Below are 69980 nucleotides of genomic sequence, written 5' to 3' on the forward strand. Positions count from 1 at the left end.
TCAAGACACCCACAAGGAAGCTCTGGTGGTACCAGCCACCCCCAAAATGTTCCCCTTGCTTTTCATCCCTCCCTCTCCCCACCCACAGCTTTTCCGAGGGAAGGACTAGTACCAAGCAGTACAATGTGGGCAAAAGTCCTGCTTGCTGCAAAGGAGTTTCCTCCTTTACAGTAAAAGAGCATTTAGAAGTTTCCTGCTCCTCCTGGGAGGTGGAGGGGGTCGATGTAATCTCCAGGCATTGTTTGATTACACATTTTCCGGTTGCTGGCTGTAACAGGAACCCCTGGAGCACCCTGCCCCTCCTGGGCCTCTGTGCCCAGCCTGGTGGACTCTGGGAACTTCTGTGTCATTGCAGAGGGGACAAAGTGTCATTTTTCTCCCCTGGTAAAACACCCCATGGTTGACAGGGTGAGGAGAGGGGACGTGGGTGCTCAGAGTCCCTGCAGTGGTGGGCACTGGCACTTCTGTCTTTCTTATAGGGCTGCAAAGATATTCATTGAGCTGGAGCATCTCTCTGGGGAGGAGAAATGGGGAGACCTGGGGCTGTTTAGGCTGCAGAAGAGCAAACAGAGAGGGAGGGGAACTTTTCAATGATCACAGAATCACAGAGTTAAGCAGGTTGAAAAACACCTTTGAGATCATCCAGATCAACCTATCACCCAACACCCTCTAATCAACTAACCCACGGCACTAAGTGCCTCATCCAGGCTCTTTTTAAACACTTCCAGGGATGGTGACTCCACCATCTCCCTGAGCAGCACATTCCAAAGACCAATCTCTCTTTCTGTGAAGAATTTCTTCCTAACATCCAGCCTAAACCTCCCCTCCCACAGCTAAAGGGCAATGTCAAGAGGATGGGGCCAGACTCTTTTCAGTGGTGCCCAGTGACAGGACAAGGGGCAATGGGCACAAACTAAACCCCAGGGTATTCCATCTGAACATGAGGACCAAACTCTACCCTGTGAGGGTGCTGGAGACCTGGACTAGGCTGCCCAGAGAGGCTGTGGAGTCTCTTTCTCTGGAGACATTCAAGTCCTTTGGTGAGATTCCAAACCCAACTGTACACAATGCTGGGCATCCTGCTCTGGGTGACACACAGGAGGGTTGGACTAGATGAGTTCCAGAGGTCCCTTAAAACTCCTACCATGCTGGGATTCTGTGATTTTCCACATCCATGATATTTAAGCTGGGATATCACAGCCAAAACATCTCTGCCAGCTGCACAATTAACTATGGTCATATATTTCAGCACCCAGAGCAGGACTGCACCTGCTTTCCCATGCACACCGAGCCCCTTCTCAGTAATTTAATATAGACATTAGTCTGTATTCCCACCCTTGTGGGCAGAGCCCCCTCTTCACACCAATGAGCTCATTCTTGCCTTCTCAAATGCCATGACTTGGGAGCCAAGATGCAGAAAACTGAGCTAAAAGTCCTCTGCTCCATGACTTGATGCTCTAGACTGGGAAGGTGGGGTTGGAGCTACACCATCAGAAAATCCCCAGCCCTGCAGAAGTGGAGCTAGAGGCATGGAATCATTTAGGTTGGGAAATACCTTGAAAGACCATTGAGGGCAACTATTAACCCAGCACTGCCAGCTCACCACTAAACCATGGCCCTCTGCACCACATTCACAAATCTTTTAAAACCTTCCAAACCTTCCACCGCTGCCCTGGCTGGGCTTGAATCACAACATCACAGAATGGTAGGGGTTGGAAGGGACCTCTGAGGATCACCCAGTCCAACCCCTCTGCCCGAGCAGGACCACCTAAAGCAGATCATCCAGGAACACACCCAGGTGGCCCTTGAAAGTCTCCAGGGACAGAGACTCCACCACCTCTCTGGGCAGCCTGCTTCAGTGCTCTACCAGCCTCAAAGTCAAGAAGTTGCTTCTCATGTTTAGATGGAACTTCCTGTGTTCAAGTTTGTGCCCTTTAACTTTTATCCTGTCACTGGGGACCACTGAGAAGCTGAGAAGAGGGGGGCCCCATGTTCCTGACACCCACCCCTTAGATATTTGTAAGCATTGATGAGATACTCCCTCAGCCTCCTCTTCTCCAACCCTTTTGGGGAAGTCTCTGCCTCAGATCTGTGGTGTCACTAAGCTGAGCTGCTGATGGTGTTTTCTTGACACAAAGATGTCCTTGAGCCCTGTTATCAAGAAAAAAAACCCCAAACACAACAGCTGCTTAAAAAAACCCGCACCACCCCCCACCCCCCCACCCCCCCACCCCCAAGCCCCAACAAGTGATGCAATTTCTTTCCCTTTACAGCCATGGCATCACAAAGGTCAGGGTAATCTCTGATCTGGGGTGAGATTGTCAGGGTATAACTGATTTCAGGGTCAGGCCTGGGGTGCTCCTCACTCCACAGACTCACAGATTACATCAGATTGGAAGGGACCCTCAAAGGTCATCTTGTCCAACCCCCTGCAGGCAGCAGGGACACCTCCAACTCCATCAGGCTGCCCAGGGACACATCGAGTGCGATCCTGAAGGTCTCCAGGGATGGGGCCTCAGCCACATCCCTTGGCAACCTGTTCCAGTATTTCACCACTCTCACCGTAAAGAACTTCCTCCTGATGTCCAACCACCTTATGGCCACCATCTCCCCATCTCCAGGTTTTCGGGATGCTCCTGCCCTGCCAACTAAGCAAGGATCGAGCAGGCATGTGGAGGTCCCTGCCCGCACACCCCCCGCCTTGCAGCGGCTGCAGAGGGGGGGTTGGCAGGGAAGGGCTGCGCAGGGGATGCGCGGGAGGGATGCGGGAGCGAGCGCGGGGAAGAGGGGGTGGGGTCTGGTCGCCAGGGCAACCCGGATCCATCTCCCGCCTTTGCCCGGGGACCCCCCGGAGGCACCTGCCGAGGTGAGGAGGGGGGATGCGAAGGCGGAGTGTGTGCGGAGGAGGGTGGATTCGGGGCGGCGGGGGGGGGGGGGTCCCGGTCCCTCCCCGCCGCCGAGCTCGGACTGCAGCATCCCGCCCGCCGCAGTGCCCGCAGCACCAGGGACCGGAGGACCGGGGCTTAGAACCGGAGGAGGAGGAGGAGGAGGAGGAGGAGGATGGTTTGTCCCACCTCGGCGTGGGCACAGCCACCAGAATCCCCCACATCTCAGAGAGAAGGGGGAGGGGTACGGCTGCTGCTTTATTTTCCGTTGGGGAAGCAGAGAGCATCCATTGGAAACTTGGATTCTATTTTCTTTCTTTCTTTCTTTCTTTCTTTCTTTTTGTTTTGTTTTGTTTTTTTTTTTTTTTTTAACAGGAAATCGGATTTTTTACAGCCTAGGTGATGGGGGTGAGGGAGAATCGCCTGCATTCCCACCCAGCCAGCCGGCTCTGTCTTTCACTTTAAAAGGTCTGGATCCTTCTGGTCATCTGATTCAGGTCAAGCAGGACTTTGCTTTGCCAAGAGCCCGTGGATCCCCCTGGAGCAGCTCCCAGCACCGGCTGCTGCCCCCTGGAAGGGACGAGGGATGATGCTCTTTTGATCCTAGGAGGATTGAGAGGTAAAAGATCTCCAGCCTGGTTTCTCCTTCTGTTTTACTTTCCTTGCAGGGGGTTAATGAAACCTTTGAGGTTGTTCACTAAGGCGGTTGGTGGCCCTGGTTCTCAGGCCATGCCATGGATCTCCTGCTGTGCATCCATGGGTAGCTGACAGACACCCCACACCCACAGCTCCTAAGACCCCAAACACCAGGATGCCCTGGCCTGGCTGCTGCCACCCCAAGGAATAATGTGAAGGTGCCCGGGGAACGGAGAGGGATGGATGGAGGGAGCAGAGGAGACTGTGGCCACGATCCAAGGGGGAAGGCAGGGGAACATGCTTTGCATCTGCTGACGCCCTCAGCCCCTTCTCTCTCTGCCTGTGCCCTGTCTTCAGGCTGCTCCCCACCCCCCGGGCGGCGTCCCCTCCATGGACCACCTCCCAGCATGAACGCCGAGGGCCAGCAGCTCCCAGCGGGGGCCCCGGCGGCTGGTGTGCCCCTCTGGACTGTAGCCAGCTGGGCCACCTCCGAGATGCCCCCCAACACCAGCACGGGCGCGGGGGAGGCCGGCTGGCAGCAGGGGCAAGTGGAGTGGGGTGGCAAGGCGAGTGAGATCGCCGGCATGGTGGCCATCCAGTGCGTCTATGCCCTGGTGTGCCTGCTGGGGCTCCTGGGCAACTCCCTGGTGATCTTCGTCATCCTGCGCTACGCCAAGATGAAGACGGCCACCAACATCTACCTGCTCAACCTGGCCATTGCCGACGAGCTCTTCATGCTCAGCATCCCCTTCGTGGCCACCTCGGCCGCCCTGCACCACTGGCCCTTCGGCCGGGCGCTGTGCCGCACGGTGCTGGGCGTCGACGGCCTCAACATGTTCACCAGTGTCTTCTGCCTGACCGTCCTCAGCCTGGACCGCTACATCGCCGTGGTGCACCCGCTGCGGGCAGCCACCTACCGCCGCCCCCGAGTGGCCAAGATGGTCAACGGGGGGGTCTGGCTCCTTTCCCTGCTGGTGGCTTCGCCCATCCCCATCTTTGCCGGCACGGCTACTACCCGTGACGGCCAAGCGGTGGCCTGCAACCTCCTTTGGCCCAGCCCAGCCTGGTCGGCTGCTTTCGTGGTTTACACCACCTTGCTGGGCTTCCTGCTGCCAGTGCTGGCCATGGGGCTGTGCTACCTGCTGATCGTGGGCAAGATGCGGGCGGTGGCACAACGGGTGGGCTGGCAGCAGCGCCGGCGCTCCGAGGGCAAGCTGACCCGCCTGGTGCTGATGGTGGTGGCCATGTTCGTCATCTGCTGGATGCCCTTCTACGTGGTGCAGCTGATCAACCTGCTGCTGCCCGGCCGCTTGGACGCCACCGTCAACAACGCCTCCCTCATCCTCAGCTACTCCAACAGCTGCGCCAACCCCATCCTCTACGGCTTCCTCTCGGAAAATTTCCGGCACTCCTTCCATGGCGTCCTGCGGCGCTGCCTCAACACCAGCCTCTGCTGCTGCTGCCACACTGGGGAGGGGAACACCGTGGATGAGGAGGAGGAGGAAGAGCCTCTCGACTACTGCGCTGCTCCCCGGGGGGATGACAAGGGCAAGGGCTGCATGTGCCCTCCTCTGCCCTGCCAGCAGGAGCCTGTGCATCCCGAGCCCTGCTGCAAGCCTGGACCTCTCCTCGCAAAGACCACCACCTTCTAGGACGTCCTCACCCTCACCAGACCCCAGATGGGTGTCTCCACCAGGCACGGGCAAAGGGGATTTTTGGCTGGACAGGGGGCAAGCTGCTGGTCCTTGCTTGTGCTGTGAGGTTCAACAAAATAAAAAGCCATAAGACTGGCCTTTGATGGAGTTAATGACATTGATTGGTTAATTACTGTGGCAGCAAGGAGCCTCCACCAGGATCGGGGATTGCAAGGGTTTACCAAATTGTATCAGTGACCAGCCACGGGCCAAGTGCCCCTCCGAAATAACAAACCACAGACTTGGCCCAAAATGCTCTGAAAGATGTTGGGAAGTCCAAAGGATGGGCTGCAGGACTTTTCCAAGCCCCCTACATCCATAGATAGCAGTGTGAGGGGATAGGATCACACCAGACTTCTCCACCAGCACCTCAGGGTGTTGAGGGCATGGGATGAATTTGACCCCTTTGGGTTCCTCTTGTGTTAAAGAAAGGGAGTTTCTGAGATCACAGTCTGAGATTACACAAGCTTGGCAGGTGCCCAAGGGTCCCAAAAGTCCCTTGGGGAAAAGGAGGGAAGGGGAAAAAGGAAGGGAAAAGGAGCCAGTGAGGAAAAGGAAATATTTGAATCCCATCAATAAACCTCCTCAAACTCCCAGGCAAAGGAATTTTAGAATATGCAAGCCCCCAATTGGATTTTCCACAAGAAAATCCAGAACTCAATCCTTCTTGCTGGGGCATAGGTGAACATCACCTCTTGATGGCACTTCAACCACACCCCCATGGAAAGAGATACACCCAGCTTGGCCATACTGAGGTGGCACTAAGTCATTTCCAGCTTACTTGGGTTTAACTTTGGCCTTTTTGATGTTCTTCTTGTTCTCAATTATTTATAGCTCATTCCTTCTGTTTTAATCACACTAGTGAAAAACAGCAGGACAAAAAGATTCACAGATTCAGTGACTTCATTGAGTCGGAAGGGACCTTCAAAGGTCATCTTGTCCAGACTCCCTGCAGGCAGCAGGGACATTCCCAACTACATCAGACTCCCCAGGGACACATCAAGGCTGATCTTGAATGTCTTCAGGGATGGGGACTCAACCACACCCCTGGGCAGCCTGTTCCAGTACTTCACCACTCTCATCGTGAAGAACTTCCTCCTGATGTCCAACTTAAATCTCCCCTGCTCCACTTTCAAACCATTGCCCCTCATCCTATCACTCCAAGCCCTTCTAAACAGTCCTTCCCCAGCCTTTCTGTAGGTCCCCTTCAGATATTAAAATGTAGCTCTAAGGTCACCCTGGATCCTTCTCTTCTCCAGGCTGAGCAGGCCTAATTCTTTCAGCCTGTCTTTAACAGTAGAGGTTCTCCAGCCCTCTGATCATCTTTGTGGCAGTTCTCTGGAAACGTTCCAGCAGGTCCAAGTCCCTCTGTTTTGGTCATCCAATAGCTGGACACAGTACTCCAGGTGAGGTCTCACCAGAGCAGAGCAGAGTGGCAGAATCAGCTCTCTTGACCTGCTGGCCAGGCTTCTTTTGATGTAGCCCAAGCTGCCATTGGCCTTCTGGGCTGTGAGTGCCCATTACTGGCTCATGTCCAGCTCCTCACCCACCAGCACCCCCAAATCCTTTTCTGGAGGGCTGCTCTCAATTTTATTCTCCCCCCCAGCCTGTCCTGATATCTAGGATTGCCCTGTCCTAGGTGCAGGACCTTGCACTTTGCCTTATTGAACCACATGAGACTCTCCTCAGCCCACCTCTCCAGGTCCTTCTGGGGGCATCCTGTCCTTCACTCCATGCCCCACTTAAGGACCCACAGCTCCTGTTTTTCTGTTGTGTTTCAAAGGGTTCATGGAGCTCTGTCTGTGAGATAAGCTGAGGGAAAACATTCATTCCACGAAAGAGGGGGAAAGAAAGAATTCATTAGCAGCTTTCAAACCCAGACTGTAAAAGCTTTATTGGTCTCCACACAGGATCCCCATGTGGCTGTGCATTGCTCAGGGTATATTTCCAATAAATAAATAATTATTTACAACCATGCCAGGTGTCCAAAGCAGCAGGCTAGAACCATTTCCATCAGGAAAGCTACAACACAGATCTTTTATTTTTCCTCACTGCAAGGTAGCTCTATCAGGGAGGGAAAACAAAGGAATCATATGGAAAAGGCAAGGGGTAGTGGGGACAGGTTACTCCTGGGGAAGTTCTAGTTGGACTCCAGAAGAGAATGTTTTACATTGAGAACAGTCAGACATTGGAATCATCTCCCCAGGGAAGTGGTGGATTCCCCTCCACTGGACAGGCTAATCTTGACAGGGTGCTGGGCCAGCTCATTTCAACCCCACTATCACCTAGAAAGGTTGGAGCAGATGACCCTTGGGGTCCCTTCCAACCTGTGATAATGGAGAGAGCACAACCCTCCCTGAGCTTTGCAGCCCCTCTACAGGGTCCAGTCCTCCTGAAGCAATGACTGCAGGCTTGCAAAACGCCCTGCAGGGAAGCCAAGCACTGCTGGAAGCTGATATTCCATGGATGTAAAGCTGTCTGCACCCTCTTGCAGCTTCCTGGCTTCCCCCCTAGCCTGGGTGCCAAAACAGGACTCCCCCCCAGTCTTACCACTCTGCCCCTCATCTCCTCACCAAATGATGGAGCTGGAAAACACACACACAAAAAAAGTCCTTTCCCCCCACATTTCTCCCTCAGTCTGCTGTTGGGAAGAAGCAGAGGGCTGGATCTTGCCCTGCTCCTGAAAAGTTTAGCCAAGGACAAAACTAAAGGGAAAACCAGGGGAAAATCCCTGGGGACCAGAGGAGTTGGTTAAGTATGTTTGATAATAAACACAAACAAACAAACAAACAAAAAAAAAAAAAAAAAAAAAAAAAAAAACACACCAAAGATTTTAACCCAATAAGAGCAGAAAATGATTGAAGAAATTGTGTGGGGGACTCAAGGCTTCCTGGCCCCATGAACAATCTTTCCTACCATGGAAAGAATGACTCTGGCATTCTCACAATCCCCACTTAACCTCCACACCGCCCCCCCCCCCCCTCCAAAAAACAAAAACAAAACCAAAAAAACAGTGAGAAATTGGCATTTTAGTCCTTGTGGTGACACTTAGCAGGACACTTAGCAGGGTCCCTGCTGTTGGTAGTGATTTGAGGTGGAAAATGCTCAGCTGAGAGGCAAAAGATGGGGGGGGGGGACACAACAAAAAAATGGGGGATTTGTGTTGGTGAGGTGGAGAGGGGCAGAGAAGCAAAGTGCTGAACACAAGAGCTTTGCTCCTTCTTCCAGCACCCATCAGCTTAAAAAAACCCAACCTAAATCCAAACCAGATAAAGGCAGGAGCATCCCAGCTCCTTCATACCCTCAGGAAAATCCTCATGTTCACTCCAGCTTCACAGGGAAGAGAAGGAGGATTTGGGGCCAGTTGACCTTCCATGGTCCATGACAAACTCAGCCACGGTTCACCTCCTGTAACACACACGAGGGTTTTCCCTGACTGACAGCTTGAGAAAAGGAAAGTGGAAGGCAGTGGAAGCTGAGCACAGCTCCTTGCCTTCCACCTTCCCCACTCCTTGGTGTTGCAAGAGCCAGCTGGAAGGGAATGACCATGTTCAGAAGTGGGGGTGAAGACAGCTTTTCCCAAATCCATCACTAAAAAAATGGGGAGTGTGTGGGGAAGCAGTAAATGTTACCCAGTTCCATCCACCTCCCTCTCTCCCTTCATCCTGCTCTCCCTACAGTTTCTGGCTGGAGGTGGCACACACCGAAGTGACTGGCTGAAGCCCCATCTCCTTTTCATGGGGGCTGCTGCACTTGTAATCCATGGTGGCAGGGGGCCTGCAGCGCTTCTTTGCCAGGTGGTAGCCCAGGGCTAGCAGGGCCAGGGCCGCCGAGAGGGCACCCACGGAAATGCCCACCAGCACGCCAGGGTGAAGGTACTCTGCCTTCGGTGGGGTCCTGCTGGGGGTGGGCGTCTGGGATGTAGGTCCTAAATCCCCCGAGAATGCTCCCTCCCTGTCCTCCTCCGTGATTCTGATGCAGTTATTCTTGTCAAAGAGCTGGTAGCCAGCGTGGCAGTGGCACTCGTAGCCACCAGGGTGGTTGGTGCAGTTGTGCTCACAGTAGCCCATCTCACACTCATCGATGTCCACGCAGACCTGCTCGTCGTCAGCGTCAGTGTCCAGCACGAAGCCCTCGGGGCACTCGCAGGAGTCGGCATCCTTGTCACACTGGGCTGGGCACTGGCTGCTGTTGCAGTGGAGCACGCAGTGGGTGGACACCTGGGGGTGAACGGCGTAGCCGGGGTAGCAGCTGCAGCGGTACCCTCCGGGCACCTCCTCGCATTGCTGCTCGCAGGGAGCCTTGTCGCAGTGGTTGATGGGCCGGCACCGCCCGTCCAGCATCTCGTAGCCGCTGTGGCAGCGGCACTCAAAGCCGCCCTCGGTGTTGACGCAGACCTGCTCGCACAGCCTGGGCACGATGGCACAGTCGTCGTCGTCCTCGCAGCTGTAGCGGTCGGCGGCCAGCCGATAGCCCGAGTCGCACATGCATAGGAAGCTGTTGCCAGCCACCACGCAGTGATGCTGGCACGCCGCGCCGGCGCAGGGCGACTCGCATCTGCGCCCGTCGGGGCCCAGCACCTTGCCGTCGGGGCAGGAGCAGCGCGCCTGGCCGCTCTCCTCGCCACACGTCTCCTCGCAGCCCCCGTTGGCCAGGCGGCAGGACCAAGCTCCCGGCGTGTCACGGCCCCAGCTCAGCCCCCCGCTTATCCCTTCGTCGTCGCAACGCAGCTCCAGCCCCAGGGCCGGGATGCTGGCAGTGCTGCGGGGCGGCAAAGCCAGAAAGTCTCCGCCGCGGGCGCCGAAGGGGGTGGTGTAGGTGACGAGCAGCCCTTCGGTGGGAGGCAGGCGAGGGCAGCTGCCGCCGTAGTTGTACTCGCAGAGGAAGCCATCGGCCGGGTCCTCGCACCGCCGCTCTTCCCAGAGCAGGTCCCGGGACACGGTGACGCAGCGCTCCGAGCAGCGCTGCCCCGACGGCGCCCAGTTGGTGTAATCGGTGCTGTGGTCGCCCGTCACCCACTTGAAACCGCGAAGGCGCTGACTGGGCTCGGTGCAAGGCAGGGGCAAACTCAAGCCCAGCCACAACGTCCCGCTCCGGTTCTGCAGCAGCAAGGCGATCGCGTCCTCGGCCACGGTGGAACGGACGGTCATCAGGTGCCCACTTCCCCCTTCGCACACCTCGCTGGCCTCCGCGAAGGACTTCTTCGCCCAAAAGATGCCGAAACAGTCGTGTTCCAGGCACTGGGCACCCGGGAGGGCAGCGGGCTCCGGTTCCCCGCAGAGCCCCAGCCCCAGTCCGGCCAGTAACAGCGGCAGCGGCAGCGGGAGCCGCCGCATGGCAAGCGGCGAAGGGACCGAGCGGTGCTGCAAATCTCTGGCATCCCGTCTCTCTGTCCCGGGCCCCGATTTATAAACGCTCCGACCCTCCCCGCCGCAGGAAGGAAGCGCATGCGGGGACGGGCCACTGCCGCCGGTGCTGCGCGGAGTGATTGCGGCGGGGCGGGAGGAGTAAATCCCGGGCAAATCCTGCCCCTCTAGCCCGTCCGTCCCCCTGCTTTCCTTCTACCGGCTCCTCCCCGTCGAGTTGGGGACTGGATTCGGGCGGGATGCGGGGGCAGAGACCGCCGGAGCGGGGATGCTCCGCCTGGACCCGAGGATGCCCCGCCCGGCCCCGAAGATTCCCCGCCCGGCCCAGGGGATGCTCAGCTCGGCGCCGGGGGATGCTCCGCCCTGAACGGGGAAGAGAGCAAGAGCCAGGGAGCCGAGAGCTGCCCCGGGACAGCTCTCCTGGCATCTGCGGCAACTTAGAGCCGGGAAAAACGTGTTTTCTCCTTGTGCAAAACGCTTGGATGTATGGCGAGTTCTTGAAGGGAAACTCAAGAAGGAAATCAGGCATCCAAACTGTGCCCTAGGTCCCTCCAGCCCTATCACAGAATCATGGGTTCATAGAAAAGTTTAAGCTGGAAAACACCTTTACGATCATCAAGTCCAATCATTAACCCATCACTGCCAGGTCAAAACTAAGCCATAGCCCCCAGCACCACAGCTACACAGCTTTCCAATTCCTTCAGAGATGCTGACTCCACCACTGCCCTTGAGAGCATGTTCCAGGGCTTACCAGGGAAAAAGAACTGTTCCTCCTGTCCAGCCTAAACCTCCCCTGGTGCCACTTGAAGCTGTTTCCTCTTTCCCTGTTGCTTGCTCCTTGGGAGAAGAGACCAAATCACACCTCACTTTAAACTCCTTTCAGGGAGCTGTAAGAAGCAAGAAGGTACTTTCCTCAGCCTCCTTTTCTCCAGGCTAAACAATCTGACTTCCCTCAGCTGCTCCTCAGAATGCTTGTGCTCTAGACCCTTCACAGATCAGGGGCTCTAGGGTGGGTGCCTGCCCACACCTTGGCCTCTTCCTACCACTTGCTCTTCTCCAGGGGTGAGACAGGGTCCCCAAGAGATGGCAGCACAGCACTGGCTGCCAGTGGTGGTCTGCCACTGGCAGCAGGTGGCTTGTGTCTAGGCAACTGCAGTGCTAGGAAGAAGTGCCCATTGCTTGGGCATCTTGGCTACTCAGGACCCGCAGTGCCGGCAGCTCCTGGTGCTCATCTGCACTGGAATGAAAGTGGACCTCAGGCTACTAACCTTTCAAGTGAGGCTTTAAAGAGAAATCCTGGAAATTTCAGAGAGGAAAGAAATTCAGAGGTGTCTCCAGGGGCTTAGTGATTTCTGCCTTAGCAGTGAGGGATCTGGGTGAGGCCTTCCCTGTGCTTGAAGGACATGGTGTGAACAGTGCTGAGTGACTATCCCTGTGTGCCTTACAATGTGCATCCCAGCAACATGGTCCCAGAGGATGCAAGGTAAGATCCCTGGCAATGACCTACAGAGCAGCAGATCTCTCTTTTTGTGGCTGCAGTCATTGAGAGGAGGTCATTTGATTGAACTCTGAAGGTTTATTTCATCCTCTTCCAACCCTGTTTGGGTTGTGTAGCTCAGCAGAAAGTGTGGAGAAAAGGATGGATGGGGAAGAGGGTAAAAAGAATCCTTAGGAATTCTTAGGAAGAGTTAGGAACACAAATAGAGGTAGCAATAAAGATATTAATAGGAATAAGAAAACAAATAGAAATAGGAGGAATAGGAGTAAAAGAATTAGGAATGGGAATGGGAATGGGAATAGAAATAGGAATAGGAATAGGAATAGGAATAGGAATCATAACCTCCACATCAGATAAATTGTGCTGTTGGGTAGCTGATGGGAATGGGAGCAGAGGAGCTCCTGCTCTTTCCCCAGAAGCCTTTCCCCCTGCCTGACTTCAGCCTCTTTCACCTGAGAAGGGGAATGTTACAGAGATGCCATTTTTTTTCTACTCACACTGCAGAATGGAGAGTGTCAGATGGAGAGTTTTTAGGAGAAAAGCAGGAAAATGAGGGGGAAAGGTCAGGGCAAACAAAGGGAAAAGAAATGACACAATCTAATCACAGAATCACAGAATGTTAGGGGCTAGAAGGGACCTCAAAAGATTATCTAGTCCAACCCCCCTGCCAAAGAAAAGAAAAAAATATTTTATATATGTTTTGTTAAAGTAATTATACAAACAGACACAAAAATTCTTTTTCAAGGTTGTATGATGAGAAATATTTTTCATATTTCCAGGAAAAAAAAAAACAAACAACAATTCAGAAAAACTTGGAACTCCACAAACAATGATCCCTGAAATCATCATGCTGATGTCCTTGTCCCATTGATAGCAGTTTGCAGGGTTGGGAAAGATAACCAGGGCAGGAGCAAGGAGATGAATCATGTTCTGACAGCTCTCTCTAATTCCGATGATCCTTTCCCTCAGCTTCCTCCAAGCATGAGAGGCGTTGGCTGGTGTGGCCTTGCTGGGCTGAGTCACAGCCCCAGCAATGCCCTTCCTGCTGACATCCTCTTTTTCCTTTAGAAAGAGCTGATTAATCAACACCAAGCCATTGCGAGGCATCGTGGCTGCCCGCTGGGAGAGCAGGACAGGGACCTATTGCTGGAGCCTGACTCAGATATCTGACCTGGTCTCACCACCTCTCAGCTGGAGGAATGCTGAGGGTGGGTGTTTCAAACAGTTCTTTTGGCCTAGGGTTGTGGGGCATGTGTCATGGACTTGCTTGTTGGAGAAGGGATTTAATAAATGCTGATAAATATCTGAGGTCTGGGGGACAGGAGGGAGGGGGCAGGCTCTGCTCAGTTGCACCTGTGATGGGACAAGGGGTAATGGATATAAGCTACAGCACAGGAGGTTCCACCTTAACATGAGGAGGAACTTCTTCACTGTGAAGGTCCCAGAGCAGTGGAACAGGCTGCCCAGAGAGGTTGTGGAGTCTCCTTCTCTGTAGGCTTTCAAGACCCATCTGGATGTGTTCCTGTGTGACCTGTGATGGATTCTATGGTCCTGCTCTATGTGGTGGGTTGAAACCATCACACTCTGTCAGGAGGTTCCAGCTCAACAGGAGGAAAATGTTCCTTTACTATAAGGGTGTTGAGCCCTGGACCTGGCTGCTCAGAGAGGTTGTGGAGTCTCTTTCTCTGGAGACATTCAAGATCTGTCTGGATGCCTTCCTGTGTGACTTGCCCCAGGTGATCCTGCTCTGGCAGGGGGGTGAAATTGATGATCTTCAGAGGTCCTTTCCAACCCCTAAGGTCCTGTGACCTGTGATCCTGTGCTCCGGTTTGATGGATTTGGGAAATGAGGTTCCTAACATCAGAGCATGGGCAACTGTATGCAATTTAATGTATGTATTAAGATAAGGTGATGGAACAGCTTGTTCTGAAGATCGTCTTGAAGTATGAGGAGGAAAAGAATCAAAGAATCATAGAATCATAGAATAGGAGGGGTTGGAAATGACCCCTGAAGATCATCCAGTCCAACTCCCCTGCCAAAGCAGGATCAGCTAGGGCAGGTCACACAGGAAGGCATCCAGACAGGTCTTGAATGTCTCCAGAGAAAGAGACTCCACAACCTCTCTGGGCAGCCTGTTCTAGGGCTTCAGCACCTTTACAGTAAAGGAAGTTTTTCTCCTCCTGTTGAGGTAGAACTTTTGTGTTCCAGTTTGTATCCCTTGCCCCTTGTTCTATTACAGGACACCGCTATAAAGAGCCTGGTCCCTTCTCCTTGACACCCACCCTTCAGATATTGATAGACATTGGTAAGATCTCTTAGTCTTCTCCTCCCCAGACTAACCAGCCCCAGGTCTCACAGCCTTTCCTCATAAGAAGGCTATCAGGAGTAGTCGGCATGGATTCAGCAAGGGGAAATCATCCTTGGCCAGCCTGAAAGCCTTCTAGGATGGTAGGACCAGCTGGGGAGATGAGAGGGGAGCAGTGGATGGTACTTGCCTCCACTTCAGCAAGGCTTTGGACACTGTCTCCCATAACATCCTCCTAGAGAAGCATAGGTTAGGTGAGTGGACAGTGAGGTGGCTGAAGGACAGAGCTCAGAGTGTTTTGATCAGTGGTGTGGAGTCTGGTCACCCTTCCATCTCCATGGTCTGTTGCAGCCACCATTTGTAGTCCTGCTGCAGAAGATGCAAGTTCAGAGCTGTGGTGGGGCTGAGCCAGGTCCTGATGCTGATTTTTTTTTCCCTTTTGGCTCACAGTTTGATGTTAATTCTTGGAGTGCAACCAGGGAAAGCAGCCGGTGCCCTTTCCCACAGGGATTAAAGCCTCCCGCCGGTGGATGTTTGGGATATCTGGTATGCCAAGTGTGTGACTTCTCCTCCTTCCAACCCCTTCACCTGTGACCTGCCTTTCCACTCTGTCCTGTGCCCAAGCCCTCAGAGCTGAATTAATTGCTAGTGTTCTTTAATCTGATGGTTGATGGCTCATGTGTGGCCTGGTTTACAGGGGAGGGTGAGGTCTTTGTCAAGACCTCAGCATGGAAAATATTGGAAGTTTTGCTTATTTAGGGACATGAGACACTTAGCCTTTTCCATGACCCATCTGTTGAGCCATGCAGCATCTCTGAGACATGTACTTGACCAGCAGCTTGAGGCACCTGAGGCTGCTTTTTCCCTTATCATGGGTCAGGGGAGGTTTAGGTTGGACATTAGGGAAAACTTCTTTTCCCAAAGGGTTGCCAAGCCCTGGAACAGGCTATCCAGGGCACTGGTGGAGTCACCACTCCTGGAAGGGTTGCAAAGCCTTGTAGATGTGGTGCTGAGGGACATGGTTTAGTGGTGACTTGGCAGTGCTGAGTTGGTGGTTGGACTCGATGATCTTCTAGGTCTTTCCCATCCTTAATGATTCCACGATCTGCTCTCTCCTGCAGGGTGGCTCTCTCCCTCTGTCACATTGTCATCAGCACTGCTCCAATCTGCTTGGCAAGATCTGAGCTTGGCTGAGTAGCCTTGAAAGGGCTTGGGAGAGCCAAATGTTGAGAACAGCAACAAAAATAGTGAAGAGGAGGAAATGAGCAGCCAGGGAAAGCATTTGTTTTCGCAGCGCCTGCCTCTTGGTGGGACCTGAAGGAAGGAATGTGGCATTTTGCAGATGATATTTTAACATTACTCAGCACCTTTTTCTCTGAATTCTTCTGGTGGAGGCTGTTTCCTTGCAGCAGCTTTCCCAGAAACAGGGTAAGATCATATCCTGAGGGCTGGCTGAGATACTACCATGCTCTGGTTTATCAAGTTAGCCACAGGGCTCTCATAGGGAGAACTCCATCCAATGTGACTAACCTCAGCAGCCCAAAATAAATAGGATTAGAGGCAACAGTAGGCTGGAAGTCTGTCAACATGCTCTGGCCAGGAGTGATATAGGCATCATCCCACCCTTGACAGCTCCTTGGCAGGGAAATCCCTGCTCCTTGCACAGACTCTGCTGTCTTATCCCCAGGGGAGCTTCCCAGGTCAGGTAGAACAACTCTGGGAGTGCTCTTTCATAGTGTGGTGATACATGGAGACATCCAACATCCATCGTATGATGTAGTATCCTGGGTACCTTTTGGATTTTCCTGGGGTTAACCACTATTTAAGGCCTTAAACATCACCCCCAAAAAAAGCCATCCCAGATATGAGTGCCATGAGTGAGCTTTTTTGTTGTTGTTGTTGTTGAGGTTTTTCCCCAATCTCTGTCACCTTTTTCCTTTCCAGGATGGACTTTCTTTGGTTCTGCAACTTGTGGAGGCAGCTTCTGGACCTAGGACCTTGCTCATGGTCTTAGTGCCTCTCTTACAGGCTCCTGACCTTGCCTGTGGGCTTAAAATGTTGTCTGCAGGTTCAGGACCTTGGTCACAGCCATAAGGACCTTTCTCAGAGGCTTAGGACCCTGCCCATGGGTTTAGGATGTTAGTTGTAGACTTAGGATCCTGCTCATGGGCTTGGGACCCTGCTTCTGGGCTTGGCACCCTTGGTCCTAGGCTTAAGGTCTTGCTCATGGGCTTAGGACCTTGCTCACAGCCCTAGGACCTTGCTCACAGCCCTAGGACCTTGCTCACAGCCTTAGGACCTTGCTCATGGCCTTAGGACCTTGCTCACAGCCCTAGGACCCTGCTCATGGCCTTAGGACCTTGCTCACAGCCCTAGGACCCTGCTCATGGCCTTAGGACCTTGCTCACAGCCCTAGGACCCTGCTCATGGCCTTAGGACCTTGCTCACAGCCCTAGGACCCTGCTCATGGCCTTAGGACCTTGCTCACAGCCCTAGGACCTTGCTCATGGCCTTAGGACCTTGCTCACAGCCCTAGGACCCTGCTCATGGCCTTAGGACCTTGCTCACAGCCCTAGGACCCTGCTCATGGCCTTAGGACCTTGCTCACAGCCCTAGGACCTTGCTCATGGCCTTAGGACCTTGCTCACAGCCCTAGGACCTTGCTCATGGCCTTAGGACCTTGCTCACAGCCCTAGGACCTTGCTCATGGCCTTAGGACCTTGCTCACAGCCCTAGGACCTTGCTCATGGCCTTAGGACCTTGCTCACAGCCTTAGGACCTTGCTCATGGCCTTAGGACCTTGCTCACAGCCCTAGGACCTTGCTCATGGCCTTAGGACCTTGCTCACAGCCGTAGGACCCTGCTCATGACCTTAGGACCTTGCTCACAGCCCTAGGACCCTGCTCATGACCTTAGGACCTTGCTCACAGCCCTAGGACCCTGCTCATGACCTTAGGACCTTGCTCACAGCCCTAGGACCCTGCTCATGACCTTAGGACCTTGCTCACAGCCCTAGGACCTTGCTTGCAGCCCTAGGGCCCTGCCCATGGCCTTAGGACCTTGCTCACAGCCCTAGGACTTCGCTCACAGCCCTAGGACCTTATACATGAGCTTAGGATCCTGCTGCTGGGCTTGAGACCCTGCTGGTGGCCTTAGGACCTTGCTCATGGACTTAAGATCTTGATTGTGGGGTCAGAATCTTGTTTGTTACCTTTTGACTTCTTTTTTTTTTATGGGCTTGGGATGCTGCTTGCACACTCAGGACCTTGTGCTTATGGCTTTAGACGCTGCTCATGGGCTTAGAACTCAACCAAGATCATCCCAGTGTCTCCACCTCATTGCCTTGGTAGACGTGGAGGGAATGGCCCTCACTCAGGACCTATGAAGGGTTGAGACCACCCTGACTTTGCTATATGTGGACACTGAGTAGCTGGAGCATGTCCAGAGTAGGTCAACCAAGCTGGTGGAGAGTCTGGGGAACAGAGCTGGTGAGGAGCTGCTGAGGGAACTGGGGGTGTTCAATCTGAAGAGGAGGCTGAGGGGAGACCTCATTGCTCTCTACAACTCCCTGAAAGGAGCTTGGAGTGAGGTGGGGATTGGTCTCTTCTCCCTAGTATCAGGTGATAGAACAAAAATGACCTGAAATTGTTTAGGTTGGAGATTAGGAAAAAAAAATCTTTACTCAAAGAGCAGTCAGGGATTGGAAGAGGCTGCCCAGGGAGGTGGTGGAGTCACCATCCCTGAAGGTGTTCAAGGAACATGTGGCCATGGCACTTTGGGATGTGGTTTAATGGCCATGGCGGTGTTAGGTCAATGGTTGGACAAAATGATCTTAGAGGTCTTTTCCAACCCAAACAATTCTGTGATTGTATGTGGGATGAGCACTGACAGATGATTGATTGGTGCTGTCCAACTCTGCAGCAAACACAAGGGTTCCCTGTAGCAAATCAACAGATTCATCACAAACCACCAAAGGCAATGTTCTGCTTAGGTTTTATTGGCGTTTCATCAGAAAAGCAACATCCACTTGGGAGAACCTTGTTCTTGTAGTGGAAGAGGAGTGCAAGGATGTGGAGCTGTGCCGCCGCTGTGCAGGTGATGAAGGAAAACTCAGTCCTGAAGTGCCACCACCACAAAGGATGGGGCATGTCTTAATTCTGGACCACAAAAGGTAACTCTTAGTTCATTAGAAACCAGCTGATATGGATAAAGCATCTCAGACACTGAAGGCATCAGGATAGGTCTTGCTTCCTGTAGCACCTCACTTGTAGGGAAGGAATGGGGAGCAGAGGTAGCTGGCCTGGCCACCACAGTAAAACCCTCCTGGGCCAGGGTGAACATCCTGTCCTTGCTGGCTGTCCTGAACTATCTGGTCCCATTCTTATTTGCTTTAGCTCATGAGATTCACCAGATCATAATGAGGATACAGATGAAAAGCAGGCTGCTAGTTTCATGGCAGGAAGAATCACAGAATGGTTTAGGTTGGAAGGGATCTTAGAGATCTTTTACTCCAACTCCCCTGCCATAGGCAGGGACACCTCATCTAGGCTTGGTTGCTTAAGGTCTCCTCATCCAACCTGACTTTGAACACCTCCAGGGAGGAGGAACCCCCAACTGCTCTGGGCAGCCCGTTCCAGAGTCTCACCACCCTCACACTGAAGAACTTCTTCTTCAGCTCCAGTCTAACCCTGCTCTCCCTCAGCTTAAAACCATTCCTCCTTGTCCTGTTGCTAGATACCCTCATGAAAAGTCCCTCTTCAGCTTTCCTGTAGGTTCCTTCCAGGTATTGGAAGGCAGCTCTAAGGTCCTTTTTGGAGTCTTCACCAGGCTGAACGACCCCAGCTCCCTCAGCCTATCCTCATACCAGAGGTGGGAGATGATGAGGCCTTGAGCAAGCTGGTCTAGTGGGAGGTGTCCCTGCCCATGGCAGGGGGGCTGGAACTGGATGATCTTTAAGGTTCCTTTCAACCCAACCCATTCTATGAATCTATGATCCAGGTGTAGTTGCACCAGGGTGAAGGATACTGCATCAGGAAATACTCCATCAGAGAGAATCTGAACTAAAGGGCAGCACAAATGAGTATCTTCCCCAGGCTGGACTCGCTGCCAGAATCCATTGGGAATACCATACACACACCAGAACACACAAAGGTCCTAACAGAAATCAGGGTTAGAGGTTTTACTGAGGATGCCATCCAGGGGGACCTGGACAGGCTTGAGAAGTGGCTGTGTGTGAACCTCATGAGGTTCAACAAGGACAAGTGCAAAGTTCTGCTCCTGGGTTGGGGTAATCCTCATTATTAATACAGGCTGGGGAATGAAGGGATTGAAAGCAGCCCTGTGGAGAAGGACTTTGGGGGTACTGAAGGATGGGAAGTTGGATATGAGGTGGCAACTCTAACCTGGGCTGCATGCCCAGCAGCATGGCTAGCAGGTCCAGCTCCACTCTGCTGAGACCTAAGCTTCAGTGCTGTGTCCAGCTCTGGAGTGCTCAGCACAGAAGAGACATGAGCCTGTTGGAGAGGGTCCAGAGGAGGGACACAAAAATAACCCAAGGGCTGGTAGCCCTCTGCTGTGGGGATGGGCTGAGAGAGTTGGGGCTGTTCTTCCTGGAGAAGAGAAGGCTCTGAGGAGACCTTACTGTGCCCTTTCAGTTCCTAAAGAGGGCATACAAGGAAGATGGGGAGGGATTCTCAGGCATGTCCTGTTGTGATCAGACAAGGGGTAGTGGTTTTAAACTAAAAGCACTGGATATTGGGAAAAAATTGTTTCCTGCAAGAGTAGTCAGACATTGGAATAGGCTGCCCAGGGAGGTGTCAGAGTCATCATCCCTGAGGTGTTCAAGAAAAGTGTGGACATGGCACTTTGGGATGTGGTTTGATGGTCATGGTGGTGTTAGGTCAATGGTTGGACTTGATGACCTTCTCCAGAGGTCTCTTCCAAGCAAAACAATTCTATGATTTTAAAAGAGGGAGATTTAGACTGGATAGAAGAAAGAAATGTTTTTACACCGTGGGTGGTGAGACACTGGCCCAGGTTATCCAGAGAGGTGGTAGATGTCCCATCTCTGGAAACATTCCAGGTCAGGTTGGATGTGGCTGTGAGTTACCCTACCTAGTAGCAGATGTCCCTGCTGATAGCAGGGGAGTGGACCTAGATGACCTCTAAAGGTCCCTTCCCACCAAAACCATTCTATGAATTTCTGGACTAAGTAGCACCTCTCAGATTTGTACCAGCTCGGAGCCCACACTTAGGCTTCCTTCCCCCTTTCTCATAGTAGAATATTATCTATATCAGTTAATTGATACCTTAACTGAATAAAAAAATGCAGAAACCCCTCTGTCAACATCTGGGAAATGCCTCAGCTGTCAATAAAGGTGAGCCAGTGGTCCCTGCAAGGTGAGGCACATTCCCTTTTCCTGCCATTTACTTATAGAGAGCAGAGTCAGCATCGCCTGGCAGCGCAGGCATCCTAATTTTATGTATGTAGGTTGTCCTGCTGATTTAATGAGGATTATTCCTTGCCTTAATTTATTCATGTATGCAAACTGCTTCACTGGCTTGTCATAACACAGAGAGAAGAGGAATTATTCTGTAGGACTTCCAGGAATGCCACTGCTGCATTCACTGTTTATCCCAGCTGCTGTGCAGGGAAAAGGAAGCACAGGCAGAAAATGGAGAACATTTTCCTGTGATGTTTGGGTTTGGGTTTTTTTCTTTTTTTTTAGGGGGTGGGTTGTTTGGTTTTTTGATGTTACAATGGAGAAACGAAGACAAAAAAAACAAACAAGAAACCCAACCAAAACAGCAGGAAAGGGTTTTCTTCCACACATGGAAGAACAGGATGCAGGTCCCTGCCTCTAGCAAACTCCTTTGTGCTCAGGTCCTGTTTCTGCAGCAATTAAGCCTCAAGGACACAATAAAAGCAGCAGAGATTTCAGGAAACTGATGCACCCTCTAAATCACATGCCTGCTCTTTTCTGAGCACTTTGGAGACCGTGGGGGAAACTAGGAAGCTTGGTGGGAAGCAGGAACAGCCCTTGTGCCCCCCAGATTTTTGGGGAGGATTCCTTCTGAGACAGCTGGAAGGGGCTTCCACTGTCAGGAGAAGGTGAGAATAAGCAGTTCACTGACCTTAGGTACCTGGCAGAGGACTGGAGAATGACTTCACCCTGAGAGAGCATTTGCTTTGAAGGGGATTTAAAAGGTTTACATCTAATAATCAGGAACTATACAACATCCAGTGTATTCTCTACAAGGGGATTTACCCCTGCTGTGACATCTGTAACAAAAACAAAACCAAAAAACACCCCAAAAAACACTACCCTGCTTGTGACCAGTCTGGGCCCTGGTGAAACGTGGTTCAGGCAAACCTGAGGGTTGAACTCAAGCTGGCAGGTGAGGTGGGGTGGGGCTAGCATTGTTTTTGGGGTGCCCTCTCCTGCAGGGAGAGGGCAGGGAGGCTGCTGCTTTTACCTGCTGGCATTTCAAGTATAGGTAGGGGAGGCCAAATCAAAACAAAATTATCTGTTTGCCTTCAGGAAGACAAAGCAAAACTGAGAATTTGCTGGTCTCAAGCAGGGTGAGATTGTGCAGAGCTGAAGGACAGCCCTGGCAGGTAAATTCAACCCCATCACAACCTCACAGCACCATCCCTGTTAACCCTTCCCTCGTCTGGCTGATAAACCCCAGGACTGATCCAGGGCTGCCTTTGTGGGGAAGAGAAGCTCCTGCTTGGTAAAGAACCCCAGGACAGGCTCTTGGCCATGCAAACCCGTGTCAAACAGAGAGCATCCTCCCCTCCCTTTTAATTTTCTTGTTAATTTCCAAACAAATGGTTCTCTGTCGCCCTCCTTGCTGACCCGGGGGAGCCGTTACCTGCGCTCGCCGCCCGCCCCACGGTTCTCCGCCTGCTCGGGCACCCAGCAGTAGTTATCCGCCGCGTTTTTGGCCGGCCGCTTCTCCTGCTTGGCTGCCCTCCTCCTGCAAGCCACGAGGGCCAGGGCGAAGGCCAGCAGCAGCAGGATGGCTACTAGGCTACCCAAGATGTAGTAGAGGAGCAGCCTGGGGCCATCGCTGCTGTGCTCGGCACCAGGCGCGGACCCTACAGCCGTGGGGGCCGGCGGCGGCGTCACTCCGATGGGGATGCCCAAGGTCTGGAGGATGCTCGTGCTCCACGGGGCACCTGTGGTCCGTGGGATGACCGTGGTCTGGAGGATGCCCGTGGTGGTTCGTGGGATTCTCGTGGTTCGTGGGGTGCTGTTGGTAGCCCCTGTGGGCTTGTCTCCATCAGTGGGCGCAGCACGGCAGCCGTGTCCATCTTCCTCTGGGAGGAAGCCGGCTGGGCAGAGGCACTCGAAGCTGCCAGGAAGGTTGCGGCAGTGCCCAGGGCAGGGGTCCCGGAGGCATTCATCCACGTCCAGGCAGGCATCACCGTGGCTAGGCTGGCGCTGGTAGCCGGGCAAGCAAGTACAGTGGAAGGAGCCGGGGACGTTGAGGCAGAGCTGGGGGCAGATGCCGGGCCGAGCACACTCATCTTCATCGTGGCAATGGCGGCCACCCGGTCCCGTTGGCCGGTAGCCCGGCCGGCAGAGGCAGACAAAGCTGCCGGCCGTGTTGTGGCACTCGTGCTGGCAAGGTTCATCCAGGCACTCGTCCACATCCAGGCAGCGCCGGCCGTCGGACGCCAGCCTGTAGCCGGTCTCACAGCTGCACTCGAAGCCACCAGGCCGGCTCAGACAGGTGCTTTGACACGGGTTGGGGTGGCAACTGTCCTCAGGCAAGCAGGAGGCCATGTCCTCGGCCAAGGCGTAGCCGGGGTGGCAGGCGCACCGTGCGGGCTCCCCCGGCGTCTCCACGCAGCGCTGCTGGCAGCCTCCGTTGCGGTGGGAGCAGGCAATGGGGCAGAGGGGTCCAGGGGGGTGCCAGGCGAAACCACCTCCCTCCAAAGGCCCCTTGCAGACGGCGAAGGCTGGACCCGCGCCCCCCTCGCAGTCGGCCTCTACCAGAGTGCCGAAGGGTGCCACGGCTAGCCGAGGGCTGCGAACCCCGAAGGGGGTGGTGTAGCTGACCGGGCCGGGTCCGGTCAGCGGCAGGGGCCCGCACATGCCTCGGAAGCTGAACTTGCAGAGGAAAGCGGCCAGCGGGGCCCGGCAGGGGCGGTCAGCCCAGCCCACGGTGCCCGACGGCTCGTCCGGGCGCAGGCTGACGCAGCGGGAGCTGAGGCAGGTGACGGCCGGCTCGGCCAGCCACGCCGAATAGGTACCGGGCTCCCCGCCGGCCACCCAGGAGAAGCCCCGCAGAGGTTCTTGTGGCAGGACGCAGTGTCCCCGAGCCAGTGACAGCCCGATCCAAGCCGGGCCCGGCCAGCCGGCTGCTGCCAGCAGCTCCTGCAACCGCTCGGCCTCGTCGGGGCTGCGGACGGGAGCCAGGTTGCCACCGTTGTGCCGGCAGCGTTCCTGGGCACCGTGCCAGCCCAGTTCGGCCCGGTGAAGGGTGTAGCAGGCATTGCCGGCGCAGACCACCTCGGCGTGCTCCCCGCTGGATCCCAGCACCATCAACGCCAGCAGCAACCAGGCGACGGCCATCCCACCGGCTGGACGGACGGACAGAGGGGACTCGCCGGCCGCCGACTCACATCCCCTCGTCCCGCCGAGCTCGTCCTACGTGCATCCTGTGCTTCTGGGTCTCTTATTTATCACCGGAGGCTACAGCTTCCTGTAGTGTGGCTGTTTGTTGGTGGCAGTCACCTCATTGGCTTCCCCTTCCCCCCCAGCGCGGCCGGCTCCTCGCTCCCATCCCAAAGCTTTGGCTGTACCTCGGCTGGCGACACTTGTCTGCCGGGGAAAACAGCAGAGCTCCTGCTTTCCTGTTTTTGTCGTCGTTGTTGTTGTTGTCGTTTTACGAGGGCTTGATCTACTCGCTCACCCAGCAGATGATTTTTTTAAATCCCTAATAGGGCCTGATAGTTGTCAAGCTACTGCAAAAAAAAAAACGGGGTGGGGGGGGGGGGGGGGAGAGAGGGGAGGAATAAATCCCCCAAAATAACACTAAAAAGCCGTGGGACCGTTTTGCTATCGGCAAACTAAATATTTAGTGTGGTGTCTCATGTGCACGTCGCCTTTCCAGCACATTTTTCTCCTTCTTCGTGTGCTTTAAATAGACAGAGAAGCCCTGAAATAGGAGCTAGGTCGTGGGAAGGCCCAGGCTGCCAGGACAGAGCCGAGCTCAGCCCTAACGTCAGCTGGAGCAAACCCTCTGTGCCAGCACTGGGGCTGAAGGTTGCTGCTGTGATGCTCTGTGTGAGGCTGGAGCAAGCCCTCTGTGCCAGCACTGGGGCTGAAGGTTGCTGCTGTGATGCTCTGTGTGAGGCTGGAGCAAGCCCTCTGTGCCAGCACTGGGGCTGAAGGTTGCTGCTGTGATGCTCTGTGTGAGGCTGGAGCAAGCCCTCTGTGCCAGCACTGGGGCTGAAGGTTGCTGCTGTGATGCTCTGTGTGAGGCTGGAGCAAGCCCTCTGTGCCAGCACTGGGGCTGAAGGTTGCTGCTGTGATGCTCTGTGTTAATAACTCATTGCTCACTTGACCCCATGCTGCCATAGGGGCTGGGCTTGGCTTGGCTTATGTTGGGGACTCTACAGAAGGTCTTTGGAGAAAGGGCAAAGGCATTAACAGATCACACTAATGCCTAAATAAACATTCACCCTGGAAAACCTCCTAAAAAGAGCTTGAAGCAACATCTCTGCCACAGTGTTTCAGGATCCAAAGGCTTTTTAGCAGCTGGACTAGAAATGTAAGCATTTACATGAACTGTCTACTGGTGTAGAATTTGCTGTGGTTGTCCACAGGAGGAAGTTCTTCATGATGAGAGTGGGAAAAATACTGGAACAGGTTGCCCAGGGGTGTGGTTGAGGCCCTGTCCCTGGAGACATTCAAGATCAGCCTTGATGTGTCCCTGGGCAGCCTGATGGAGTTGGAGGTGTCCCTACTGACTCCAGGGGGGTTGGACAAGATGATTTTTGAGGGTCCCTTCCAACCTGATGCAATCTGTGAATCCTTTTCCAGACCTTTCAATCCAACTGTGTCCAGTTTTGGGCTCCTCAGTTTAAGAAGGACATTGAGATACTTGAACATGTCCAGAGAAGGACAACAAGGCTGGGGAGAGGTCTGGAGCACAGCCCTGTGAGGAGAGGTTGAGGGAGCTGGGGGTGTTTAGTCTGGAGGAGGCTCAGGGGAGACCTCATTGCTGTCTACAACTACCTGAAGGGAGGTTGTAGCCAGGAGGGGGTTGGTCTCTTCTCCCAGGCAACCAGCAGCAGAACAAGAGGACACAGTCTCAAGCTGCACCAGGGGAAGTTAGGGTTCCAGGTGAGGAGAAAGTTCTTCACAGAAAGAGCAATTGGCCATGGAATGTGCTGCCCAGGGAGGTGGTGGAGGCACTGTCCCTGGAGGTGTTACAAAAAAGCTTGGCTGTGGCACTTGGAGCCATGGTTTGGTTGTCAGGAGGTGTTAGGTGTTGGGTAATAGGTTGGACTTGATGATCTCTGAGGTCTTTTCCAATTTCGTTGATTCTGTGATTCTGTGATTCCATCTCCTTGGCAGGAGCTGCCAAGCAAAGTGGGGGTGCCCCAGCAGTGGGTGTGCTCACCATTGAGGTGCCACAGCCCTGTACATAACCCAGCCATGCCCATGAGTCAAGCAGCATTTCCCACCTGTGAGCATCCCCCCACCCCTCCCTAGGCATGGTTTGGACCTATCATTTTTATTTGACTGTAGAATTGTCCTTTTCAAGTGGATTCCTGCCTGCAGAGAAGTCAGGTTGATGGCAGAGTTCTAGAGGATGAGGGTCTAAGGGGTATCCCTGCTCTTCAGTATCCCCGGGATCTTCTGAGGGTCTCCCTGGTTTTCTGCATCCCTAGGATCTTCTCCTGATGGTCCAACCACCCTTCTGCATCCCCAGGATCTTCTCCTGATGGTCCAACCACCCTTCTGCATCTCCAGGATCTTCTCCTGATGGTCCAACCACCCTTCTGCATTGTCTCCATTCTGGGTTATCTCAGTAACATGGTAGTGAGTGACAGCAAACACAACTGTGGACCTGAAACAAGAAACCCCTTTGGTAGCTCCCCTCCTCTATACCCTAAATATGAACATTTCCCAAAATTCCAATATTGAAGACCACAAATTTGGGTTGTTCAAAGACCTTTGAAGCATAGAAGGAGGAGGCAGGAGCCCCTCCACCAACCTGTCCAGGAGAGTGAAGAATCATTTGGGTGCTGTGAAGGTGTCAGCCTTGCCTGAACTGAGAATAAGAGGCTCCAAAAGTGAAGTGTTTGGGGTCAGTGGCCACCCCAAAAAACTGTGAGGAGGAAACCCCTCATACTTTGATGCCACCTGGGCTTGGCTTTATTCAGAATTGCATGGAATGGTTTAGGCTGGAAGGGACCTTAGAGATCATCTACTCCAACCTCCCTGCCATGGGCAGGGATGCCTCTCAGCTAGACTTGGTTGCTCCAGGCCTCATCCATCCTGGATGAAATGGAAGAAATTGCCTGGAAAAAGTGGAAAGAACTCAACACAGAAGCATTTCCTTTCTGCTAGCCCAGTGCATGTCTTTGCACCACTGCTGATGCTTGGTCTTCCCAGCTGAAACGCTCACACAAGCTGAGTGCTCAACAATGAAAGCAAAACCAAACTAAAAGAGCATTTTTTTTTGTCCAACCAAGTTCCATGGACAGAAAGAAAACCCCAACAAACCAAACTAACCCAATAAAATAAAAGCAAAAGCAAACCAAAAGAGCATTTTTTTGTCAAACCAAGTTCCATGGACAGAAAAAAAAAACCCACAACAAACCAAACCAAACCAATAAAATAAAAGCAAAACCAAACCAAAAGAGCATTTTTTTTGTCCAACCAAATTCCATGGACAGAAAAAAAAGCCCCACAACAAACCAAACCAAACCAATAAAAGCAAAAGCAAACCAAAAGAGCATTTTTTTTTTTGTCCAACCAAGTTCTGTGGACAGAAAAAAAAAACAAACCACAACAATCCAAACCAAAACAATAAAATAAAAGCAAAAGCAAACCAAAAGAGCATTTTTTTTTGTCCAACCAAGTTCTGTGGACAGAAAAAAAAAAAACAAACCACAATAATCCAAACCAAAACAATAAAATAAAAGCAAAAGCAAAAGCAAACCAAAAGAGCATTTTTTTTTGTCCAACCAACTTCCATGGACAGAAAAAAAAAAAAACCACAGCAAACTGAACTAAACCAATAAAATAAAAGCAAAACCAAACCAAAAGAGCATTTTTTTTTGTCTAACCAAGTTCCATGGACAGAAAAAAAAAAAAACCACAACAAACCAAACCAAACCAAACCAAGCCAATAAAATAAAAGCAAAAGCAAACCAAAAGAGCATTTTTTTTTTTGTCCATCCAAGTTCCATGGACAGAAAAAAAACCAAAACCCAAAAAAACCCAACCCAACCCAAACCAATCAATAAAAAGGTTACTGCTAACTATAGCTCCTCTGGATATTTCCAAGCTGGAGTTATGGAAAAAGCCCCAAAGTATTTAATATGTGAGTGCCTATCTAAGAGTCATTCCAGCAGAGGAATTAATGAGTTGATGCTTAGGGGACTTGAGCATCTCCCCTGTGAAGAGAGCCTGAGAGCCCTGGGGCTGTTTAGTGTGGAGAAGAGAAGGCTGAGAGGGGATCTGATCAATGTCTATCAATATGTGAGGGGTGGGTGTCAGGAGGAGGGGGCCAGGCTCTTTTGGGTGGTTCACAGTGATAAGCCAAGGAACAATGAGTTCAAACTTGACCAGAGAAGATTTCAGCTCAACATGAGGAGAAACTTCTTTGCAGTGAGGGTGACAGAGCCCTGGAGCAGGCTGCCCAGGGGGGTTGTGGAGTCTCCTCCATTTGTATTTCCCCATGACATATTTGACAGTTCCTCCTAAGAGCTGTTTTGGGCTGGTTACAATTTCAGGAACAGGAAGCTTTTTTTTTTAAGTGAGATCTTCATCTGTAAATCTTACTCTGATTTTTCTTTACCCACATTTTTGGCCACAGTAGTTTTTGTTTTGTTTTGTTTTGTTGTTGGTTTGTTTTTTTTTTTTTTTTGTGATTTTAAAACATTGTGCTTCTAGTGGGTGTTTTTTATTATCGCTATGAACTGCCTCAGGGGGTTTTAGGTTTTCTTTGCAGTTGCCACCTGAAAATTGATCAAAGTCTCAGCCTTTTGCTCCTCAGCCTCCATGGCTGAACATGCCTCTTAAACCCCTGCTTTCAGATAGTGATCCAAACCAAATCATGCTTCTGGAGACCAGAAATCCTGTTGAATCCAAACCACTAAATAAAATAAATCAGCTTTGCTGATGGAACTGGTTAAAAATGTTCCTCCAAGGCTAAAGAAGGAAACATGCAGCTTGACATCAGCAATGGCTGTTTGTGCAAACCCTCAAGGCTGGAGCAAGGGACAATGGCAGTGGGGAAGGGGGGGGGGGGGGCGAACGACACCTGGGCCAGCTGGAGAAGAATAGGAGGAACTGAGCTTCCTCTGGAGGCATCCTCAAGGACATCACAGCAGGCTGGGGGTATGTAGCAAGCTGCTTGCTCCTTTGGGTGAGGAGCAGGGCCCAGAGAGGTGGGCAGGATTTTGGGATGTGGGAATATGTCTGGCCTGTGGAATCTTGGGGAATTTGGGCAATGTGGGGCTGGGGTGAGTGCTGCTAATGCCAAATGTTGGCAGTGGAAGAGGTGCTGAGTGTTAGCATGAGCAAGCTTCAGTCTGGATAATTTAGTCAATTTTGGGCTCCCCAGTTCAAGAGGGACAGGGATCTGCTGGAGAGAGTCCAAGGGAGGGGTGCCGGGATGATGAAGGGACTGGAGCACTGCCTGGGGAGGAGAGGCAGGTAAAAAATAGCTTCCTTCTGTTTAGTTTAAATCTCCCCTCTTTTAGTTTAAATCTCCCCTCTTTTAGTTTAAAACCAGGTGTTCAAGAAATGTGTGGCCATGGCACTTCAGGACAGGGTTTAATGGCCATGGTGGTGTTGGGTTGATGGTTGGACTCAATAACCTTAGAGGTCTTTTCCAGCAAAAAAAGTATTCTCTGTAGTTTCTAGCTATTGCTACTTCCTTTACAGCAACAGGAGAGGTGTTTGCTTGCAGGCAGGTAAAGAATCATGGATTTGTTTTGGTTGGGAAAGACCTCTAAGATCGTCGAGTCCAAACATTGACCTAACACCCCCATGGCCATTAAACCACATCCCAAAGTGCCATGGCCACACATTTCTTGAACACCTCCAGGGGTGGGGACTCCACCACCTCCCTGGGCAGCCTCTTCCAATCCCTGACCACTCTTGCAGCAAAGAAATTTTTCCTAATCTCCAACCTAAACCTCCCCTGGCAAAATTCCAGGCCATTCCCTCTTATTCTATCACCTAGGGAGAAGAGCCCAACCCCCACCTCACTCCAACCTCCTTTCAGGGAGCTGTAGAGAGCAATGAGGTCTCCCCTCAGCCTCCTCTTCTCCACACTAAACACCCCCAGTTCCCTCAGCTGCTCCTCCCCAGCCCTGTTCTCCAGACCCTTCCCCAGCTTGGTTGCCCTTCTCTGGACCTGCTCCAGCTCTTCAATGCCTTTCTTGTAGTGAGGTCTCCAAACTGAACCAAATGTTCAAGCTGTGGCCTCACCAGTGCTCAGCACAGGGGCATGAGCACTTCCCTACTCCTGCTGCTCCCACACTCTTTCTGAACCAGGCCAGGATGCTCTTGGCCTTCTTGGCCACCTGAGCACACTGCAGGCTCATGTCAACCAGCACCCCCAGGTCCTTTCCTGCTGGGCACCATTCCAGCCGCTCTGCCCCAGGCCTGGAGCGTTGCATGGGGTTGGTGTGACCCGAGTGCAGGCACTTGGCTTCCTTATACCTCATGCAGCTGACCTCCAGCCTGGCCAGATCCCTCTGCAGAGCCTTCTTACCCTCAGATCAACACTCCCACCCAGTTTAGTGCCATCTGCAAACTCACTGAGGGTGCACTCCATCTCCTCATCCAGATCCTTGGTAAAGATGTTAAAGAGAGCTGGCCCCAAGCCTGAGGATTATTGACTTTGATGGATCTCATCATTATGAAGCATAGCACTATGCTCTTTCAGCAGCTCAAAACAGCTCTTTGTGATGCACTTTTTGGACATGGGGAGGTGTTTCTCCTTCTCTTCCACCTCTCCACCAGGCTGGAGGGTCAGCAAAGCCAAGGGTGCTGCCTAAGCCAGCACAGGAGTCATGGAGCCTTCAGCAAGCTGCTGGAGATCCTTTGAGTCATTCTAAATGCCTGGAAGGAAGCAGAAAAGCAAGCAACAGTGAGTACAAGGGAGGTGAGGGGGAGAAAAACCCAACATCTTCTAAGGCCAGAGCATAACAGGGCAGATGGAAAAAGGCTTTGCCAACAGTCCTGAGCAGCACAGTCACAATAAACAGCTGGGGGGAGGGGGGGACTTTTGCTGAGGTCTTTTATATGGAGAAAGGAAAATACATCTGTGAATAAAAGCTACAAAGGCAACTTGGGCAGCAAAGCAAAGGAAAACATAGCACATTCCTTAGTGGCAGTTGCTGGGGATTATTTTGGTGAGAACTTCTCTTCATGCTGGTGGTTCTTCTAAATAGCTCTAACAGAGAGTGGAAGGGGAGGGTTTGTGTTCCCACCTTGCTTTATGTTGTTAAAACAGCTGTGAAGGCTTGGGGGATAGAAGAGGTGCTGCAAAAAAGGGTGAGGCTGAGCCACCAGCCAGGACCAGGGCATGGATGGGACCACAGACAGAGTTATCCAGGAGCAGATGGCCCCCAGGGCCCCAGAGCTGTGGGGGACCCCAGTGCCTAAGAGCATCAGCTTTAGGCATCAGGTCCACAAAGCCATTTCTGCACCAGGCTATGCAAACCCCCACTGAACCCCAGCATGGTGGGGTTGGAAGGGACCTCTAGAGATCATCCCTGCTAAAGAAGGGACATCCAGAGCAGCTTGCCCAGCATCACAGTGTCCAGGAGGGTTTGGAATCTCTCCAGAGAAGGAGACTCCGCAGCCTCTCTGGGCAGCCTGCTCCAGGGCTCCAGCACCCTCAGTGGGAAGAATTTTTAACTCATGTTCAGGTGGAACCTCTTGGGTTGCAGTCTGTGCGTGCTGCCCCTTGTCCTGTTGCTGGGCACCATTACAAGGAGTCTGGCCCCATCCTGTCCTGGTGCCTGCTGTTATTCCTCCCCAGATGCAGGACCCTGCCCTTGTCCTTACTGAACTTCATGAGGTTTGCCTGCACCCAGCTCTGGTTGGATGCTGCACAGCCTGAGGGGTGTCAGCCACCTCCCCCAGTTTGTATCAGCAGCAAACTTGCTGAGGGTACTCTCAATGCCCTCAGCCAGGTCTCACTGAAAAAGATATTGAGCAAAACCTTATGTGTGTGAAGGAAGCCTCCTTCAGGGATGAGCACCACCACAGACACCAGAGAAGGCAGCAGACCCACCCCACACAGCACCCAGGTGTCCTTTCCTCACACTGCTCTGTGTCCTGCCTTCTGGAAAACATCAACCCTCTGGCCAAATAATGCTTGGACCACACAAGACTATTAAACAGTCTGATTTTATTGAGTTGTTCCTAGCAAACCTTAGGAGATTCAGCAGAAAAAGAAAAAAAAAAGGCAAAAAACCCAAAGAAAACAACCAAAGTCTTATTGATTTCTGAAGTGAAGAAGGTGTTTGGATTCCAGCTAGAGGCTTGTTGGTGGGCTGGGTTGACACCAAGACCTTATACCTCACCCAGTTACCTCTCTGCTATCCTGCATTTCCCAATGGCTTTGTCTTCCTTTGGGCTCCTCTGCTGGTTTTTGGTTTTGTTTTTTTTTTTTTTTTTAAGGAGCAATTTTGGGAGGAAAATTAAAACACATGTGGTGAGGAGAAGATGGAAGAGAGAGGCAGCACACATCCAAACTCATAAACTGTCCCTTTTATGGCTCATTTTTTTATGGGCCTTCATTGATTTCCCTGGGTAGGAGTTTCCCAGGTAAATTGTGTGTTGGTCATTATTGGCTTTATGGCTCCCCAAATGTTCCTCAATAAAATGGGTGGTGGGAAGGGCAGGTGGTCACCAGGGTTGTGTTTCTCATCAGTCTGCCCTTCCTTCAAGAGGGAAGCCTTCCAGTATCTGAAGGGAGCTACAAGAAAGCTGGGGAGGGATTTTTTAGGGTGTCAGGGAATGATAGGACTGGGGGGGATGGAACAAAAATAGAAATGGGGAGATTGAGATTGGATGTTAGGAAGAAATTCTTCCCCATGAGGGTGGTCAGACACTGGCACAGGTTGCCCAGGGAGGTGGTGGAAGCCTCATCCCTGGAGGTGTTTAAGGCCAGGCTGAATGTGGCTGTGAGCAACCTGCTGTGGTGTGAGGTGTCCCTGCCCATGGCAGGGGGTTGGAACTGGATGATCCTTGAGGTCCCTTCCAACCCTAACAATTCTATGATTCCTTCTGTGATCCCAACAATTAGGGTGGATCTGGGGTGGCTTTTCTGGGGAACTGCTTATACCAGACTTGATTCCTGAAACTGTCTTCTTGCTTTCCCATTTAGAAAAGGCTTTGCTGCTGTTATTTACAGGTAGTGTGACCAAACCAAGTGGTCCTAGGCTGGACTTGGTCTCTGCTGTGGCTGGTTTTGTACAGACCCAGAGCAAGGAAAAGATCTTGTGCTAGGAAATGTGCTGGTGAGACCACACCAGGAGTGTTGTGTCCAGTTCTGGGCTCCCCAATTCAAAAGTGATAAGGAACTACAGGAAAGAGTCCAACAGAGGGCTGTGAGGATGATGAAGGCACTGGAACATCCGTCTGAGGAGGGAAGGCTGAGAGCCCTGGGGCTGTTTAGTCTGGAGAAGAGAAGGCTGAGAGGGGATCTGATCAGTGTCTATCAGTATGTGAGGGGTGGGGGTCAGGATGAAGGTGATGGTCTCTTTTTTTTGTGCCCAGTGGCAGGACAACGAACAATGGCTACAAACTGGAACCCAGGAAGTTCCACCTCAACATGAGGAGAAACTTCTTTACTGTGAGGCTGCCAGAGCCCCGGAGCAGGCTGCCCAGAGAGGTTGTGGAGTCTCCTTCTCTGGAGACTTTCAGCCACCTGGATGTGTTCCTGTGTGACCTGCCTTAGGTGGCCCTGCTCTGGCAGGGGGGTTGGCCTGGATGATCTCTGGAGATCCCTCCCAACCCCTACCATTCCATGACTCCATGATGCATACATCAGCTAGAATGTGTCTCAAAGTCACAGCCACAAAGCCTTGTTTAAAAGAGAGCCAAAAGATGCTTTTGGACGTGAAATAGCTCCTGGGAGCTGTCCTGAAAGCCTTTCCAAAGCAATGTTTTCTGCATTCCAGCTGCTCTGATGTGGTTCCCCAGGAGCCTGGAAAACAAGATTAAAACCCAAATCTGATAGCTTGATTGACAAATGCTGGCTAAAACCCAACAGGGCTGGCTCCAAGGGTGTTATGGATCTGACCAGGCACTGAACCACAGCTCTGAAAGCTGAAGGTCCATGGGATCAGGTTCTGTTTCCTATGAGCACACTACTGATGTTGAGGTCTGGCTGTGCTCTCTTACCTGCCAAGATTTCTTATACATCTTCCTACCTCATGCATTCCATCAGCAACAACTTACAGTGAAATGGTGCAGTTTGTGTTCCCCAGGGCTCAGTTTTGGGCCCAGTTGTCTCCAACACCTTCAGAAGTGATCTGGATTAGAGGATCAAAGGCACTCTCAGCAAGTTTGCAGATAACACCAAGTTGGGTGGGAGTGTTGATGGGCTTGAGGCTCTCCAGAGGGACGTGGCCAGTGGGATAAGAGTCAACATTGCCAAGTGCCAGGTCCTGCATGGGGGTCACAACAACCCCATGAAAGCTCCAGGCTTGGAGCAGAGTGGCTGGAAAGATGCCCAGCAGAGAAAGATCTGGGGGTGTTGGTCTACAGCCAGCTGAGGATGAGCCAGCAGTGCCCAGGTGGCCAAGAAGGTCACCAGCAGCCTGGCCTGGGTCAGCAATGGTGTGAGCAGCAGGTCCAGGTCAGGGATTGTCCCTCTGTGCTCAGCACTGGGGAGGTCAGAGCTGAAATGCTGGGTTCAGTTTTGAGCCCCTCTCTCCAAGAAGAGCAATGAAGCTGGTGAAGGGATTGGAGTATGTCTTCTGAGGAGCAGGTTGGACAGCTGGGGTTGTGGAACCTGGGGAAAAGGAGGCTGAGGGGAGACCTTCTGGTGTCTACAACTCCCTGAAAAGAGGTTGGAGTCAGGCGGGAGTCAGTCTGTTCTCCCAAGAAACAAGTGACAGGCCAAGAGGAAACAGCCTCAAGCTGCACCAGGGGAGGTTTAGGTTGGACGTGAGGAACAATCTTTTCACTGAAAGGGTTACCAAGCCTGGAATAGGCTGCCCAGGGAGTCCCCATCCCTGGAGGTGTTGAAAAGCCATTTGGATGTGGTGCTGAGGGACATGGTTTAGAGGTGACCTGGCAGTGCTGGGTTAATGGTTAGACTTGATGGTCTTAAAGGTCTCTTCCAAGCCAAACTCTTCTATGACTCTACAGCAAAGGAGGTTCTCAATATTTAAAGCAAGAAGCAAGGTTGGAACTAGATGATCCTTGAGGTTCCTTCCAACCCTAACAATTCCATGATTCTGTGTCAGGGCTGTGATTCCAGTCCCACCTTCACCCATCCATGAGACCTGGGGCTGTATCCCCCCCTGGATGGAGCAGATGGATGGACTCCTCTGCTCCTCACTCTCCTTTCTAAAGTCTCCTGCTTGTTTATTTTCCAATCAAATCAAGCAGGAAGGGGGCAATTAAAAGAAAGGCTTTGAAAGCCTGGTAGCTGGGTGGGTATCACAGGCTGCAGTGCCATGGAGCTTCATTATCTCCATCTCCCCAGGCTCTGCTCTCCACAGTTAAAGATTTGCTTTTGCTTCACAGTGAGCAAATGGAACAATCACAGCCCCCAGTCTCCACCTTCTCCTTGCCCTGATGGATTGCTGTTTGCTGTCTCCAGCACAGCTTTCCCAGGGGACCAACACTGACTGCTGTTATCAAGCATCCTCCTCCTGCTCTCACCCTCTTGTCATTAACCTGCAGATAATTGTTTGGGATGGCCCTGGCTGCAATGAATTGGGGGAAAGTGGAATGCAAAGCACAAGGGATGGGGGCCAGCATGCAGAGCACAGCAGCACCAGCAGGTACCTAGCACTTCAAACCCCATCATGGTCCTCCACAGAGAGCTCAGAGGGTGTTGCTGCTTTTTTCCTTCTGGCTCTCCTCAGAGAAAGGCACTCTCAGGGATGCCCTTAAGTTGCTCTTTTGGGGCAGAGCTCACTGCAAACCCTGGGGTGAAGCTGGGACAGGCTCTGCTCACTTGCACCCTGGGATAGGCCAAGGGGCAATGGATAGAAACTCCAGCACAGGAGGTTCCACCTCAACATGAGGAGGAACTTCTTCACTGGGAGGGTCCCAGAGCACTGGAACAGGCTGCTCAGAGAGGTTGTGGAGTCTCCTTCTCTGGAGTCTTTCAAGCCCCATCTGGATGCATTCCTGTGTGACCTGTGCTGGATTCTATGGTCCTGCTCTGGCAGGGGGCTTGGACCTGGTGATCTCTGGAGGTCCTTTTCCAACCCCTGCCATCCTGTGAGCCTGTGTGTGTGAACTCCAACCCAGAAGCACCCTCTGCAGCTATCAATACCAGTCCCTTCCCAGGGGAAGGGTGGTCTGGCTCTTCCTCTGGTGGGTTTGCTCTTGGTGAGGGTGGTGGTTAGGGCTGTTTGCCTGGGGACCATGGCAGAAGCAGTCAGCTGGTGCTGCTTAAGCAGCTGGAGCTGCTGTTGGAATTTTAGGCTCTCCTCTTGGAGAAAGTGCTGGTTAGGAAAGTGTGGGGGAAACAGGGCCCCAGCCACATATTTTTCCTGGCCTCCTGGCTGAGCAGCCAAATCAATGTGGTGTTTGCATCGTGCTTCAGGAGCACACTGGTTGCAAAACACAGGGCAGAGAGGATTCATCTCTACGTGGCAATGTGGTGCTGAAGTGCCTTCCCCCACCCCCCAGTGTGCTGTTTCTGTTTACTTGTGGTGAGATGTCAACCCTCCAACCCAACACCCAAAGCTCCTCATGCCCTTTAATGGTCTCAGAGCCTGTCATTCATTACTGAAGCCCAAGCAGCCCAGCAGATGCTGTGTGCACAATGAGTGGTGAAGGACTTGGTGACTCACACCATGAGGAGGGGGCTTGGGGATGGAGGTGAGCTCCTGAAAAACTGCCTTGTGTCTGTTTCATGCATGTTTTGCTCCCCCAGTTCAAAACCACTTTGTATGGAGAGTAATTATCCCTTTTCTCCTGTGTTAGACAAATCCTTCTATCCCAGCAGAGTTGATGGGATTTTGGGTGGGGGGGTGGGGAGGGGAGTAAATGCCCACCTGGATGGAAGGAAAAGATGAGTGAGGATGGATCAGCTCCCACCCAAAGATCTTGTCCTTTCTGAGCATCAGCACAGCAAGAATGTCTCAATCCCTCCCTTTTTCAGCAGGAGGAGAGGTTCCCTTTCAGTGAGGCAGTCCTGGTTTCTGGCCTTTCCTTTCATCCTGGCCATGTGCACTTTAAGGACCATCCCTGCAGCTTTATCACCTCTGGCAGTTTCTTGATGTCAGTCAGTGTTCCTCCAACCTTGAAGTCACTTCCAGGCTAAAGCTGGGAGGGGATTTGAGTGGGTTTTGTCACCTCCCCAGCAGATGCCATCAGGACAGGGTGCCTGAGACCCTGCCTTTTGGGTTGTGCCCATGAAGGGCGTTAGTCCCCAGGTGATGCTCCACTCCTTGGCTGGCTTCTGTGGTTTGCAGCTCTCCCAGGGCTTGGTGGAGGTGATTGATGTGGAGCCAGGCTTTAAATCCCTCTTGCTGTTCAGCATCAACAGCCAGAAGCAGATTTTCCCACCTATTTCTGAGATATTTCCAATGTTCCATGTTCAAAGCAGCCTCTGCCATAGAATTCCAGACTGATTTGGGTAGGAAGGGACCTTTGAAGGTTGTCTAGTCCAACCCCCCTGAAGTGACCAGGGACATCTGCAGCTAGCTGGGGTTGCTCAGAGCCCTGCCCAACCTGTTGCCAGGGATGGGGCATCCACCACCCCTCTGGGCAAAAACCTCTCAAAACAAACAGTTTCATATCTCTTGCAGATAAAATCCAGGCTGCTCTTGCCCTTATCTTGCTTGGGCAGTGCTCAGGGCTGCTCCTACTAGCCATGCCCTGCTCCTGCTCCTCTGCACTCAAACTCCTCCACATCCAAACCCGTAGATTCATAGAATGGGTTGGGTCAAAAGGGATCTTGAAGCTCATCCAGTTCCAAGCCCTCTGCCATGGGCAGGGACACCTCCCACCAGCCCAGGTTGCTCAAGGTCTCATCCAGCCTGGCCTTGAACACCTCCAGGGAGAGGCATCCACAGCCTCCCTGGGCAACCTGTGCCAGTGTCTCACCACCCTCACTGGAAAGAATTTCTTCCTAATCTCCAGTCCAAATCTGCCCTCCTGAAGCTTCAATCCATTCCCTCTCATTCTATCACTACAAGCACTTGCCAAAAGTCCTTTCCCAGCTTTCTTGTAGCTCCCTTCAGGTATTGGAAGGTTGCTCTAAGGTCTCCCTGGAGCTTCCTCCAGGCTGAACAGAACAGTTCCAACTCTCTCAGCCTGTCCTCACAAGGGAGGTTCTCCAGCCCTCTGATTGTCTTTGTGGCCTCCTCTGGACCTGCTCCAGCAGTTCCATGTCCTTTTCATGCTGGGGGCAGCAGAACTGGACACAGTGCTCCAGGTGGTGGTCTGACAAGAGCAGAGCAGAGGGGCAGAATCCCCTCCCTCGTCCTGCTGGTCACACTGCTTTTAATGCACACCCAGGTCTGGTGGCAGCAGCTGAGGTGCTTTGTGCTCCATGCACTTCTCTGGTGGGATCCCTACCTCTTGGTGGTCCCTCCCTGTGCTGGCTTGCTTGGCTAAGATTTTTCCAGGTGCTCTGTAGGGTCTCTGCCAGCAGGGAGGGAGCTGATGCACTGAGTTCTTAGCAGCTCTGAGGATAATGGGTAACAGATGCTGCTGGAGGTCAAACAAGGACACATGTCACTGCCTTTGGGCTGAAATCCTCCCCAGCCAAGCTGCCCAGAGACAGGATACACCCTGCAGAGGAAGGCTGAGCTGTGGAGCTCCTTGCACTTGTTGAGCAGTTTCTGTGCTGTGCCTCAGTGCTGTTGAACCTTGCATGTGGCCTTCCAGTGCTTAAAGAGGGCCTGAAGGAAAAGATGGGGACAGACCTTTTAGCAGGGCCCTGTTGTGACAGGCCAGGGGGTGATGGTTTGAAATTAAAAGAGGGAGATTCAGACTCGAGAGAAGGAAGAAATGTTTTGCACTGAGGTGGTGAGACACTGGCCCAGGTTGCCCAGAGAGGTGGCAGATGTCCCATCCCAGGAAACATTGCAGGTGAGGTTGGACAGGGCTCTGAGCAGCCTGATCTGGTTGGAGATGTCCCTGCTCACTGCAGGGCTGTTGGACTTGATGAGCTTTAAAGGTCCCCTCCATGATTCTGGAGCAAGTCCAAGGGAAGCCACAAAGATGCTCAAAGGGCTGGAAAACCTCTCCTGTGGGGACAGGCTGAGAGGGCTGGGGCTGTTCAGCCTGGAGAAGAGAAGGGTCAAGAGAGACCTTAGAGCAGCCTTCCAGTACCTGAGAGGGGCTACAAGAAAGCTATGGAGGGATTTTACAAGGGCTTGGGTTGGTAGGATGAGAGGGAATGGACTGAAGCTTGAGGAGGGCAGATTTAGACTGGAGATTAGGAAGAAATTCTTTGCAGGGAGGGTGGTGAGGCACTGGAACAGGTTGCCCAGGGAGGTTGTGGATGCCTCCTCCCTGGAGGTGTTCAAGGCCAGGTTGGATGAGGCCTTGAGCAACCTGGGCTGGTGGAAGGTGCCCCTGCCCATGGCAGAGGGCTTGGAACTGGATGGTCTTTAAAGGTCCCTTCCAATCCAAACCATTCCATGATTCCCAACAGGACCAAGCATGCTGCAAAGTGCCTCTGCCTGCACACCCATGCAGGCTCCCAGCACTGCCCATCCTCTCCCACGGCACAGCTCCAACTCCCAGTGGCCCCACACAGGTTTGCTTTTCATCCCCTCTGTACTTTCTCCTTCTGTGGCTGTCAGACCCCAGTGGGACCTCCTGTGTTTAAACACAAACACTTCAACCATTGTTGCTCTTGGAGGTTAATCTCTTCTCCCAAGCAGCAAGTGATAGGACAAGAGGAAAAGGGCCTGGAGAGTAAATCTGAAGGGTGACTGAAGGAGCTGGGGATGGTTAGTTTGGAAGAGAGGAGGCTGAGGGGAGACCTCCTGGCTGTCTACAGCTCCCTGAAAGGAGGTTGTGGAGAGGCTGCTGCTGGTCTCTTCTCTCAGGTAATGAGTAATAGAACAAGAGGGAACAGCCTCAAGCTGCCACTGGGTAGGTTTAGACTGGACAGTAGGAAACATTTTTCCCAGCAAGAGTGGTCAGGGATTGGAATGTGCTGCCCAGGGATGTGGTGGAGTCCCCAAGCCTGGCTGAGTTTTAGGGTGGTTTGGATGTGGTGCTTGGGGCTATGATTTAGGGGTGACCCTTGTAGAGTAGGGTTTTGAGTTGGACTTGGTGCTCCTGAGGGTCTCTTCCAACCTGAATATTTCTGTGATTCTGTGGAAAGGCCTCAGCTTGCACCAGGGGAAGTTTAGGTTGGACATGAGGATCAATTCCTTCCCCAAAACCAATTGTCAAGCCCTGGAACAGTCTGCTTAGGGCAGTGGTGAAACCCCTATCCCTAGAGAGAGAGAGACTGAAAAGCCATTCAGATGTGATGCTGAGGGACACCTGGCAGTCCTGGGTTAATGGTTGGACTTGCTGATGCTGAAGATCTTTTCCAACCAAAACAATTCCATGATTCTATTCTCCAAATCCCTTTTTTTTTCCTTTCTTTTTTTTTCCCCTCTCCATTTTAATATGACCGCAGATAATCTCTGCCTAATAAATCAGCATTGTGCAACAAGGGTAACAATGACTTAGACACACACAGAAAAAGGGAAAAAAAAATCAAAAAGGTGATGTTAAGAGCTCCAAAAGCAGACTCAGGAAGGAGCTGAGCAAACAAAGGGCTCTGGCTGCTGTCCTCCAGGGGCTGCTCTCCCTCCTGCTGTGATAAGTGAGGAAGTTGGTGGCAGCAGAGCAGGCTGAGCCCTGGGGCAGGGGATGGGGTGCACACAGGGCTGCTGGACCTCAAGCTCTGAGTTCACAGAATCACAGAATCACAGCGTGTTAGGGGCTGGAAGGGACCTCCAGAGATCATCCAGTCCAAGCCCCCTGCCAGAGCAGGAGCACCCAGAGCAGGTGACACAGGAACACATCCAGGTGCGGTTTGAATATCTCCAGAGAGGGAGACTCCACAACCCCCCTGGGCAGCCTGTTCCAGGGCTCTGTCACCCTCACAGGGAAAAAAATACTTCCTCCTGTTTCCATGGAACTTCCTATGCCTCAGCTTCCCCCACTGCCCCTTGTGCTGGCATTGGGCATCACCCAGCAGAGCCTGGCTCCAGCCTCTGGGCACTCAGCCTTTATGTATTTATAAACATGAATGAGGTCACCTCTAAGCCTCCTCCTCTCCAAGCTCCAGAGCCCTCAGCTCCCTCAGTCCCTCCTCATAAGGAAGATCTTCCACTGCCTTCATCATTTTTGTGGCTCTGTGCTGGACTCTTTCAGGCAGTTCCCTGAGGTCCTTCCTGAACTGAGAGGACCAGAACTGGACACAATATTCCAGATGTGACCTCACCAGAGCAGAGAGGGAGGAGAACCTCTCTCCACCTACTAACCACAGCCCTTCTGACCCACCCCAGCCTGCCCTTGGCCTTCTTGGCCACAAGGCACATTGCTGGCTCATGGTCACCCTCCCACCCACCAGGACCCCCAGGGCCTTTTCCCCTTCACTGCTCTCCAGCAGGTCAGTCCCCAACCTCTCCTGCTCCATGATGTTGCTCCTTCCCAGGTGCCAGCCTCTCCCCTTGCCCTTGTTGAATTTCAATTTCTCCCTGCCCAGCTCTCAGCCTGTCCAATTCAGGCTGGATGGCAGCACAACCCTCCTGTGTCAGCCATTCCACCCAGTTTGGTGCAATCAGCAAACTTGCTGCCAGTGGCCTCTGTACCCTCAGCCAGGTCATTGATGAATATGTTCAGTCATGTTCAAGGCCCAGGGAGGTGAAATCACACCAAATCTGAGCATGTAGGGAGGTTAAATTGCTTCAGGTTATGCATAGGGCATCTTCCCAAGCTGGATCAGGCACTTAGTGCCATGGTCTAGTTGATTAGTCAGAGTTGGGTAATTGGTTGGACTTGATGATCCTGGAGGTCTCTTCCAAGCTGGTTGATTCTGTGATTCTTTTTCTCTCCTGCCTGGATGGTATCTGGAACATCAAGCTCTGATATGGTAGCAGCAGGGCCACTAAGAAAACTTGGAAGTTACTACTCTGAAAACCATAATAAAGCTGCCCTGAGCTGGCAGAGCTCCTTGTTGGCATGGATTTGTTGACACACAAGTCTGTGCAGAAGAAAAGAACATCCCCAGGTGCTTACAAACAACAGGACACAAACTAGTGGGAGGTGAGGCATGTCCCCTGCCTGGAGGTGTTCAAGGCCAGGTTGGATGAGGCCTTGAGTGACCTGGGCTGGTGGAAGGTGCCCCTGCTCATGGCAGGGGGGTTGGAATTAGATGATCTTTAAAGTCCCTTCCAAACCAAACCAAACCTATCTATGAATCTCTGATGTTCATCCTGGGAAGCCTCCAGGGGCTGGTGACTCATTGAAACACCAGGGCTGGAAGGGACCTCAAGGCTCAGCCAGTCCCAACCCCCCTGCCATGGGCAGGGACACCTCACACTACAGCAGGTTGCTCACAGCCACCTCCAGCCTGGCTGCAAAAACCTCCAGGGATGAGGCTTCCACCACCTCCCTGGGCAACCTCTGCCAGTGTCTCACCACCCTCATGGGGAAGAATTTCTTCCTAACATTCAATCTGAATCTACCCAGTTCTAGTCTTTTTCCATCCCCCCAGTCCTGTCACTCCCTGACACCCTCAAAAGTCCCTCCCCAGCTTTCTTGTAGCCCCCTTCAGATACTGGAAGGCCACCAGAAGGTCTCCTTGGAGCCTTCTCTTCTCCAGACTGCACAACCCCAACTCTCTCAGTCTGTTCTCGTAGGAGAGGAGCTCCAACCCCCTGATCATCCTTGTGGCCCTTCTCTGGACAGGTTCCACCACCTCCTGGGTTCAGCAGATTCCTCACCAGAAACTCCCTGGCAGGAGAAAGGCAGAGCCCCTGTTCCCTCACCCTCAGGGCTATCTTGCCTCTCAAGTGGTTGCTAGGTTGATTTGTAGTTTCTTTTCCTCCTCACCGGCTCTGCAACTGCTGCCTGGTTTGTACTGGGTGGTCTGGGGCTCCATCATGTGTGGTGTCATCATAAGCTCTCCTCACAGATGGAGCACGTTTAAGGAAAACAAGAGGATTCAATCAGATGCTGCCCCTTAGGGCTTGCAGGCAGAGGGGTTCTCTCCTCCCACTGCTGTGCTGGTAGGGGCCGAGCGATATTACACAACAAATACTCCTGGGGGGAGGAAGGTGAAGAAGAGGACAGCTACAAAAAACAAAACAAGGCAAACCCCACCAAATAACAAACTCCCAACAAACCAAATCCAAACAAGCCCTCCCTTTAATTTCAGAGGGAGATTTGGGGCTATGACTGCTGGAATCCCATCAGGACACCTGGTGCAGGCACACACCCTCCGGCTGCAAAAATAAACTGTGGGATTGCTGCAGCCAAATCCTTCTTGCTAAGCTCCACGTGGGATATTTGAGCTCTGGAGAAGTCAGTCAGTCCCCACTGCTGACCTGCAATCTTCAGCAACCCCCCCCCCCCCCCCAAAATAATAAAAATGAAATGCTTCAGTTCTGCTGAATTCCCTGCTGCTCCTGAACTCATCACATGTTGTGGGGAGCTGTGAGATCATCTGGCAGGGTGAGGAGGGTTGTGCTCCTGAAGTGGTGGCTTGGGGGAATTCCACTGCAGAATTCCAGCATGATGGGGTTGGAAGGGGCCTCTGGAGATCATCTAGTCCCGTTGCAGAGAGGGACACACAGAGCAGGTTGCCCAGGATCACATCCAGATGGGTTTGGAATCTCTCCAGAGAAGAACTCAGCCTCTCTGGGCAACCTGGTCCAAGGCTCCAGCACCCTCAGAGGAAAGAATTCATTCTCATATTCAAATGGAACCTCCTGGGTTCCAGTTTGTGCTTGTTGCCCCTTGTCCTGGGGCTTGTTGCCACGGAAGAGTCTGGCCCCACCCTCTTGACCTCCACTCTGATCAGCATTGAGAGAATCCCTTCTGGGGCTGCTCTTCCCCAGGCTAAACAGCCCCAGGGCTCTCAGCTTTTCCTTCTCAGAGAGATGCTCCAAGCTCCTCAGTAGCTTTGTAGCCTCCACTGGACTCTCTCCAATAGTTCCTTATCTCTCTTGAACAGGGGAGCCCAGACTTGGACCAGATGTGGTCTCACTAGGACAGAGTAGAAAAGGAAGATAACTTCTCTTGACCTGCTGACCACGTTCTTCTTAATGCACCCCAGGAGAGCACTGAGGATATGCATTGCTGGCTCATGGGCAACTTGTTGTCTACCAGCACTTTTGAGTCCTTCTTCATGAAGCTGCTTTCCAGCAGGACAGCTCCTAACCTGTACTGGTGTAAGGGATTATTCCTCCCCAGCTGCAGGACCCTGCAGCTCCTCTTGTTGAACTCCCGTTAGGTTCCCTCATCTGTTTGTCTCTTCTTTGTGGGGAGCTGGCTGCAAGGGCCAAACATGGTGAGAAAACAAAGTTAGCATGTCTTAATGCTTTTGATTTGGGCACAGCTTAGGATTTCCCCCTGGCAGTAAAGGCAAGGGGTTTCTATTTTAGCTCATTCCCTTTTTTCCCCCTAGTGTGAGTGAATAAAGGCTATGAAATACTTAGAGCAAGGGCTGTGGAGGCTTGGTATGGATATTGGAAGTTCAGACATGTGCCTACTCTTCAGAGCCCACTGCAGCTCTTGGGCAATACTGGGCCTGATATTTCAAAAGAAAAGTAAAAATAAGAAAAGAAACCACTCTCAACCCACAAAAGACCATGAGCAGAAGTGAGATTAGCAGGGATGTGGGTTAAGGGCAGGACCATCTCTCTGTGGAGACAAAGGAAGTTCCACTCCATAACCCTGCCCCAAGTGACTTGAGCCCTTAGAGAATCATAGAATCACTGAATCATGGAATTGGTAGGGTTGGAAGGAAACCTCAAGGATCATCCAGTTCCAACCCCCCTGCCATGGGCAGGGACACCTCACACTACAGCAGGTTGCTCACAGCCACATCCAGCCTGGCTGCAAAAACCTCCAGGGATGAGGCTTCCACCACCTCCCTGGGCAACCTCTGCCAGTGTCTCACCACCCTCATGGGGAAGAATTTCTTCTTAACATCCAATCTGAATCTCCCCATTTCTATTTTTTTCCCTCCCCCCCCAGTCCTATCATTACCTGACACCCTAAAAAGTCCCTCCCCAGCTTTCTTGTAGCCCCCTTCAGATACTGATTTAGGCTGGAGACAATGGTTGAGTCCAGCCATTGACTTAACAGTACCAAGTCTACTGCTAAACCTTGTCCCTCAGCACCACATCTCAATGGCTTTTCAATGCCTCCAGACTGCCTTGGGTAGTCTGTTCTAGGCCTTGAAAACCCTCTTGGGTATGAAATTGTTGCTGATGTCCATCCTAAACTCCCCTGGCACAACTGGAGGCCATTTCACCTCCTTCTGTCCCTTGCTGCCTGGGAGCAGAGACCAATCCCCACCTCACTACAGCTTCCTTTCAGGGCTTGTGGAGAGTGAGAGCCTCCTTTGCTCCAGGCTCAACAACCCCAGTTCCCTCAACTGCTCCTCATAAGATGTGCTCTAGACCCTTCCCCACCTTTGTTGCCCTTCTTTGGACCTGCTCCAGCACCTCAATGTCCTTCTGGGAGCGAGGGGCCAAAAACTGAACCCAGTATTTGAGGTGTAGCCTCACCACAGCCAAGTACAGGAGGATGATCACTGCCCTGGTCCTGCTGGCCACATTAATCCTGCTGCAGGCCAGGCTGCTGGTGGCCTTCTTGGCTACCTAGGCACATGCTGGCTCATGTTAAGCTGCTGCTGGTTCCCAGCACCCACACTATCCTGATCACCTCTAATGCCACTGCAAATGGCTTTTCCCAGTGCAGATCTGACACCTCTCTTGAACTGCTGGACATCCAGCGTGGATCATCCAGAGCTGAGCTTGCTGATGGCTGCAGGGAACCTTCCCAGGGATCAGCTGAGCAGGAGGGTGGGTGCAGGCATGTGAGCAAGTTGCTGCCTGTCTAAGCATTGAATTAGTGTGGAAGTGAAGCCTTGCAGCATTTGCTTCTCAGGTGCTATGTGAGGACTTGTTTCCCTCTGTGGTTCATAACATTTCTTTCCCATCCAAAACTCAAGCTGTGGGAAACATCTCTGACTTGGGTGGTGCAGAGGAAGCTTGGAGATTCCATTAACTTTTGGATTTGCCCTTGGAAAATGAAAGGAAATAAACTGATCTCTTTCTTAGGGCTGCAAATAAGCAGGACCAGGGCAGTGGTCATCATCCTGTACTCAGCACTGGTGAGGCCAGACCTCAAATATTGGCTTCAGTTTTGGGCCCCTCACCATAAGGACATTGAGGTGCTGGAGAATGCCTGAAGAAGCAGAACAAAGCTGGTGAAGGGGCTTCTGAGAAGCAGCTGAGGGAACTGGGGTTGTTGAGCCTGGAGAAAAGGAGGCTCAGGGGAGACCTTCTGGCTGTCTACAGCTCCCTGAAAGGAGGTTGGAGTGAGGTGTGGGGCTTGGTCTCTTCTCCCAGGAAACAAGAGATAGTATGAGAGGAAATGGCCTCAAGTTACAGCAGGGGAGGTTTAGGTTGGATTTGAGATGAAAATTCTTGACTGAAAGGTTTCTCAAAGACTGGAACAGGCTGCCCAGGGAAGTGGTGGAGTCACCATCCCTGGAAGCACTAAAAGGCTGTTTAGATGTGCTGAGGGACATAGTTTAGCAGTGACCTGGCAGTGCTGGGTTAATGGTTGTTTTTAAAGGTCTCTGCCAACCACAATGATTCCACCATGAGACTTGACCTGAACAAAGTGGAGCATGTTGCAAGGCTGGCTGCCCTCATCCTCCTGGGAATATGTAGAGCTCAGGCCAAGCAAGGATGTTGAGTTGAAAAGACAAGGGGTAATTGGTACAACTTACTCCTGCAGAGATTCTGATTGGACTCCAGAAGACAAAAAGTTCACCATGAGAACAGTTGGACATTGGAATCATCTCCCAGGGGAAGCAGTGGATCCCCTTCCATTGGACAGGCTGAAGACTCAGCTTGCCAGGGTGCTGGGCCAGCTCATTCCAACTCCACTATCACCTAGAAAGGCTGGGCTGGATGATCCTTGGGTCCCTTCCAACCTGGCATTCTGTCATTCTGTCAGGGACCATTGTACCCCACAAGCCCAGTGCCCCATTTTCACTCAAAACCAGTAAGAGGGCAGCCTGAGGTGCTCACCTGTACTCTGTATCCTCACACTCTGGTGCCAGAGGGCAAATCCCAGAGGAAGCATCAGCAGCATCCTTTGCACTCACAGATCAGAGAACCGTAGAGTGGGCTGGGTTGGAAGGGACTTCTGAAGGTCATCCAGTCCAACCCCCCCTGCAGTCAGCAGGGACATCCTCATCTAGAACAGGTTGCCCAGAGCCCTGTTGAGCCTCACCTTGAATATAGAATCATAGAATTCTTAGGGTTGGAAGGGAGCTCAAGGCTCAGCCAGTTCCAACCCCCCTGCCATGGGCAGGGACACCTCACACTACAGCAGGTTGCTCACAGCCACATCCAGCCTGGCTGCAAAAACCTCCAGGGATGAGGCTTCCACCCCCTCCCTGGGCAACCTCTGCCAGTGTCTCACCACCCTCATGGGGAAAAACTTCTTCCTCACATCCAATCTGAATCTTCCCATTTCTAGTTTTGTTCCATTCCTCCCAGTCCTATCCCTACCTGACACCCTCAAAAGTCCCTCCCCAGCTTTCTTGTAGCCCCCTTCAGATACTGGAAGGCCACAAGAAGGTCTGCTTAGAGCCTTCTCTTCCCCACACTGAACAGCCCCAACTCTCTCTGTCCTCACAGGAGAGGTGCTCCAGCCCTCTGCTCATCCTGGTGGCCCTTCTCTCCAGGGATGAGTCCCCAACCCCCTCCCTGGACAATCTGTTGCAGTGTTCCACCACCTTCATGGTGCAGAACTTGTTCCTAACATCCAATCTAAATCTGCTCCAGTTTCTGGAGCAGATGAGGACAAAGTCTCAAGCTGAGCCAGGGGAGGTTTGGGCTGAATGTTAGAAAGATATTTTCCCAGACAGAGAGATTGGCCACTGGGATGTGCTGCCCAGGGAGGTGGTGGAGTCACCATCCCTGGAAGTGTTGAAAATAAGCCTGGATGAGGCACTCAGTGCTGTGGGTTAGTTGATTAGAGGGTGCTGGGTGAGAGGTTGGACTGGATGATCCTGAAGGTCTTTTCCAACCTGGTTAATTCTGTGATTCTTCTATCTGTGATCCCAGCAGTGGGGTTGGTCAGGTCCAGAAGTGATGTCAGAGCTGAGCTTGGAGGGTCTGAGGCTCAGTCTGTTTGGGACAGTCACGTAAATGCATGCATGAAGGTGTCTCCAAATGTCTGTGGCTTCCTGTCTGGAGCAGAGCCAGGGGAGTGGTGGGCTTTTATTAAATATTAATTTCCTCCCTTTTGAGCCTGTTTACTTGGAATCCACAATTTCCTGCCTGCTTTCCTGTTGGAGTTTCTGCCTTGGTGGCTTTTTCTCCCCCTCCCTGCTCTCCCCGTTGAGGTTCTCAGCCTGGCAGCCCCAAGCATGAAATGTGCCACTGGGGAAGAAGCCAGGTGGCACAAAGTGGTTTAAAAGGGGTGTCCCTTGCCCTGCCCTTGCAAACTAAACACCAACAACTTCTTGCTGCTGGGCTGGATCTTGTAATTCCCACACCCTGGTATGACTCAGTGGGGTGGGTGCTGGTGGCACTGTCTCTCCACCTCCATCTCCAACACACCCAGTTGTATTGTTTCTTATTTTCTAGTCTCTAGTATTTTTTTCTTTTTTTTATGCTGTCCCAGCCCAGCTTTTCCTCTCCATGTTACCTCCCACTGATGCCTGTGCTCAAATGGAAGGGATGGGTTTGGAAGCAGCTGAAACCTGCCTGGGGGAAATGTGAAGGAAAAGGCAGGGTTGTAAACAAACCTGGGGCTCAGGGAGGGGTGGGTGGTGTCCTGCCTGGGCAGCAATAGCTGGAAGGAAGGGGAGGGTGGCAATTCTCTCTGAGGGGCCAAGCAGACTCTCCCCAGCTTGCAGGAGCATCAGCTGGGTGGCATGGGATGTGTTTGCTCTGTCCTTCTTCCTCTTCTGAAACTCAGAGCCCGAATCATAGAATGGTTTGGGTTGGAAGGGACCTTAAAGATCAGCCCCCCTGCCATGACCAGGGACACCACCCACTAGCCCAGGTGGTTCAAGGCCTTCTCCAACCTGGCCTTGACCACCTCCAGGGAGGCAGCATCCACAACCTCCCTGGGCAACGTGTTCCAGTGTCTCACCACCCTCATAGTAAAGACTTTCTTCCTAATCTCCAATCTCAATCCACCCTCTTCTATCTTCAATCCATTCCCTCTCATCCTATCACTGCAAGCCCTTAAAAAAGTCCCTCCCCAGCTTTCTTGTAAGACCCCTACAGCTACTGGAAGGCTACTTTAAGGTCTCCCTGGAGCTTTCTTTTCTCCAAATGACCAAGGATTGATCAGTTCAAGAAAGACAGAGACCTGCTGGAGAGAGTCCAAGGGAGAGCCAGGAGGATGCTTAGGGGATTTGAGCATCTCCCTGTGAAGAGAGACTGAGAGCCCTGGGGCTGTTTAGTGTGGAGAAGAGAAGACTGAGAGGGGATCTGATCAATGTGTATCAATATGTGAGGGGTGGGGGTCAAGGGGAGGGGGCCAGGCTCTTTTGGGTGGTTCACAGTGATAAGCCAAGGAACAATGGGTTCAAACTTGAACAGAGAAGATTTCAGCTCAACATGAGGAGAAACTTCCTTACAGTGAGGGTGACAGAGCCCTGGAACAGGATGCCCAGGGGGGTTGTGAAGTCTCCTGCTCTGGAGGCTTTCCAACCCCACCTGGATGCATTCCTGTGTGGACTACCTTGGGGTGATCCTGCTCTGGCAGAGGGGTTGGACTGGATGATCTCTGGAAGTCGTTTCCAACCTCTAATGTACTGTGGTAGTGTGAGGGATGTGATGCTAGGTCATGAACTCAACCTGCAGTGGTAGAAGATGGGTAATGAACTCCCTGCTTTTAAGAAGAGCTTTATCTGTCTCCCAGTAAGGTATCCCTGCCCATGGCAGGGAGGTTGGAGTAGAGGATCTCTAAGGTCCTTTCCAACCTAAGCCATTCTATGATTTTTATGGACTTTCTGTGCCCCCAAACTGAGGCTTTCCAGTACTTAAATGGGGCCTACAAGAAAGACTGGGACAGACATTTTAACAAGGCTTGTTGGGACAGGAAAAGGGGTGATAGTTTTTGACTAACAAAGGGAGATTTAGACTGGAGAGAAGGGAGACCTTTCTTATGCTGAGGGTGGTGAAACACCGGTGCAGGCTGCTCAGAGAGGTGCTAGGAGCCCCATCCCTGGAAACATTCCAGGCTGGGTTGGTTGGGGCTCTGAGCAACCAGATCTAGTTCAGGATGTCCCTGCTGACTGCAGGGGTGCTGGACTAGCTGACCTTTAAAGGTCCCTTCCCACACAAACCAGTCTGGGATTCTTAGATAACATTAGTAGGATGTGGACTGGATGGGCTGCCCTTCTGGGAGGCTCTTGGTAGTCAGTGTGGAGGTGGGAAGAGAGATCCTATAGAAAATGTCATGGAAAAGGGATGGAGCTTCATTTCAAAAAGGTTTGGTAGTGAAATATCTTACAGCAGACAAACCCTGAGGTCACCCCCTGGGAGCCCCATGAAGAAGAAGCTGATCTGAGCAGTGCTTGGACTGCTCTTGCTGAGAGCCTTACAATTTGTGCCTTCTAGAACAGGGACTGGGCTATTCTCACAGAATCCCACAGTCCCAGCATGGAGGGGAGGGGGTTGGAAGGGACCTCTGGAGGTCATCTGGTCCAAATGCCCTGCTAAAGAAGGGTCACTCAGAGCAGGTCGCCCAGGATCATACCCAGATGGGTTTGGAGTCTCTCTAGAGAAGCAATCTGGGCAGCCTGCTCCAGGGCTCCAGCACCCTCACAGGAAAGTGTTCAGGTGGAAGCTCCTGGAGTTTGTGCCTGTTGTGCCTGGTCCTGTTGCTGGGCAGCACTGATAAGAGTCTGGCCTCATCCTCTCCACTCCCACCCTTTAGTTATAGATAAGAATTCAGAAGTTCCCCTCTCTGCTCATGCCCCAGGTCTCTCCTTGGGCCTTTCCTCCTCAGAATCAGGCTCCAGTTCCTTCTTCTTCAGCCTCTGTTGGACTCTCTCCAGCACTTGCTTGTCTGTCTTGAACTGGGGAGCCCAGACCTGGTCTCAGGACTCCAAATGTGGTCTCATTAGGGCAGAGCAGAGGAGAACCTCACTTGAAGAGCCTTTTCAAGGCTGTTTCTTTAGTTCACCTTCATCCTCAGAAGAGAAGGATGATGGACAGGCTGTCTAGGAGGGGCAGGTGCCTTCATTTTGCCATGGCATGAGAGCAAGTCCAAGAAAACTCTGTTTTCTTTTCTGCTAAGGAAGTTTTACTCCTCAGAGGCAAGACAAATTGGGATACTTCTGTCTGACAGGCAGCAAAAATCATCACAGAATGTTAGGGGTTGGAAGGGACCTCAAGAGATCACCCAGTCAAACCCCACTGCCAGAGCAGGATCACCTAGAGCAGATCACACAAGAAGGCTCAGCCTAATTGCTTTCTGCTTCCCTGCTGCAAGGGTAGATGTACAGATTGCATTGGGTTGGAAGGGACCCTCAAAGCTCACCTTGTCCAACCCCCCTGCAGTGAGCAGAGAGATGCTGAGTGGGCATTTCTTTCACAGTACCTCTAATACTGAGAGCTTTCTATTTTCTTATTCCTTTTCTCTCTTTTTTCTCTGTTTGCAAACTGAGGATTGGATTCTGGGGCAGAGCATTGCTTTTGGCAGCCCTAACCCCTGAATTTCTGGGGCCATGTTCTCTCCCAGAGCATGTCCCTGGCTTTCAGTCAAGCTTTTGGTGTTGAGTGTCTCTCTGCAAGAAGCTGCTCCTGCTTTTGGGGGTTTTTGGTTTTGTTTTTGGTTTTGTTTAGTTGTGGGTTTTTTTTTTGCAGGGAGCTCAGCAGAGGCTGTGGATGTTGGGAGCCAGCTGGGAAGCATTGCTGGAGCTTTATTTCCAGTGTCATCAAAGCTGGCTGATTCCAGTATAAACAAGCAAGTTATCTTTAGCTGACATTATTCAATATAAGCTTCAGAATATAACCAATGATAAACAAAGCCAAGAGGAAGCCAAAGATAAAGTCCTTGTCCATGTGAGCTGATCCCCATTCCTTGATGCTTTGGTTTTCTAAGTCACAGGGTTCAGCTGGAAGTCAAGCTGAAGGTACTGGTACTGGATGCTGGGGGGCTGGGTGCTCTGGCCTTAAGCTGGATTTGGATCCCAGCTTCAGCAGATGCACAGGAAGAGCCATTCCCTTCATTCCTCTCCTCGTTTCTAGCTTGCATCCCCTGGGATTAGGTCTTGGAGGCTGTGAAAGTTGCTGCTGGCTCTGTTTTCTCACTTGGTGTGTGATGCTGTAGCTCCTGGTGTGAGGAAGTCCTGGTCAGCTCCTGCTGAGTCCTGCTCTGACTTGCTTCTCAAAAGCATGGAAAGCCTTAAACCTGCTGACATGGGAAAGACCAGGCTTAACCACAGGCAAACAAGCTACAAAAGATTGTGAAGGGCCTGGGGAATAAAATGCTCTCAGTCAGGCCAAAGGAAGTAAATAAATGTGTAAATTTCCTATCACAGTCCCTGGAATGACATGATTCCATTTTAAACCCTCACAAAGTTTCTAGCCCCTTTGGGTGGTGGAGAAACCCTCAGAAACCAACCCCATCCATTAAAACCTCCAGAACAAATAAAAGAGCTAAAAGAAAACCAAAATAAAACTAAAGAAAACAACAACAACAAACAAGAGAGATTACAGAATGCTATCAGCATGATCCTAAGTCATAGTTTGGAGCAGTAGCTGGGCTATGACTCATACAGACACACAAACTCTGGGCAGAGGTTGGTTCCTTCCAGATCCAAGGGAGCACCTCCCCACACCACTGCCTCTTTAGGAATAATAGCCAGGCTGGAAAGTTTCCATTTTAGTGGTTTATAACTGGAACTGGACCTCATTTAGGAGGTGTTCCCCTCCACCTCCAGCACATTCAGCAGCCAAAGCAGCTGTGCCCTCTTCTGGCTGAGCTTCACAGAGGCTGCTGAGCCTTGGTGAGTCTGGGAATGCTACCCAGAGCAGGGCTGCATGTTCCCTTTGGCAGGGTCAGAGCACTGCAGGAGCATCCTGCAGCATCTGGCCAGGCTGGATCGATGGCCTGAGGTCAGCTGCATGAGGTATAAGGAAGCCAAGTGCCTGCACTCGGGTCACACCAACCCCATGCAACGCTCCAGGCCTGGGGCAGAGCGGCTGGAATGGTGCCCAGCAGGAAAGGACCTGGGGGTGCTGGTTGACATGAGCCTGCAGTGTGCTCAGGTGGCCAAGAAGGCCAAGAGCATCCTGGCTTGGATCAGAAAGAGTGTGGGAGCAGCAGGAGTAGGGAAGTGCTCATGCCCCTGTGCTGAGCACTGGTGAGGCTGCACCTCGAGTCCTGGGTTCAGGTTTGGAGGTCTCACTACAAGAAGGACATCGAGGTGCTGGAGCAGGTCCAAAGAAGGGCAACCAAGCTGGGGAAGGGTCTGGAGAACAGGGCTGGGGAGGAGCAGCTGAAGGACCTAGGGGTGTTTAGTGTGGAGAAGAGGAGGCTGAGGGGAGACCTCATTGCTCTCTACAGCTCCCTGAAAGGAGGTTGGAGTGAGGTGGGGGTTGGCTCTTCTCCCTAGTGCCAGGTGACAGAATGAGAGGAAATGGCCTGAAATTGTGCCAGGGCAGGTTCAGGTTGGATATTAGGAAAATGTCTTTATTGTCAGGCCTTGGAAGAGGCTGCCCAGGGAGGTGGTGGAGTCACCATCCCTGGAGATGTTCAAGAAATGTGTGGCCATGGCACTCTGGGGCACGGTTTAATGGCCAGGGAGATGCTAGGTTGGTGGTTGGACTGGATGACCTTACAGGTGTTTTCCAACCAAACCAAATCTGTGATCTGTTGGAGAGCTGCTGTCATGGCAGAAGCCCTGGAGTTTCCTTTTGGGGTGGGGGGTCAGGGGGAAAGATTTGCCTTTCACCCGCAGTTGTGTACTTTTGCTTTAGTGCCTCTCAGCGAGCTCCTGAAGATCTATTTTGACAGCAGCTTTCCAAGCTTGTGGTGCAGAGCAGATGGCTCAAAAACCCCCACGTACAACAAGAGGGAAGCAAAAGCCTTGTGCTGTTACAAGCTGTTGTTTACCTCAGCTAGAATGCCATGGCTTGATGGGGGTGAGAAAAAAAGCAACCCAAAACAACAACAAAGTCACCATTTTTGCATGGAAAAGAAGCACTTTGGAGCTTGGGAAAGCTGCTGTGACCTGGTGGATCACACAAGAGCAATTCCAACGTGGGGTTTTGTTTTCCACCTTGATCAGAGGGCTGGACAACATCTCCTACGAAGACAGGCTGAAAGAATTGGGGCTGTGCAGCCTGGAGAGGAGAAGACCTTAGAGCTGCATTTCAATATCTGAAGGAAGCCTACAGGAAGGCTGGGGAAGGACTGTTTAGAAGGGCTTGGAGTGATAGGATGAGGGGCAATGGTTTGAAAGTGGAGCAGGGGAGATTTAAGTTGGACATCAGGAGGAAGTTCTGCACAATGAGAGTGGTGAAATGGTGGAACAGTAAAACATTGGAAGACTAAAACACTGGAACAGGTGATCCAGGGATGTGGTTGAGGCCCCATCCCTAGGAGACATTCAAGATCAGACTGGATGTGGCCCTGGGCAGCCTGATGGAGTTGGAGATGTCCCTGCTGACTGCACAGGGGTTGGCCAAGATACCCTTTGAGTGTCTCTTCCAAGCCAATACAACCTCTGAACCTAAGTTTTCTTTCCTTTGGGGTTGTTTGATTTTGTGTCGTGTTTTGTTTTCTTTATTTTTTTGTGATGTGTGGTGGTGGGGTTGTTTTTTTGGTGGGTTATTTTATTTTTTTCCCTCATTTAACTCTTTTTTTACCACTTCCATCTCCTATTTACCCACGGAAACGTGGCAGCTCAGCATTTCAATGGCAGGAAGGCAGCAGCTGCCGAGCCCTGTGCAGAGTCGCTGGCAGCCGTGAGGTCAAACCCTCCGCATCCGGCGTCTGACTGCGCCACTCGGGACGGCTGCTGCTGGCATCCTGAGGGGCTTATCTCTCTTGAAATAGGGGTGAGGAGTAATAGCCTCTGAGCTTGTGGGGTTGTGTCCCCACCACCACCACCCCCCAGCAGGGGCTGGCTGGAGAGCAGCCCTGAAGAAAAGGCCTTGGGGGTGCTGGGGGATGAGAAGCTCAACAGGAGCCAGCAGTGAGCACTTGCAGCCCAGAGAGCCAAGCAGAGCCTGGGCTGCAGCAAGAGAAGTGTGGCCAGCAGGGCCAGGGAGGGGATTCTTCCCCTCTGCTCCACTCTGCTGAGACCACACCTGGAGCTCTGTGCCCAGTTCTGGAGCCTCTCTTACAAGAAGGATCTGGAGGTGCTGAAAGGTGTCCAGAGAAGGACCACCAGGATGAGCAGAGGGCTGGAGCTGCTCTGCTCTGGAGACAGACTGAGAGAGTTGGGGTTGTGCAGTCTGGAGGAGAGAAGGCTCCCAGGTGACCTTCTTGTGGCCTTCCAGTATCTGAAGGGGGCTCCAAGAAAGCTGGGGAGGGACTTTTGAGGGTGTCAGGGAGTGATAGGACTGGGGGGAATGGAGGAAAACTAGAAGTGGGGAGATTGAGATTGGATGTTAGGAAGAAGTTCTTCCCCATGAGGGTGGTGAGAGACTGGCACAGGTTGCCCAGGGAGGTGGTGGAAGCCTCATCCCTGGAGGTTTTTGCAGCCAGGCTGGATGTGGCTGTGAGCAACCTTCTGTAGTGTGAGGTGTCCCTGCCCATGGCAGGGGGGTTGGAACTGGATGATCCTTGAGGTCCCTTCCAACCCTGACAATTCTATGATTCTATTAAAAACAAAAAAACTCAACCACAAAAAAGAGCTGCAGCACCTCACCTTATGCCAAGCTTCTGCTCTACGGCACACCAACAGCAATTTGCTGTTTTAGGGACAAAAAAAAACAGACCACAGAATTAACCAGGTTGGAAAAGACCTTTGAGATCATCAAGTCCAACCTATCACCCAACACCACCTAATCAACTAAAGCATGGCACTAAGTGCCTCATGCAGTCTGGTTTTAAACACTTTCAAGGGATGGTGACTCCACCACCTGCCCAGGCAGCACATTTCAATGGCCAATCACCTCTAAAATCACCAGGAGAAGGTCAGTGAAGGTTTTATTTTCATGCTTTGACTCTTGGGAGGAAGCAAATCCCTCTCCACTTTCAGCACCACCAGGATCTGTGATTCTGTGGGGTGAGCTTTGTAGAGTAGTGTTCTGGACTTGGTGATCCTGAGGGTCTTTTCCAACCTGAATGTTTCTGTTATTCTGTGATCTTAGGTCCTCCCAGGCAGGTGTTGGTACAAGATGCTCTTTGGTCAGCATCAGCATAGATTTGTGTGTGAGTAAAGCCCAGGGCCTGACCCCAGGGTGCTTTCAGTTGCTGAAATAGGCCAGTCTGGCATGAAGCTACACCAGGAGAAGTTTAGATTGGACATTAGTAGCAATTTCTTCTCTAGAAGGGTTGCCAAATCCTGGAACAGGCTGGCCAGGGAAGTAGTGGAGTCCCCATCCTCAAAGGGATTTAAAAGCTGTGGAGATGTGGTGCTGAGGGTCATGGAAGCCTCATCCCTGGAGATTTTTAAGGCCAGGCTGGATGTGGATCTGAGCAACCTGGTCTAGTGTGAGGTGTCCCTTCCCATGGCAGGGGGGTTGGAACTAGATAATCCTTGAGGTCCTTCCAACCCTAACAATTTTATGATTCTATGGTTTAGTGGTGACCTGGCAGTGCTGGGTTAATGGTTGGAGATACCAAAATGAGCTAGCAAGGGGGTGGGCTTAAATGTGACCCTAAGCCATCTCACTGGGGTTGAACTTAGAGGGCCAGCATTGTGTCTCTGGCATGGGGAAGACCTTTAGATGCAGGAGGTGGCACAGAAAAGCATCAGGGAACCTTCCTGTAAGAGTTGATGAACCAGAATGGATTCCCTCCAGAGCTCAGCGCCACTGGGGCAGAATCTTGTTTTCTTTGGCCTGGGTCCATAATGAAGTTGCTCTGAGTGCATTTCCATATGAGAGCAATAACTGGCAATGCAGGGAGCTCCTTTCCTCTTTCCAGCTCCCTGTTCTGCAGGAGGTGATGCTGGGTGAGGAGGACATCCAGGACACGTGTGCAGCGGTGACCATCTGATGGCAGCTTGTGGGTGGGTAATGAACCCATCTGCAGTGGTAGTCTGGGAAAGCAATTCATATCCTAGCATCATTTGGGTTGGAAAAGATATTTTAAGGTCCAAGCATTAACCCAGCACTGCCAGATGTCCCTCAGCACCACATCAAAACAGCTTTGCAATGCCTCCAGGAATGGGGACTCTATCGCTGTCCTGGGCAGACTGTTCCAGGGCTTGACAATGCTTTTGGGGAAGGAATTGTTCCTCATGTCCAGCATAAACCTTCCATGGCACAACTCCAGGCTTGTCCTGGAGTCCTATTGCTTGTTCCTTGGGAGAACAAACTGCCTCTCCACCTTGCTACCACCTCCTTGCAGGGAGCTGTAGAGAGTGAGAAGGTTTCCCCTCAGCCTCCTTTTCTCCAGGCTAAACAATTCAAGTTCCCTCAGCTGCTCCTCACAAGATTTGTGCTCTGAACCCTCCTCCAGCTTCAGTGCCCTTCTCTGGACACTCTTCCACACCTCAGTGTCCTTCTTGGAAAGAGGGACCCAAAACTGAACCCAGTATTTGAGGTGTGGCCTCACCAGTGCTGAGAGCAGGGGCATGACCACTTCCCTGCTCCTGCTGGTCACACTGTTGCTGACCCAGACCAGGATGCTGGTGGTGGTCTTGGCCACCTGAGCACACTGCTGGCTCACCTTCAGCCAGCTGTCAAGCAATGCCCCCCAGGACTTTCTCTGCTGGATGGTTTCCACCCACTCTTTCCCAAGCCTGGAGCATTCCTGGAGCTGTTGTGATCCAAGTGCAGGACCTGGCACTTGGCCTTGTTGACCCTCCTCCCACTGGCCTTGGCCCATCCATCCACCTGAGCCAGATCCCTCTGTAGAGCCTTGAGCAGATCAGCTCTCCCACCCAGCAATTACCTTTGCTCTCCACATGGAGAATTGAATCAGACTCCTATGTGCCATGGGCTGCTGTCATGTGGGGATCAGGTCCCTGCCTTAATTTATGGGAGCCCAGCTTTAAAGCACCTCTGAGGGTTTTCCCCTTTGGGAAGCAAGGCTCCTGCTCACTTTCCCCCTCCATGGACAAGGTGAAATCTTGTTTTCTCTCTCCCAGTGCTGGTGGTGGGATGTCAGTGGTGTGGGGCAGGGGTAAGGGCTGGCTCCCCAGGGGGACGTGGCAGGAAAGCAAGGAGCTCCACAGCACAATGCATTATTTCCTGCAGGGAGGGACCCTGCAATACAGGAAAACATCAGCAGTTTTCTGCAGTCATCACTTGGGCCCTGGCTGCTGCTGCTGAGCCATCTTGTCTCCTGTCAGGACCTGGACCCCTGTGTCTGCACCACTGGAGAAGGGAGTAAGGATGTCAGGAGTTATCTCCCATGGCTGTAACAACACAATGACATCATGCTTATTGTTTTCATTATTTAGCAGGGCTAGATATTATTCTTTGCTTGGAATGAGCTCTTCATGGAGAATAAATCTGATGAGGAGCAACTGAAAGAGCTGGGGATGGTTAGTTTGGAAAAGAGGAGGCTGAGAGGAGACCTCATTGCTCTCTACAACTATCTGAAAGGATATTAGAGAGAGGCTGCTGCTGGTCTCTTCTCACAGGTAATCAGTGATAGAACAAGAGGGAATGGCCTCAAGCTGCAACTGGGGAGGTTTAGACTGGACATTAGGAAGAAATTTTTCCCAGCAAGAGTGGTCAGAGATTGGAATGAGCTGCTCAGGGAGGTGGTGGGGTCACCAACATCCTGCCCAGGGAGGTGGTGGAGTCCCCAAGCCTGGCTGTGTTTCAAGGTGGTTTGAATGTGGTGCTTGGGGCTCTGGTTTAGGGGTGACCCTTGTAGAGTAGGGGTCTGGGTTGGACTTGGTCATCCTGAAGGGCTTTTCCAACCTGACTGTTTCTGTGATTCTGTGATCTCACCTCCCTGCTGAGCTCTGTAGGCTGTGTGAGCATCCAGGGTGTCCCCAAGATGCCACAGGCAGGCAGCAGCCTTGTTTAGAATCATTAACCTCCAGGATAAGAGCTCCATAAATAAAAGCTGAGGACGTGGCAATTGTTCCTAACGTGGGCTATAAAGATAAGAGCTGGAGAGGTCTGCCCAGACCATTCTCTGGCCAGAAGAAGTGTCCCCATTGTCTGGTGTCTGTGTTCCTCCCTCCTTATCACCACGCAGCAGGAGCCTGGCCTTGGTGCCAGGGTTTAGGTGCCCAGGCTGGAACGTGACCACTTGAGCACCAAGTAAGATAAATAAAAAGCTCCTTGTCTGCTGCTCTGCCCTGGTGGGGTGGTGGGGGGAGGAGAAGCACTTTAGGCTTTAGGTGCATCTCAGCCAGAGGAAAACCTCCCCTGGGCTCTAGACCCAGCTCTGGTTATGTCATTGGGGTTTGTTTAACTCTTGGATGGAAGTGCCAAAAGCAGCTAAGGAAATGCTTACTTGGGGCTTTAAAACAAAGCCATTTTCCCTCTTTTTACAGCACTCTTTATTTATTTGTGTCCCCGTGGGCAGGCTCCTCCCCTGCTCTGTGATAAACATGTGTCTTGGAGGCATCCGCTGCTCGGTTCCCCTCACCCAGGGGTGGCTGAGGGAGGCTGCTGGGGGCTGAGCTCAGGGATATTTTGGGGACTTCACTGCAGTTACATCCTGAGGGAGCTGCCACCAGCCAAGAAATGTAAACAGGGAAAAGGAAGATGTATTGGGCCCCAGTCAGCATACACTCATTGAATGGGTTGGAAGGGACCTCAAAGCTCATCCAGTTCCAACCCCCCTGCCATGCACAGGGACACCTCCCACCAGCCCAGGCTGCTGGAGGTCTCATCCAGCCTGGCCTTGAACACCTCCAGGGAGGAGGCATCCACAGTCTCCCTGGGCAACCTGTTCCAGTGTCTCATCACCCTCACTGCAAAGAATTTCTTCCTAATCTTCAGTCTAAATCTGCCCTCCTCAAGCTTCAAACCATTTCCCCTCAGCCTATCACTGCAAACCCTTGTGAAAAGTCCCTCCCCAGCTTTCTTGTAGGTCCCCTTCAGGTACTGGAAGGCTGCCACAAGGTCTCCCTGGAGCCTTCTCTTCTCCAGGCTGAACAGCCCCAACTCTCTCAGGGCTGTCCCCATAGGGGAGGTTCTCCAACCCTCTGACCACCTTCATGGCCTCCTATGGACCCGTTCCAGCAGTTCCATGCACTTCCCCACAACTGGAGGCAGTGCTGCAGGTGGGGTCTCAGCAGAGCAGATCAGGGGGGCAGAATCCCCTCCCTGTGCTGCTGCTCTCACTGCTTTGATGCAGCTCAGCATACAGCTGCCTGCTGGGCTGCCAGGGACCACTGCTGGCTCCTGGGGAGTTTTTCACCAACTGACACAGAATCAGAATCACAGAATCAGAATCACAGAATCAGAATCACAGAATCAACCAGGCTGGAAAAGACCTCAGAGATCATCAAGTCCAAACTATTATCTAATCCCTAACACCTCCTGACAACTAAACCATGGCTCCAAGTGCCACGTCCAATCCCCTCTTGAACACCTCCAGGGATGGTGACTCCAGCACCTCCCCGGACAGCACATTCCAATGGCCAGTTACTCTTTCTGTGAAGAACTTTCTCCTCACCTCCAGCCTAAACTTCCCCTGGCACAGCTTGAGACTGTGTCTTTTTGTGCTGCTGCTGGTTGCCTGGGAGAAGAGACCAACCCCCTCCTGGCTACAACCTCCCTTCAGGTAGTTGTAGACAGCAATGAGGTCTCCCCTGAGCCTCCTCTTCTCCAGGCTAAACACCCCCAGCTCCCTCAGCCTCTCCTCACAGGGACACCCCAAAGTCCTTCTCCTTGAGACTTCTCTTGAGTCCCCCCTCCCAGACCCAGTTATAGGACCTTGCACTTGGTCTTGTGGAACTTCACGAGGCTCACCATCTCCAGGGAGATATCATGAGGCCACTATTGCTCCCAAACTCCTCACTGATCTTCTCAAGAGTACTATTTTCTTACATGGGACTGAGATGTCCCAGCTTGGTTTTGGGAAGAGGAAAACAACTGAGTGCTGTAAGCAGAGCTGCAGGGATTGCTTACAAACATCTGAGGGGTGGGTGTCAGGAAGATGGGGCCAGACTCTTCTCAGTGGTCCCCAGTGACAGGACAAGAGACAATGGGCACAAACCTGAACATAGGAGGTTCCATCTAAGCATGAGATGCAACTTCTTGACTTTGAGGCTGGCAGAACACTGGAACAGACTGCCCAGAGAAGTGCTGAAGTCTCCTTCTCTGGGGATTTTCAAAGCCTGCCTGGACATGTTCCTGTGTGAGCTGCTTTAGGTGATCCTCCTCTGGCAGTGTTGTTGGACTCAAGGACCTTCAGAGGTCCCTTCCAACCCCTACCATTCTATGACTGGGGCTGTAACCAGAGCTTCTGGGGACTACAACCTGCTGACATCATCTCCTGGAGGTGGGATGCTCTCCTCCCTTTCCAGAGCTTAATACTTTCCTGTATTTGATGATTCATTAAGAGGTCACCACTCTGTGTGTGTGTGCCCTACCATAGCTGGAGTTGTGATGGGACTTCATTGCTCCCTGGTTCAATAATTGCCAACCTCACCTAATTCTTGAGTTTATAATCTGGTTGAGATGAATCAGAAATAAGATGTCACAGAATTCCAGCATGGTGGGGGGTTGGAAGGGGTCTCTGGAGATCATCTAGGCCAACCCCCTTGATAAAGCATGGTCATCTAGAGCAGGCTGCTCAGGATCCCATCCAGGTGTGTTCAGAAACTCTCCAGGGAAGCAGACTCCAGAACCCCTCTGGGCAGCCTGCTCCAGGGCTCCAGCACCCTCACAGGGAAGATTTTTCCCCCTCATGTTCAGATGGGGTTTCAGTTTGTGCCTGCTGTGCCTTGTCCTGTTGCTAGGCACCACTGAAAAGATCCTGGCCCCATCCTCCTGACCCCCACCTTTTAGCTATTGATCAGCATTGATCAGATCCCCTCTCAGGCTGCTCTTCTCCAAGCTACACAGCCCCAGGCAGGGCTCTCAGCCTTTCCTCTGCAGAGAGAGGTTCCAAGACCCTCAGCATCTTTGCAGCCTCTACTACTGGGCTCTCTCCAGTTGTTCCCTGAGCTCTGGGAAGCTCAGTACTGAGCACAGTCCCTGTGGTGGTTTGAAACTGTCTTTTTAATTTTTCCTTGCAAAGTTCAGAACAGAGAAAGTGAAAGAATGTAAATAAGTCACTATTGGGTGTAAGAAAGCAAAATAACGATTGTTCTAAACACTTCCATTGGATAGATAGAAATGTTTAAGAACTATTACCCAAAACAAAGTAGGCATTCGGCACATTCTGCGTTCGGCAGTGGGGGCAGTTGCTGGGCTGTCTGGCTGCTGTTTCTTCTTCTCTTCTGGCTGAAGATAACACACTGACCTTGGCAGCTAAGTTAACAGCTTTCTGCTTAACTAACTCTGCTTCTCTGTCCAGGGGGGTCTGGGGGGAAGCTCCTGGGAGAGGGAGGCCCCTTTTGGAGGGTCCCCTTGGGGGGAAGCAAAGGGAGATCGATTGTGCTTTTTCTGTTGATTGTATATATTTATGAATGTTGTGAATTTTGTATATTTGTACATATTCATTGCATTTCATTGTAGATTTTAGACTCTGCTTGTAAATACAGCTTTTCATTTGCTTCCAGACTGGGCTAGCCTGGTTATTGTTGGTGGGGGGGGAATTTCAGCTCACACCGACACACTTTTTATTTTTGGCGCCCAACGTGGGGCTCGATTGCTTGTTTGATTTATTTCTGCTCAGATTAGGAAGCAAAATGAAGCTGTTTTGGATTTTGAGTAATTTTATTTCCTCTGTTATCAGTGTGATTGTTTACAGATGGGCTGTTTCCTGCATGATAGACAAGATTGTGAGATACGTGGCATATAAGTCGTTTCTTTGGGTTAAGAACAAGTTACTGAATGTTGGTGAATTCTGTTATGGTCTTATTGGGCTAAGAAGCTATGGTAACTCAACTATGGATCTGCTAGCAGACACATATGAGTTTGTTACTCCTCTTACAACTACAGAGGGTCTTTGTAACCAGTGGTACCCTAGATATCTTGTACTAGCCTTAATCTTAATTTTGTTGCTTCTTGGAATAATCATATGGCTACTGATAGCACTGTGTCAAGAAAGACATAAGGCTACTTGCTCTTCCAACTCTGCTGTGAATGTGAAAACCAAGCCAGTAAATTTGGTGGCCACTGTAACCAGAAAGCGTAAAGGAGCTGCAGGAGGAGATGCAGATGCTGCAGGAGATGGTGCAGATGGAGATGAGGGTCCTTCTACTCAGGGTCCCTCTGTTAAGAAAGATCCTTCTGATGAGGAAGAGAGGGTTAGCCTTAAAACTCTGGTAGACCTCTTGAGACCCCACATGGATGATGGAGATGTAGGTCAGGATGTAGACCCTGGTAGATTAGCAACTGCTGGTAGTGCCTCTGAACTCAAAGAAATTCAACGGAGGATTAAAATAGGATTATGGGGACAGCGACCTCAGGATGATGATGATGATGAGGATGAGGATGACATACAGTCAGCTAATGCACCCAGACAGGAAATTAGACATGTGAGGAAGGATTACATCAGAGGAGATAATGAGCCAGTCCTGTCTTGGCTAGCCAGGTGTTTTGATATGGGAGCCCCAGCATTGGTGGTAGGTGACAAGTCGGCCTCTCAGTTGGGGATGCTCTCAAAGGATACAGGCATAGACAGGCACCTAGGCAAGTGCATTGGTAAAGTTTCTCTGTGGGCACGCCTCCTACTGGCAGTCTCGCTGAGGTACCCCAGCAGAGATGATTTACCATGGAACCCTAAGCCTTGGACCACAATAGCTGAGGGAATCAAGCGTCTGAGAGAGTTTGCTGTGAGAGAAGTAATGTATGGAGATCATAAGACCCTGAATCCTGATGAAATTCCTGTTGGAACAGGCCTTGCCAAAAAGCTCATTAAGCTTGCTCCTCCTAATTATGCCACTATTCTGGCAAGCAGGATTGTGGCAAGAAATTATGGTGGAGTGCCTCCTACTGTTGGCCATTTCACTGACCAAATGAGGCAATTGGAGGATAGTCTTGCACGTACTTCTTTGGTTTCAGCCATTGAAACTCTGTCTGGAGAAATGAAGAATTGCATGAAAGAGCTGAAGGAGGAACTTAAAACCTCCATATCCAACTTGATGAAGGGGGATGATTCTAATTCCTCTTCCTCCAGATGGATACAAGTTTCAGCTGTTAGGAACAGACGTGCTCCAAGGAGGCCATTCCAGAATAGGTCAAACCAAAACAGACAGCAGAGGCAATCACGTGGCAGTATCTGGATAACTCTGCGTGATCAGTTTGGTGAGAACATGAACAGATGGGATGGTCAACCAACTTCTGATCTTTTCAAGAGGTTACGGGAGCTGCAGAGGGGCAGATCCCGAGGTAGCAATACCAGGAGGGTAGCTGTCGCTTCCTCAGTTTCCCAGAACAACTCTGATAGCTCCAACAGTGATCCTAATTCTGGTGCTGGACATTGTGCCAGCTGTACATGTGGAGGTAATCCCCACCATTAGGGGTGCCCTGCCTTCCGCCAGGGGGAGGTAAGGGATAATGGAGATAACAGAATCTATTGGGATGTGTACATCCAGTGGCCTGGCACTTCAAAATTTCAGAAGTACAGGGCCTTGGTTGACACAGGAGCTCAGTGCACCATAATACCATCAAATTATCAAGGGGGAGAATCTATAACTATTCAGGGAGTCACTGGTGGATCTCAAGAGTTGTTTAAGATAGAGGTTGATATAAGCTTAACTGGGAAGCAGTGGAAGAAACATACTATTGTAACAGGTCCTAATGCACCTTGTATTTTGGGAATTGACTTTCTGAGAGAAGGGCGTTTTAAAGACCCTAAGGGTTACAAATGGGCTTTTGGAATAGCAACTGTAGAAATTGATGGAGGAAAATTGAAGTTGTCCATTAGACCTGAGCTTTCAGATGAATCTGCAGTTGTGGGACAACATGAGATAGAGAATGTAAAGCTGCCGGTTGCTTCTCAAACTGTGCATCACAGACAATACAGAACCAACCGTGACTCTTTGGTGCCCATTCAAAACTTGATTCGTCAGTTGGAGAGTCAGAAGGTCATCAGCAAAACTCATTCACCTTTCAACAGTCCAATCTGGCCTGTGAGAAAGCAGAATGGAGAGTGGCGTCTGACAGTTGATTTCCGTGCCTTGAATGAAGTAACTCCTCCTATGAGTGCAGCTGTACCAGACATGATGGAACTCCAATATGAGCTGGAATCCAAGCAGGCCAAATGGTATGCTACCATAGACATTGCTAATGCTTTCTTCTCTATTCCCATAGCAGAGGAATGCAGGCCTCAGTTTGCTTTCACCTGGAGAGGCATTCAGTACACATTCAATCGTTTGCCCCAGGGGTGGATTCACAGTTCAACCATCTGCCATGCAGTGATCCATGATGCTTTGGAGAAAGGTGGAGCTCCAGAACACATTCAGTTCATCGATGACATCATCGTCTGGGGTGAGACTGCTGAAGAAGTCTTCGAGAAAGGTAATAAAATCCTTGACATTCTCTTGCAAGCTGGTTTCGCTATCAAGCGAGACAAGGTGAAAGGACCTGCCAGAGAAATCCAGTTTCTGGGAGTGCGGTGGCAAGATGGTCGCCGTCACATCCCAATGGATGTGATAAACAGAGTCTCCACCATGGCAAATCCCATCAACAAGAAAGAAACTCTGCGTTTCTTAGGCATAGTGGGATTTTGGAGACTGCACATTCCTGGATACAGTCAGATTGTGAAACCTCTCTATGATGTGACTCGAAAGAGAAACAGTTTCCAATGGGGTCCTGAGCAACAAGCAGCCTTTGACCAGATCAAGCGAGAGGTAGTCCAAGCGATGGGTCTGGGACCTGTCCGAACTGGTCCAGACATTAAGAACATTCTGTACACGGCCGCGAGTGACAATGGTCCAACCTGGTGCTTATGGCAAAGAGCTCCAGGGGAGACACGAGGACGTCCTCTTGGTTTCTGGGGTCGTGGCTACAGAGGCTCAGAGGCAAACTACACTCCAACAGAGAAAGAGATTTTAGCTGCTTATGAAGGAGTGAAAGCTGCTTCTGAAGTGATTGGAACTGAGTCACAACTTCTTCTAGCTCCTAGATTGCCAGTTCTGAATTGGATGTTCAAAGGCAAAGGTTCTTCACCACATCATGCAACAGATGCTACCTGGTCTAAGTGGATGGCTCTGATAACACTGAGAGCTCGAATGGGAAATCTCGAAAGGCCTGGTTTGGTGGAGGTGATCACAAGCTGGCCAGAAGGCACAAGCTGTGCTAAACCTCCAGAGGAGAGAGTAACTCGTGCAGAGGAAGCTCCTCCTTACAGTGATCTGTCTGATGATGAAAAGAGATATGCTTTGTTCACAGACGGTTCCTGTCGTCTTGTTGGGAACAAGCGGAGATGGAAATCTGCAGTGTGGAGTCCAACGCGCAGAGTTGCAGAAGCGAGAGATGGAGAAGGAGAATCCAGTCAATTTGCAGAGGTAAAAGCTGTCCAGCTAGCTCTTAACATAGCTGAACGTGAGAGATGGCCAAAGCTTTATCTCTACACCGACTCGTGGATGGTAGCCAATGCCTTGTGGGGTTGGCTGAAAGACTGGAAGAAGAATGGCTGGCAGAGGAAAGGAAAGCCAATCTGGGCTGCAGATCTGTGGCAAGACATTGCTGCTCGCATTGAGAGAATCCCAGTGAAAGTGAGACACATCGATGCTCACATTCCTAAGAGCAAAGCTACTGAGGAACAACAACACAACCATCAGGCAGATCTAGCTGCAAGAGTTTCCCAGGTGGACACAAACTCTGATCCTGATCCTGATCTTGACTGGAAACACCGAGGTGAGCTGTTCTTAGCTCGGTGGGCCCATGACTCGTCAGGACATCAAGGCAGAGATGCAACCTACCGATGGGCTCGTGACAGATCCATTGACATTTCCATGGATGCTATCACACAAGTCATCCATGACTGTGACATTTGTGCTGCTATTAAGCAGGCAAAGCGGATCAAGCCCTTGTGGTACGGTGACCGATGGTCCAAGTACAAGTATGGTGAAGCCTGGCAGATTGACTACATCACTCTACCTCGTTCTCCATCTGGTAAGCAGTATGTGCTGACTATGGTAGAGGCAAGCACTGGATGGCTGGAAACTTATCCAGTTCCTCATGCAACTGCACGTAACACCATTCTTGGTCTGGAAAGACAAATCCTGTGGAGACACGGAACTCCAGAGAGGATTGAGTCAGACAATGGAACTCACTTCAAGAACAATCTTGTAAAAAACTGGGCCAAAGAGCACGGCATCGAGTGGATATTCCACATTCCCTACTATGCACCAGCTGCAGGGAAGATCGAACGCTACAACGGTTTGCTGAAAACCACTCTCAAAGCCATGGGGGGTGGATCTTTGAAAAACTGGGAGAAACATTTAGCACAAGCAACCTGGTTGGTGAATAGTAGAGGTTCAGTGAATCGAGCTGGACCTGCCCAATCAGATTTGTTGCGAAAGGAAGAAGGTGATAGAGTTCCTGTTATCAGAGAAAAGAATCTGTTAGGCAAAACTGTTTGGGTATTTTCTCCTTCAGGAGAGGCCAAACCTGTCCGAGGGGTGGTTTCTGCTGAAGGTCCTGGTCACACGTATTGGGTGATGCAAGAAAATGGTGAAATTCAGTGTATTCCACAAAGAAATCTAACTTTGGCTGAGAGAGGTTAAATTCAGAGTGTTGTGCAGATACAGCATCGCGCCCAAGAGGAGAGTTCATGAGATCTACGGTGCACGAACCCTGAGAGCCCTGAGTCACCTGAGAGTCCCTGTTCCTTCCTTCGCTCCATCTGCGAGGAAACAAGCTGTTTGCTGTTTTTCCTGTGATTTGACTCTTTTGAATCATCTACATCTGAGATAGCCGGAATGGACTATGGTCTTTATTCACCTATTGTTGTAGATATTATTTTAGATTAGATAGATGATAGTAGCAGCCAATGGAATTGTTTAGAAGGGGTGGACTGTGATGGTTTGAAACTGTCTTTTTAATTTTTCTTTGCAAAGTTCAAACAGAGAAAGTGAAAGAATGTAAATAAGTCACTATTGGGTGTAAGAAAGCAAAATAACGATTGTTCTAAACACTTCCATTGGATAGATAGAAATGTTTAAGAACTATTACCCAAAACAAAGTAGGCATTCGGCACATTCTGCGTTCGGCAGTGGGGGCAGTTGCTGGGCTGTCTGGCTGCTGTTTCTTCTTCTCTTCTGGCTGAAGATAACACACTGACCTTGGCAGCTAAGTTAACAACTTTCTGCTTAACTAACTCTGCTTCTCTGTCCAGGGGGGTCTGGGGGGAAGCTCCTGGGAGAGGGAGGCCCCTTTTGGAGGGTCCCCTTGGGGGGAAGCAAAGGGAGATCGATTGTGCTTTTTCTGTTGATTGTATATATTTATGAATGTTGTGAATTTTGTATATTTGTACATATTCATTGCATTTCATTGTAGATTTTAGACTCTGCTTGTAAATACAGCTTTTCATTTGCTTCCAGACTGGGCTAGCCTGGTTATTGTTGGTGGGGGGGGAATTTCAGCTCACACCGACACAGTCCCTTTCCAGCAGTATTTTCCAGGATTTTTAGGAGCTTTCTGTGGATGCTTTCAGAGCATTTGCATGGATTTTGTTGAAGGACAAGGTGGCCTGGGGACAGGCGATCCTCTGCTGGAAGCTGGGGGTGGGAAGAGCCCTGCAGATAAGCATCTGGATCCTGCGATTGTTATCCAAAAAGGAGCTGAAAGGTGGGGAGGAACAAGGGATGGGCTCGGGCTGGTGGACGGAGAGGGGCAGCCTTGGCCTCCAATGGGACTGCTGTGGGGGTGGCAGCAAACTGCTGTGAGCCCTCAGGGGTGCGAGAGGAAAAACCGCAGCTGTGCCGTGGTGCCTTGTCCCTCCCGGACACCTGCGTGCTCTGACCTCATGCAAACCTCGCTGGAGGCAAGTGAAGCCTTTCCACTGATCTCACGGGGGAAATATTCCCTCCTCCCTCTGTGGTTTTTTTGCAGGAAGGAAAGGATTGAGGAGTGAGAGACTGGACACAGAAAGATTTAAGGAAAAATGTGTGCCCTTGGCTGCAGCAAAACACCAGGGACCTGTGCCCAGGCTTAGCTTGTCCACAGAACCTCTTGGGATTTCCCAACAAGGCAGCAGCCCTTTCTCTTGGTGAGAAGACCTCACAAGGTCCAGAGGAGGGCCACAAAGATGATCAGAGGGCTGGAGCACCTCTACTATTAAGGACAGGCTGAAAGAATTGGGGCTGTGCATCCTGGAGAAGAGAAGGCTCTGGGGAGCCTTAGAGCTGCACTTCAATATCTGAAGAGGACCTACAGGGAAGCTGGGGAGGGACTGTTTAGAAGGGCTTGGAGTGATAGGATGAGGGGCAAAGGTTTGAAACTGGAGCAGGGGAGATTTAGGTTGGACACCAGGAGGAAGTTTGGAGATTTAGGTTGGACAGCAGGAGGAAGTTCTTTCCCACGAGAGTGGTGAAATACTGGAACAGGTTGCCCAGGGATGTCGTTGAGGTCCCCTCCCTGGAGACATTCAGGATCAGCCTTGATGTGTCCCTGGGCAGCCTGATGCAGTTGGAGGTGTCCCTGCTGCCTACAGGGGGGTTGGACAAGATGACCTTTGAGGGTCCCTTCCAACCTGATGCAATCTGTGATATGGAGGGTGGGTAAGGAGC

The 69980-nt window shown here is 51.6% G+C and overlaps 3 protein-coding genes across 3 annotated transcripts; 1 reads left to right on the forward strand and 2 right to left on the reverse strand.

The window, feature by feature from the left end:
• The first annotated feature begins 3928 nt into the window (after positions 1-3928).
• On the forward strand, positions 3929-5173 carry SSTR4 (somatostatin receptor 4). Its single transcript, XM_054383637.1, has one exon. It carries the CDS (start codon positions 3929-3931, stop codon positions 5171-5173), a length of 1245 nt encoding a protein of 414 aa, XP_054239612.1.
• Positions 5174-8187: 3014 nt separating this feature from the next.
• On the reverse strand, positions 8188-10551 carry THBD (thrombomodulin). The gene has a single exon (XM_054383642.1). The coding sequence runs from the start codon at positions 10549-10551 to the stop codon at positions 8890-8892; it is 1662 nt and encodes a 553-aa protein (XP_054239617.1). The 3' UTR covers positions 8188-8889.
• Positions 10552-22258: 11707 nt separating this feature from the next.
• CD93 (CD93 molecule) lies at positions 22259-23971 on the reverse strand. Its single transcript, XM_054383424.1, has one exon. It carries the CDS (start codon positions 23969-23971, stop codon positions 22259-22261), a length of 1713 nt encoding a protein of 570 aa, XP_054239399.1.
• Positions 23972-69980: the final 46009 nt, after the last annotated feature.

This window comes from Indicator indicator, chromosome 9, assembly GCF_027791375.1.
Source record: "Indicator indicator isolate 239-I01 chromosome 9, UM_Iind_1.1, whole genome shotgun sequence".
NCBI lineage: Eukaryota > Metazoa > Chordata > Aves > Piciformes > Indicatoridae > Indicator > Indicator indicator.

Coding starts and splice junctions, on each gene's coding strand:
- CD93 (XM_054383424.1), bottom strand. CDS start 23,971: ATGGCCGTCGCCTGGTTGCTGCTGGCGTTGATGGTGCTGGGATCCAGC.
- THBD (XM_054383642.1), bottom strand. CDS start 10,551: ATGCGGCGGCTCCCGCTGCCGCTGCCGCTGTTACTGGCCGGACTGGGG.
- SSTR4 (XM_054383637.1), top strand. CDS start 3,929: ATGAACGCCGAGGGCCAGCAGCTCCCAGCGGGGGCCCCGGCGGCTGGT.